This window comes from Solea solea, chromosome 15 (assembly GCF_958295425.1).
Source record: "Solea solea chromosome 15, fSolSol10.1, whole genome shotgun sequence".
In the NCBI taxonomy this organism is placed as follows: domain Eukaryota; kingdom Metazoa; phylum Chordata; class Actinopteri; order Pleuronectiformes; family Soleidae; genus Solea; species Solea solea.
Genome location: NC_081148.1, coordinates 4,021,430 through 4,093,518, shown reverse-complemented (window position 1 = coordinate 4,093,518; position 72,089 = coordinate 4,021,430). Strand labels below are relative to the sequence as shown.

At 42.6% G+C, this 72,089-nt stretch overlaps 1 protein-coding gene and 2 long non-coding RNA genes across 4 annotated transcripts; 1 reads left to right on the top strand and 2 right to left on the bottom strand.

The window, feature by feature from the left end:
* Positions 1–10,108: 10,108 nt before the first annotated feature.
* On the bottom strand, positions 10,109–10,872 carry LOC131474217 (uncharacterized). The gene is made up of 2 exons (XR_009242270.1): positions 10,692–10,872; positions 10,109–10,430 (listed from the first exon to the last, which is right to left on the bottom strand). It is a non-coding gene; the product is annotated as an uncharacterized LOC131474217 (long non-coding RNA).
* Positions 10,873–14,117: 3,245 nt separating this feature from the next.
* On the bottom strand, positions 14,118–15,387 carry LOC131474244 (uncharacterized). Its single transcript, XR_009242274.1, has 2 exons — positions 15,011–15,387; positions 14,118–14,383 (listed from the first exon to the last, which is right to left on the bottom strand). It is a non-coding gene; the product is annotated as an uncharacterized LOC131474244 (long non-coding RNA).
* Positions 15,388–45,708: 30,321 nt separating this feature from the next.
* On the top strand, positions 45,709–68,962 carry edaradd (EDAR-associated death domain). 2 transcript variants are annotated; one of them, XM_058650761.1, is made up of 6 exons: positions 45,709–45,925; positions 55,340–55,398; positions 55,792–55,834; positions 60,000–60,073; positions 64,329–64,377; positions 66,673–68,962. In XM_058650761.1, the coding sequence occupies exons 1-6, from the start codon at positions 45,868–45,870 to the stop codon at positions 67,059–67,061; spliced, it is 672 nt and encodes a 223-aa protein (XP_058506744.1). In that variant the 5' UTR covers positions 45,709–45,867; the 3' UTR covers positions 67,062–68,962. The 2 variants fall into 2 exon arrangements, with proteins under 2 accessions (XP_058506744.1, XP_058506745.1); XM_058650762.1 differs by having other exon boundaries at positions 45,711–45,925; positions 60,003–60,073; positions 66,673–68,961.
* The last annotated feature ends 3,127 nt before the right edge of the window (positions 68,963–72,089 follow it).

Sequence of the window (72,089 nt, the reverse complement as noted above, 5' to 3'; positions counted from 1 at the left end):
CATATACATATACATATACATACATATATGTATACATATATACATATATGTATGTATATGTATATATACATATATACATACATATATGTATATGTATGTATCAAAAATATGTCAAATTCTGCTATAGCACAAATAATTAGGCTTAAAAAGTAGTGTTGAAGTAGACTTTTTTTAAATTACATTTTTAATCAGTATACAATATTTTAGTGTATTTCACAAATGTATTCACTATAATAAATATGATGATTTTCAATGCAACACACTTTAAAACCAGGAAAAGTCAACACGGATATCTTTTCATGATATGATGGTAATCTAAGACTATACAATCTCTCATGTCACGATATAGATATAATATTATAATATCAATACATTAACCCAGCCCTACTATGACGATCCTCAAAAGTAAGTATAGAAACACAGTGTAAGTGTGTGTGTGTGTGTGTGTGTGTGTGTGTGTCACCAGGCAGAGCCTGACACTCCTGCTGCCGCTCATCAGCTGACAGTTGCCACAGAGTGAGCAGCTCGTGCAGTAGGTCATTCTGATTCACTCGTGTGCCTCCCTGCGTTTACACCTGGACAAATCTGTCACCGACTTCACACAGAGAGAAAAGAGATCATATCATTTCATCTTCATCTCCATCATCTTCTTCTGGCAATGGCAACAAACAAAAAGTGAAGCCAAACAGAATGTGCAGAGTCATGATCATAAATGGCCGACAGAGGGGATTTTTTGTTTTTTATTTGTTTGCTTCACCATATTTTGTGAAAGATATAAAAAAACAGAAATTAAATAAACAATAGAGGGGTTCGCTTGGGTAGAATGGGTTGTGTTGCATAGGTTTCCATAAATGACAATGCATGGGGAACAAAGGTACAGTACATTGCAAATAATGCAGAATATGATAAAGGATGTTTAGTCTCATTCCTGTTTTTTGGTTCACTGTGAAGTCTAATATTCAGATATTTAATTAATGTTGAGATACTTTCATGCAGCGATACAGTCAATCCAGATTTTCAGTGATTGTTTTATGTCACTCAAAGTTTAATTCAGTCTCTTCCTGAAAAGTCAAAGAAAGGTTATTGGAAAAGAACAATGAACCAGTGTGACTTTCATGTACAATTAAGTTCCCCTCAATTTCCATATTACCCGAGGTTATGCTCTGACCTCTGACCCTAACCTGACCTGCAGCCTAACAAGAAGCTTTAAAAATGATGCTCACATGTCTCCTCCTCCTGCTGTAACAACAAACATAGCTTACAATCGGTGTGTTGTAAAATAAATGTTATAAGTTATTTTTAGTTTAATTTGTTTAATTTTTGGTAACAGCTTGGTAATAAATACAGAGTGCATTTGTTATTCTTATAAAACAAAACACACAGTCCCTTCAAAACTGTTGTAATAATAGCAGTGACAGGACGTAGTTACACTTTCACTACAAATTAAGTTTCTGGTACAAGTCGGGTAATGACACCCCTCTTAAAAACATCAAGGCCAGAGAGGAAAAACAAGGGGTTTGCGGTGTCAATGTGTGAAAATACAGACAAAGCAAGTCAAAGCAGTCAAGGTAAGCTTTGAATTGGGATTGCAGAACCTGTATTTGATGCTAAAAGTCGCTATTGTACATTTTACGTACAGTATCCCCTTTAAGGCCTGAAGCAGAATACGCTCTTACTGCTGCAACAGATGTGGAGGAGGGTGGAGTGGTGGATTTGGGGTTGGACCAAACCATAATTTATTTGAAATGAGGTAATTGTTGCAGTATAGACCTTCTGTTCCCATAATTATGCAATGCAAACTAACCCCAGAAGCCAAATACCTGAGAATAATTATACTTCTCATTTAAATGAGCTGGTCTTTTAGAAGAAAAACACTCGCCTGTGTTGTGACAATGTACATTTCAGAGAATATTTGAGCGTTGATGGAGAAAGAAAGTAAATGACAGACATAAATGGGGGGAGAAATCGGCTGACACCTGCAGGGCAAATCAGAGTAGGCTGCATGTGGTTGGATGGTTTTGACTCCCACACCCACACATCCATGTCTGACCCAGTGGCAGCGAAGGCCTGACCCAGCAGCAGCACACTAAGCCAGGGTAGAAAAGGCTCCACAGGATGAAGGAGCACAGAGAAATGCCCAAAGATGTGCACGGAGGGTACAGAATCAAAACATTGTATAGACAGAGACACCTGCAGAGATGAAGACGGTGAAGAGAAGAGGGAAATCTTTTGTGTGAGGTGGAGCTAGGTAAGAAAAAAGTGATTGAAAGCTGTGTTTTTGAAGTTCAAAGTTGACATTTTGGAGCTCAAAGTGTCAAAGGGTCAGCGGCTTCATGATCCCAATCATGATGTGTTTCTGTTTGACTGCCTGCTTCACAATTTAAGTGTCAGTATTATAGATCATACAAACACAGCCATTCCAGAACCAAAAGGAAATTATTCCCATTCAAAAGAAAAAAGCCATTTCATCATTAATATGAATTGTACTAAAATATGTACATTGTTACTGGGACCCATAGTTACCCATACTTATGACCCAATATTTAATTCAACAATCAGTGCAACAAATAATAATAATATGTAATAAAAAGAAATCTGTTATACTTGTAATACCTGTAATATATATTTTCTTTGGTCAAGACAAATAAAAATCTCGTTTGGATTGTGGCTGCAGGGATTGATGTTGGGTGATAAGTAATGGTGCGTTCCATTTGTAGACAGAACTCTGTGATGTGATTCCAACATGGCTGCCATAGAATCACTGCTACTTTTACCATTAATAGCACTTCTGTTGTATTTGTTTCACAGTAAATCAGTCGTACACACAGTACTGTTTCACTTTTAACCATAGACATGTTGCTACTGTAACATGTACACTACCCTAATAAGGTACAATTAGTTTAACAGATAGCTATTATTTAGATGCGTTATAGCTTCGAAAGTCTAAGTTTGGGCTGAGTTCAGAAGAACAGGTCTGACTCTAGGAGTGGAGAGGAAGACACAGAACGCAGTTTGAGTTTGGTGACACCATATAATTGTGAACCATTACCAGAAAATATTTAACAAAATACAAATGGCCATTCATACACAACAACACAATATGTACAGTTCCGATCATGTATATACAAATTGACAATAAATAAATTTAGGGAACAGTCTGTATTGATGGGTGAATGTGTGTAATGTAGGTGTGGAATGTTAATTGAGTGTAAGGGCAGAGAGAGAGAGGAGCGCCTGTGCCAAGGAGCCTCCTACCAGCCCGACCAAAGCAGTGGAGGTTTCCAAGGATCTTCAAACTTGACTATACTTTTATACTTCTCGCCATCACCTGGCCTGTATGGAAAACAGGACCTATTAACGGAGTTATGTTACGGCGCAATGTGATGACGTAATGGCGCGACGTAATGACGTAACGGCGCGACGTAATGACACACGGCTTCATTTTACGCTTCACAAAAAGGGAATAATAATGACAATGGGGTTTTTCACCCGGGTTACACCCTCCCCCCTTTAGACCATGCAACTCCTGATGCATGCTAAACATCGTAAACACAAGATTTTACTGTTGCGGTACTAAATGCGTCGCTATAAGCATTAACCAACCCATGAAATAGTGTCTGCACGACCGTCATAAGCGGATTACCTAATGCCACATACTCAAGGCGATTAGGAGGTTGACGCTGCCGAGTAGAACGTCTGGCGACAGGAATCGATTCATCGACTGCATCAGGTAAGTTTGGAGCTGTAATTGATATCGGAGATGGACTGAGCAATTGCTCACTTTGACTGGGTGATGTCTCTGCTTGGTCAGGAAGTACTGATTCTTCAACAGGTAGAATTTCAGGAACACAGGTAGGTAGTATTCCATCAGTCACAGATACGGCTTCACCAAGCGCAGGCTCCTCTTCTCCCACAGGTAGAGAAGCTATGGACTCAGCAGAAGACTCCCCATCAGCAGGTAAGTGCACAATTTCCAGATCAGAACATACAGTATCCTCCAAGAACACAGGTAGACCAACAGTCCTGGATAAGGACTGAGTACTGTATTCGGAAGAGGGTTCCACATGTGAACTTTGGAACTGGAATGTGGCTGGCTTGATCTGAACTTCAGGCACATTCCATCCATCTTCCTCCTCAAACAAATCTTCAGTGTGATCAACACTAGCTGGATTCTGGCTCCGGGTTTGAGGACGACGTGGAGGTGTAACTGGTGCAGAATCTGAATGACCACATACTGGTAGGAAGGGACATGGAAGAAGTAAATCTCGGTGTAGTGTACGAGTCGGTACATCCGCCCTATCCTCAGGCTGCACTGTGTACACGGGCAGGTCTCCAACACGTTTTACAACAACATAGACATCCTGCTCCCATTTATCCTCCAGTTTGTGCTTGCCACGAAGTCGTACATTTCGCACCAAAACTCAATCACCTTCTTTCAGACTCGATGGAGTGACTCGTTGATCAAAGCGGGCTTTATTTCTTTCGCCAGATTTTACAGCATTCTTCAAAGCTAGCTGGAAGCTTTCCTCAAGTCTGGACCGCAGGTCCTCAACATACTGAGAGTGAGAAGTAGTCTGATGCTCCCGCACAGGCAGGCCAAAAGCCAGATCCACTGGAAGACGTGGTGAACGGCCGAACATTAGTTCATATGGCGTAAAGCCGGTGACATCATTCCGTGTGCAGTTGTAAGCGTGCACTAACGGTTTCACATAGTCCTTCCATCTAGCTTTTTGCTTGCGCTCGAGCGTTCCAAGCATGTTGAGCAGGGTCCGGTTGAATCTCTCAACTGGGTTTCCCCGAGGATGGTAAGGGGTTGTTCGAGTTTTTACAATCCCAGAGAATTGGCAAAGCTCCTTAATCAACTTGGACTCAAAGTCAGGCCCTTGGTCTGTGTGGAGGCGTTCTGGTATCCCATAGCACACTATGAAGTTCTCCCATAAACATTTTGCCACTGTCTTCGCCTTTTGGTTTGCTGTGGGAATGGCTATTGCAAACTTTGTAAAGTGATCCGTGAAGACGAGAATGTCTTTTGTATTGCTTTGATCTGGTTCAAGTGACAAGTAATCCATGCAGAGTAACTCCAAGGGACGAGTGGTTTTAATGTTAACAAGGGGTGCTGATCTCTCTGGGAGCGCCTTGCGTCTCACACAACGGTTGCAGGTCTTAATCTTAGCTTCAATGTCAGCTGCCATGCAGGGCCAGAAAAACCGGGACCGTACAAGGTCTAGGGTCCGCTCGAGGCCCATGTGGCCCATGTCATCATGCAAGCTTGTAAGCACGATTGACCTCAGCTCCTCCGGTAACACCAGCTGAAACAAGACTTCTTCTCCATCACGCCTCCTTCTGTACAAGATGTCCTCTTGCAGTTCGAGGCGGTTTAGCTCCCTCAACAACCGCACAAGGTCTGGAAGTTCTTGCCTTGCTGTTGGGGGAACCTTTTCCCCAGTCTCCATCTGGTAGATAACCTCTCTTATGACTGGATCAGCACGTTGCTTTTCCTTAAGGCTGAGGTGTGACAGGGAGGGAACAACTGGTAAGCCATGGAGGTCCTCGCTGGCATAACAGTCAGGAAGGGCTTTAGCTGACAGGCTCAGAGATTCGACCAAGGCAATGGGACTCCCTGCCGAACTGCTGGACTGATTGGTGAAAAGACAGCGGTGACAGATGGCAGAGATAATGTCTGTGTTGAGTTCTTCCAATTCACCAGATTTAATGACTCGCTCTGTCGTAAACTTGTTGATCAGGTCCCAATCTTTCTGTTCTGTCAGGTCAGTAGGGTGGCTGTGAGGGCGGCGAGATAGAGCGTCAGCGTCAAGGTTTTGCTTCCCAGCCCGATATTGCAGCTTGAAAGTGTAGGTGGACAGGGCAGCAAGCCATCTGTGACTGGCGGCGTCTAACTTTGCAGTTGTTAACAGGTAAGTGAGCGGGTTGTTATCAGTCACTACCACAAATCTGGCTCCATACAGATAGTCATGGAACTTTTCGCACACACTCCATTTCAATGCAAGAAATTCTAACTTGTGTGCAGGATACCTCGACTCGCTCGCTGACAGGCCACGACTGGCATAGGCGATTACTCTCAGCCGACCCTCCTGCTCTTGGTATAGAGCTGCTCCAAGCCCAGTGGTGCTGGCGTCAGTATGCAAAATATATTGCAGCTTTGGGTCAGCAAAGCCAAGAACTGGGGAACTGGTCAACTTTTCAATGAGCATTTCAAATGCAAACTGGCAGGTGGGGGACCATCGCTCTCCAAAGGGCTGTTTCGAGTCATGGGTTTTTACTGGACTGGACCTTTTCTGAGCTTTGGAGGTAGGTGTATAGCCACGCGTCAAATCATTGAGGGGTTTTGCAATGGCGGAGTACCCTTTTATGAACCTCCGGTAATATCCAGCGAATCCCAGGAATGATTTGAGCTCCTTCAGGGTTCTGGGAATTGGCCACGATTTTAGAGCAAAGATCTTATCTGGATCAGTCTCGACCCCCTTCTCCGAAACAATGTGTCCCAAGTATTTAACGGACGTCTGGAAAAATTTACATTTCTCGGGAGAAAGCTTGAGACCGTATTCTTCCAAGCGATGTAATACTTGCAACAACCTCCGCTCGTGTTCCTCCAGTGTATCTGAGAAGACAATAAGATCATCAAGGTAAACCAGAACTTCTTTTAGATGTAGATCTCCCATGCTCTTCTCCATTAACCGCTGGAATGTTGATGGAGCATTTGTTACTCCTTGAGGCATTCGGTTGAATTCCCAAAATCCAATGGGTGTCACAAAAGCCGTTTTAGTTTTGTCTTCTTCATTCATTTCGATCTGGTAATATCCAGATTTTAAGTCGAGAACACTGAACCATTTGGACCCGGACAAAGCAGACAGCGACTCCTCCAGGTTTGGCAGGGGATAGGCATCTTTAACGGTCTGAAGGTTCAGTCTTCTGTAATCAATGCACAAACGTATGTCACCATTCTTTTTACGGACAACAACAATTGGTGATGAAAATGACGACTCCGATTCACGAATGACACCAGCCTCCAGAAGGTCCCTTAGATGCTGTCGGACTGCTTCAATGTCTTGAGGGTGGATGGGCCTAGCCCTGTGCTTGAATGGAGTTTCGTCGTGTAGCTTTATGCGATGTTTCACCTTGTCTGTGCATCCAAAATCCATGTCACTAAGTGCAAAAACATCAGGAATGTTGTTGAGCTTCTCAGTGATTCTCCTCTTCCACTCTGGTGGGATAGGTGATTCTCCAAAGTCCAACTTCAGAGTAGGGGAAGTTTCTGATGGTGACCGGCTTGTTGACACAGTGTGCGATAAGATCTGGGGCGAAACTGCCAGTTCAGCGATGGTAGAGAGAGGTGGGATGGTCACGTCCTGATCCGACTCATTGCTAAGGATGACTGTGATCTTCTCTTGGGGTTGACTTGGGAGCATGATCAAAGAGCTTTTGACACACAGCCCACCTGGCAGTGGTGAAGCTGGATGCTCCACAAGGGCCCATTGACCAGGAAACAGCATGCTGGTGTGGATGGAACCATCTATGAGGGTGGTGTGACCAGCAGGGACGAGAATGGGAGCTTTGCTGGCTAACCTTACCACTCCATCGCTGCCCACCTGGTGTTGCTGGTGGCGGATCTGCAGTAGTTTCAGCACTGCTTTGTAGCCATGGCCAGTCGGCTGGAAGTTAGTGTATTCACTTCCAATGTACTGGTTGTACAGCGGCTCCAAGGTGTTCATGCCAATTAACACTGGGGACTGATGGGCTCCAACGTCAGGAACAACAAGTGCTAGCGTGGAGACATCCAAATCAACTCCCAGAAACTCACTGGGGAACGTAACCACCATCTCCACATATCCAAGATAAGGAATTACTTGCCCCGCGGCTCCTTCAACTTGCAGTAAATCACGCAAGGGTTTAACAGGTTGGTTGGCGAAATGCTGGTTGTAGAACGACACCGGGATCGTAGTGACTTGCGATCCTGTATCCAACAAACACTGAAATTCTTCGCCAGAGATCTTGATGTTGGCTGTGCAGCAGGATCCAACCAGGCCTTTGGGTAACCTAGCTGGAACAGCGGGAGTAATCTGGGTTAATTCATTACATTCAACATGGTGTCTCTGGTTAGGACATTGTCGGTCCACAACAGTTCCGGTTTGCCCCTCAACTGGAACTGACTTTAGTTTAAAGAATGTCTTGACGGAGTATTCGATTTCTGCCATCTTTGCTGCTTTTCGCTGAACTGCTTCCTCTTTGCGGCGACAAGTGCAGAGTTTGGGGGATTGTCACAATGAGTCTTTATATGGCCATCTTCACCACACCGATAGCAGTAGCCTGGCTTGGGAACAGAAGACGGGTTCTTTGATGGCTTGCCCGCCCCCTGCCCCTCACCCCACTTGTGACCAGGTGTGGGTTTGAAAGCAGCAGATTGACTGGATCTTGACCGGACAACAGTGAGATTTGCAAGCTGCTTCTGTATATTGGCCAGTTGTTGAGCGAGTTGCTGCGTGATGTTGGTAAGTGCAGCAATCTCTCCTTTTCCTGCACTGTCGATGTAGGCATACTGCATGTTAGTGGCAGGTCTAGGTCGTGATGAGCCTAGATGTTGCTTCATGCGGATAGTTTTTGCAGCATCTCGATCTTCCTCAGTTCGTAGAAGTAGCAGAAATTCAGCAAACGATGGGGGATTATGTTTCCGTTGCTTTAATTGGAGTTCTATGATGAGAGAATTGTCCCAACAGCCACGGCAGAACTGAGTCAGTAGGTGTCGATCAAAGTCTTTATTTAAAACTCCGCCTCGTTTCACAGCCTGGTTCAGCGCCACTTGCAGACGTTGCAAATAGTGGGACGGTTTCTCTCCAGCATCCTGGAATGTGTCCATGAATTTGGCGTGTAGCTCATCGCCATCCTGCACCGTGCCGTACGCTGAATCAAGTGTCTGTAGATACACTGTTGGTGGAGTGTCGGGTTTCAGGTGCTTAATCACATCAGCAGCAGGTGGTAACAAGCTGTCAAAGATCCTTCGTGAACGCTGTAGGTCGGACACTGCAGGATCTTGTAATAGCAGTTCAACTCCGGAACGCCATGTGTCGTAATCTGACTCGGTTTGAGTTCTGGGTGATCTTCCAGAGAAGGTTCTCAGACGCTGTGCGGGGTGCAGAGCACTGTCGCTGTTCTTGACGATATGCTCAACCACATAGCGTTGAACTTCAGGTGGATTAAGGTTAGCATGTGACATAGCTGGTAACGAGGATCTTGAGGCGTGTTGGGCTGTAGGGTCCGGCTGGGCCCTTATGCGTGGTTCTGTGCTCTGGTCTGAAGAAGCAGGTCCAAGTGAATGACCAAAGGTGGCAGCAGAGAACAGTGCTGGGGTCGGCAGATTGACTATGACAGCAGACGGTGGCTTTCCATCATCCAACGAAGACTCCACATCAGTAGCAGTAGGATCAAGCTGGGTGACTGACTGACCAAGCAGAGACATCACCCCGTTAAGGACAACCGCAAAATCTTGGCCTGTCCATTTCGCAACTTTTTGTAATTCAGAGAGGTAGTTCTTAGTTTGTGACCTCCCAACCTCATGCGCGCAGACAGTAGATAGGTCCAAGATCTTATAAGTAACATCAGCGCCATCACACTCATATATATACGGCAGAAGTGGACGTAACGCAACTACTGCAGCGGTGGAATTATATTCAACCACAATCGACTGGTGAAAAACAGAATCGGGTTCATCATCGATACGTTCAAATTTTAAAATAGAACCGTACTGCTGTAAAAAGTCGACTACTTCATCATCTGTTTCAGTTTTTGTTGCTTCCTTTATCAAAACCGCATTTGGAATCTTAATGCCACGCTTCTCGAATATGTCCATTATTATTATTACTACTACACAAATATATGAATATATGAAAACCAAAAAAAAAACAAATGTTCAAGTCTTTCTCCACTCCTGGCTAGCTCGCCACAATATGTAACATGTACACTACCCTAATAAGGTACAATTAGTTTAACAGATAGCTATTATTTAGATGCGTTATAGCTTCGAAAGTCTAAGTTTGGGCTGAGTTCAGAAGAACAGGTCTGACTCTAGGAGTGGAGAGGAAGACACAGAACGCAGTTTGAGTTTGGTGACACCATATAATTGTGAACCATTACCAGAAAATATTTAACAAAATACAAATGGCCATTCATACACAACAACACAATATGTACAGTTCCGATCATGTATATACAAATTGACAATAAATAAATTTAGGGAACAGTCTGTATTGATGGGTGAATGTGTGTAATGTAGGTGTGGAATGTTAATTGAGTGTAAGGGCAGAGAGAGAGAGGAGCGCCTGTGCCAAGGAGCCTCCTACCAGCCCGACCAAAGCAGTGGAGGTTTCCAAGGATCTTCAAACTTGACTATACTTTTATACTTCTCGCCATCACCTGGCCTGTATGGAAAACAGGACCTATTAAGTATCTCATATACACACAATAATCCCAATACATATCAGTATATCAATCAATCACAATATTGTACAATATAATTAAATCAATATAAATAAATAACAATATTTGTTATATTACAATATTTATCAATCATTTCAGTATCACCAACAACCTTAGCATGCTTAATATTTCCTGTGGTAGGACATATTCAAAGAAACAGGCATTTACCGCATCAAGTGATATGTAGCGTTAGCGCAACTCACCAATTCCATGATTCATTAAGCCTAGGTCTCCGAATCGTATGATCAGCGGCTCCGGTAGTCGGCTCCTATGTTTCAACATTAGGTTACTGTAATGCATTTAGTTCCAGAGTGTTTAAATTACGATATTCCGCGGCGTACTACAACGTACCTCCTACAAACATTTCCCCGGCGTGCTCCTCTCACTGCTGCTGGCAGCGAGCCCCAACGGAGTTGTGATGACGTAACGGCACGACGTAATGACGTAGCGGCGCGACGTAATGACACACGGCTTCATTTTACGCTTCACAAAAAGGGAATAATAATGACAATGGGGTTTTTCACCCGGGTTACACTACACTCTTTGCAGTCATAAACACATGAACAAGTATTTATGCTGCGCATGCAATACAACTGTGTTGCTTTTATTTTGAAAAGCCTGACGTATGGACGCACGTATCTGCGTCTGTCTGCACAGCGACAGGTGACACTAGCCAGTTACCCCGGGCCCCCTAAAAATGTCGGCTCACGTTAAAAAAAGAAAAGTTAATTCCGAATGCGCGTTTTCAACAAGACATGGACTGCTAAATATTTCTTTACAGGCGTCAAAGGTAAAGCCGTGGCTTAGTTTGTGATACACAAGCCGCTGTGTTTAAGGATTACGTGACCAAACACCAAGAGAAATACAAGAACTTATCTGATGAAGAGCGCGCAAAGGAGTTGGAGGCAGCCTATATCTCCATCTAACCAGCGTGGGGGGGTGTCACTGCACTGCACCACAGTAGTATAGTATTCATTATATAGTGTAGTAATTTGATATTTTTAAAAGAGTTGGTTAGTAATTGTGTTTATTGTGTGTTTGTATGCTGCCAAATTTACACCAAAACAATACAATTTACTGCTTTTTTAGATAAAAGAGATAAAAATTTTATTAAAATTAATTCAAATTTGGCCGGGCCCTCAACAATATTTTTTGTTTCTCATGGGGCCCCTTGCTATTGACAACAATGGCTAGCCTGAGATACGTTTGCCTTTCCAACTTCTCAACTGGAATGACGTAAACTCGGAGGATGACGTCGCTCCCAGTTCCGACTGACGGGTTCTGATATGATTGGAACGCAGTGTAATTCTTGGCTCTTCATCCCAAGCATGTTATTTATTTATTTTTTTTGAATGGAGCTGGTGAACAAAAATCCATAGCACCATGTCCATCTGTTTTGCATGCGTCTGTGTTTCTCAATTCTCGCCATTTGAGAAAAGCTAGTCCAATGTTTACTCGTGTGTGTCCCTTTGCTCGGTCAGACATTTCCTCTTCCTCACATCCACCGACAACAGTTTTCTCTGCTTCTTTGATGAACGTCTAAAATGACGTGATCACTGCCTTGATCTTATAGGAGAAAGGAAAGGAAAGGAAAGCATCTTTATTGTCATTATACAACAACTGGTATTGCACAACGAAATGTCGAGGTCAGATGGAGGGTTGATCAGAGACGCTGCGACTGAGCGCGCCACCACAAGGAACCAACCTGATCGAACGTAACTAACATTCTAACATGTTTTGATGGTGGGAGGAAACCGGAGAGCCCAGGGGAAACCCACGCAGACATCAGGAGAACATGCAAACTCCACACAGAAAGGTGTGAACAGACCAGGAATTGAACCCAGCACCTTCTTGCTGTGAGGCAACAGTGCTAACCACCACTACTAACCACTGCGCCACCATGCCAATAGTCGGTACACAGTGAGGGTGTGTGTGTGTGTGCAGTGCCGTGAAGCGATTTGTGTTTCTTGCGAGACCACAGACTCTGCAATATCTCCCGATTTCGAGGACTCCGGGGCAGTGGCTCTGATCATGAAATGCAGGTTTTCCATGAACAGACAGAAGGGGGAGTGGAGACAACAAGATTCCATCCCAACCATCACAGTGACTCTGAAGCTGTCAAATTAGGGTAAAAGTCCTCAACCAGCAAACAAGAGAAAAAAACATTGAGACTTCTTCAGGTTTCCTCTATTTTTTTCCAACTTTCTGAATCAGTTGTGCTTGAATCACAGCATCAGAAAAACAAGCACTGGAGGGTGACCCGCACTTCAACCCTATCCACAAATCTCTTCCTGAGGAATAAGACCCCCATTATCCTTACCTTTACCACATAAAATGACAGTAATAAGGAAAGATAATCGGCGAGATGACTTCATAAAATTTCATCATAAAGAACCGTTCGCTAGTTATCACTGGAGCTATGAGCTCTGTGTGTTTTACAACTCTGATGTTTTAATGACGGCGATACGTGCCTCCATTATTTTAATGTGTGTGAGCATTCACGCTGACAAGCTTCTCTCTGAATATCAAAATGTGTAGCCGGAAGAGTTTAAGGCTCGGGGACGGCAGATTGCTAACGACCTCATTAAGCCACGTGTTAATTGGGAGGCCGAGTTTAAGAGCGAGGGCTGTGTCAGAGGACGCGCAGGGAGAGAGGAGTCGTTCTAATAAGAACTGGGAGCAATGAGTTCATCACTAACAGGGGTTAAAGTTCAGACTAATGCTACTTACATGCCGACCAGGCCAATGCTGAACTGAGTCTGTGGTGTTTATTCCCTCAGCTCAGTTTTACAGGCTGTGGTTTAGTTAAATAAGTACAGAAAAATAAAAGAAAGGCACATTTTAACAGGGAGGCAATTCAAGATGTTTTACGGTTAATATAAAAGGAAGAATAGAAATTTAGGAAAATATGTAAGATATGATAATTTGCAAATAAATTGCGCAGATCTCAGCAGAAGGAGCGGGAGGATGCCATCGCAGATCGAGATAGCTCACTCTCGTCGACAAACACACCGGATTTATATAAAGAAAGAATAAGGCTCCAAACGGAACTTGATCTCCTTCTCACTTCTGAAGCTGAACAGCTTCTCCTTCGCTCTAGGGGGTTGGTGTACGAACATGGTGACAAAGCTGGACGCCTCTTGGCTCATCAGCTGAAGGCAAGAACAGCATCAAATCAAATTACTCAGATAACAGACGACTCAGGCTCAATAACCTCTGACCCAGACAAGAATAAATAACACTTTTAGATGTTAAAGTTAAAGTTAAAGTGTCACCCGAGGATAATCTAAGACAGAAATCAAAGAGGCGATACGATCAATGAACAGTGGTAAATCCCAAGGCCCCGACGGATATCCGGTCGAGTTCTATAAAAAATTCTCAGATCAGTTAGCTCCTCTTCTACTCAAAATGTTTAACCACTCATTTAAACAAGGCACCCTGCCACCTACTCTTATGCGATTGTGGCGACACGAGGTATGGGGAGGTGCCTTTTTAAGGCAGCATCGATAAATTTAATAGTTGCCAGACAACGCCACCCTGGGAATTTCACCCAGGGATTTCTTATAAGTAGACTAACCCAAATAAAGCAAGGCACTGAGGTTCGTTATGCAACGAGACAGAGACGGCAGTTCAATAATACAAAAACACTTTTATTTACACAAATTTCTATTTTAAAAAAAATATAAAAGAATTACTCACGTAAGGGGACATATAAGGGGAACCAATCAGTGCTGAGACCTACAGCGATAAACCGTATCCAAAAGAAAAGGGGATCCCAGGAACACCACACGTGAAGCAAATAAAAGTAAACAAAACAAAGAAGCTACAAAGTGCTAACACAACAAAAAGGGGACACCGTGACCAGGACACCAATCCACCACCGTAGGCTCAGCACCTGAATGGGGGCGACCAGAAAGCAACAAATTAGACTACAACAAATAATGAAACAAAACAATAACTAATAACAAAAGAGAAATCAAAGAATTAATTGTACAGGAATTATAATAATTAAACCCAATGACAAATAAACAAAATTCTATATCAAAGCAACTGGAGAGCAACCCATAATAACCCAAAACTAACAGAATAATTGTAATTATGGGTTACAGCAAAACAAATTACAAACGAAATCAAAGAAATAACCAGAAAGGAACAAAATCAAATGTATATTCCCACACTGTCCTCTCATGCAAGTACACACACACACACAGTTTAAGATGAAGCTGCGCCAACTATCGGAGACAGCGTTACCAAGCGACCGGCGGAGCGGCAAATGCCGATGCAAGCGAGCGATCAGTTCTTCAAACACACAGTTCCAATGAGGCACAGCAATCAGTCCAAATAATCTCTTTAAATGAGGCAAAGAAGTGAAGAGACAAAGCGGAAGCAAAGCAGCAGCGGTTCTAGGAGCGGATTAGTCGGCGCTGCGCCGTTACGGTCAGTCGTCCTACGATGAAGTGAACAAACAATGAGAAACTTATGAATGGCTGGAGGAGGAAGCTAAGACCACTGCACTACATACCGATCAGGCGATCCCGGCCAACACAGCGTGGGACGGAGGAATCACGCTCCCCGAGAGCGACCAGCGGCGGACAGTGAGCGGCACACAGCGCGGCACACAGCGCGGCACACAGCGCGCAGCCAGCAGCAACACCCAGGTGGACCTTTATAAAACAATAACATTAGCACTGGATGGGCGACATACGTGAGAAGTGCAGCCGGCAGCCCACCTGTAACCACACGAACGCGGAAATGGAGGAAGCACAGGAGTGACGCGACCCAGCCTCCAGCAAGCAAGGGGCTGACAGGTGCTTTACGCCCGCCTTTATGTGGCAGTCTCCCACGGTGATTGGGTGGAACTGCAGCACACCTGACAGTTACCAGGACAATGAACTACGTATTGCCACACAAGCTTCCATCTCCCGAATTTTATAAGAAGGGTAAAGACCCAATGAGCTGCACATCTTATCGACCAATATCACTCCTCCCGGTGGATGTGAAAATACTTGCAAAAATCTTAGCTCGGCGATTGGAATCTGTCATGCCCATGATCATTTCAGAGGACCAGACGGGATTTATAGGGGGAAGACACTCATACTCCAACATAAGAAGGCTTTTCGACGTCATCCTCTCTCCATCTACCTCTAACTTCCCGGAAGTAATAATATCTCTTGACGCCGAGAAGGCCTTCGACAGGGTAGAGTGTGCCTACCTCCTCTTCTCCCCGAGACAGTTTGGTTTTAATACTAACTTAATTTCATGGATCAGATTACTCCTCTCCCTGCGCCTCAGTGTGTACGGGGAACACAACAGGGGTGTCCACTATCCCCGTTATTATTTGCACTAGCAATTGAACCGATTTACAAAGATGCAATTACCTGCCGTTGTCCCTAGCCGGTAGGATACAAATTATAAAAATGAATGTGCTACCAAGATAACTGTATGTTTTTCAATGTCTGCCCATCTTTCTTCCCAAATTCTTTTTCACAGCTATAAATGACATCGTTTCATCATTCATTTGGGCTGGTTAACGGCCAAGGGCAAGTCGTACACTGCTTTGTAGGGATAGATCGGTTGGGGGACTGGGTCTACCCAATCTAATTGGCTACTATTGGGCAGCCAACATGCATAAGATAATATCTTGGTTCCCTTCCCCTCAATCCAGCTGGTGCCAGAGTGAGTCAGCCTCCTGCTCCTCTTCACTGCTAGCTTTGACATGTAGTACCTTGCCCCTTTCCCCGTCAAGTTTTACCTCTAATCCGGTTGGAACACTAAAAATTTGGACACAAATACGACACCACTTCTGTTGGCTCACCCTTCCTCTAGCAACTCCTATAATCACCTGTTCATTTCAGCAAAGATTGACCCACGATTCTCCTTTTTTTGAAAACAAAGGGCTACGTAGTCTGGGAGACTTGTACATTGATGGTATATTTGCAAACTTCAACCAATTACTTTCTACCTTTAATCTACATAAATCAGACTTTTTCCCTGTACTTCCAGCTGCGGGACTTTAAAAAAAAAAAAACGCTACGTCATTCCCACAGACACCAACACTAGTCGCTGCAAACGAGCCGATGTAAATGTCTCATCACTGACGCTCTCGTCAGCCGCGCTGTTTCAGACCAAAACCACACCCGCAGAACATGGACTGTCTTGTGATTGGCCAGCCAACGAGAGCTTTCCCACTGTCTTGTGATTGGCCACTTACCTGGAAGTGACGTAATTGGCACGTCAGCTCTCAGACCCACAGCTCCCCCTCTGGAAAGGCAGATGCACCGCTAGCAATTATCAAAACATTGAGTAATGACCTCTTCACAACCCCTCGCCGTAATCCCTTACGCATTTGATCCGGAGTCTGACCCAGAGTCAGAAGACACTGTGACAAGTGAACCACCTCCATCGCAAAGACTGCTGCAGGACGCCTGTAGCTTGGATAAGGTTGTGGTTACCAAGATGATAAACACAAATGCAAATGAAACACGAGCGAACGCGTGTAGCTTAGCCTGTAGCCGACTATCGCTAATGCTAAACAACAGAACAAGCACACAAAGACAGTTTTACGGTTTGTAAATATTGTAGGCACTGCTCCTTCCTTCAGGTGAAGTTTGGTGCTGTGTCCTGCTTTATATTGCCCCAAGTTTGTGTAACAATCCTCTGTGAAGTGGTTGCCGCATACATGGAGGTATTTGGGAAATGTGGCAGGGATATTCCTATCAAATATGAAAGATATCCACTGAGCTTTTCTTTGCTAATTTTCGGGGAGCTTGTGGAGCGTCTGGTATTGTTTATCACAACCCAGAACAGAGCAAACACTCACTGAACCTTTTTTCAACATGTTTTTCAACGCTCAGCAGCTACAACGAGAGTAGTTCTTCTTCTACGGTTGAAAGTACGTCACCGGATGTGCCTGGACTCTAGTGCCCGGACCAGGAGGCGCTGCTGTTTGTTTTAGGAGTGGTGAGATTCGCCAGTGACGTAATTAATCAACGGACGTGCCTTGCCACTTTGTAGAGCTCAGGAAAACAATAAAACCCTGCGCTCTCAGCAGTGGCTGAACTGATTGTTATGGACTTTTAGGGCTTCATAAACGAGGTAATGACGCAGATACACACCCAAACACATTCCAAGATGACAATGCCAGGATTCATCAGGCTCAAATTGTGAAAGAGTGGTTCAGGGAGCATGAGATAGTCCCAACCTTAACCCCATTGAGAACTTTTGGGATGTGCTGGAGAAGGCTTTGCTCAGTGGTCTGACTCTCCATCATCAATACAAGGACCTTGGTGAAAAATGAATGCAATACTGGACGGAGATATTGCAGTAGCATATGGAAACAATGCCACAGTGAATGAGTGCCGTAATCAAAGCTAAAGGCGGTCCAACGATGTGACCTTTTTTTTGGCCAGGCAGTGTATACATACATACATACATACATATATATATATATATATATATATATATATATATATATATATATACATATATATATATATTATATATTTTTTTGTCTTAATTATTATATGTAATTTTATTCATGATGCACTTATATCGCATAAGAAGACCATGGGGGGGTTGTTTATTTAAGTTCAAGAAAAATAGAAAATTGTATCCCTGTATGCACTTTAGGTCTGTGACTTGCACTTGATAAATAAAAGTTATTAAAAAAAAGAGATAAGATAATTTGCTACAAATGTATCAATTTTAATTTAACATCTTACCTGAAGCTTAAATTTAATATAATTACCTCCACACAAAGACAAACTCAAGCAACTTTTTTGTTACAAAAAGTACCAAAAAAGCAGAAGCCTTTAAATCAAGGATCTCAAACGCAAGGTCTCGTTGTCAGGAGGGGCCACTCAAGTAAACTAGTCCATCATAATAACACAGTAATTCTATTGGTGACGATAGTTTACAGAATTTCAAAATAAAAGTGCTTGTCATTAGATGGAAGATATATAAATGGCTCATAATGAAAATGTGTTTCTGCTGCTGAAAGAATCTGTAAATAAAAGAAATAACAGATTTGTCTAACCTAATCTTAAAGATACAATTACCCCACATAAATATGTAAGAAATATGATGTCATAGTTATTTATTTGCTTTAATTTTATGTCTAAATTTTGTTGTTAAAAAATATGAAATCAAACACTATTTTCAAAACTCAGAACTTAAACTGAAGTTTTTATAGTAAATATACTGGCAAAACCTTTATTATGTTGCAGTAATATGTATACATACACTCTCTCTATATATATATATACATATATGTGTGTGTTTACAGTAAACAAAAACAATTATTTAGTTCATATAGTTATGTCAAGTTACTTCTGAGGAACAGTAACGCTTCTAGTGATTATGCCAAACATTTATTCAGAATTAAGGCTCGCAGACTGCTGGCTGTACTGTAATTATAATTATAATAATATTTGATCGATACATAGCAATGGTTTACATGTTGTGGGGTCACAGATGATTGTCATTAAAACATAATCATTTTATGACTTTAGATGAGAGCTCTCCAGTGAGCAGAATTTCAGGAAATTAAAATTAGACTTTCATTATAATATATATTTTTCAAATCATACTAAAATAATAATAATAATAATAATATCTATATTTTCTTAACTATAGTAAACTGACCAACCACCTTGAGACTGATGATGCAAAATTGTCCAACCAAAAAAAACTGCAGCCTCAACAGATTCTTATCAGCACACACACACACACACACACACACACACAGGCACAAGATTTTTAATTTCCTTTCAGGATATGAGAAAAATGGGTGTTAATAATAATGCAAGGTGGCACACACAGAGAAATCATGAGTCTAGATCGGAGCAGGCAGGCAAGCCGGGCTGATTGACAGTTTGATCTGATCTATACTAATGGAGGTCTTAATGAAGAAAGGTGGAGGAGGTGGAGGAAGAACTGTCTGCCCATCCAATATATCACAGCCCTCCCAGCATGCATTGGGCTGTCAGTGGGCTGTGCCTGGTGGTATATGTTTGTGTGCAGTGTGTGTGTGTGTGGGGGGGGGGGGGGGTGTCAAAGTTGGAAAGGACCATGATTTTAATCAGAGTTCATTTTCCACCTCAAATCTAATTAGATGTCTGTGTGTGCGTGTGTGTGTGCTTGTGTGTTTGTGTGTGTGCTCGGGGTCTGAAGTGGGAAAGGGAGAATTAAATCTAAATGAAAAGTGCTTTCAGTGTCGACCCGCGTCTAATGTGTGGAGGCAGAAGAGCAGGAGAAGCTAATAAACGCTGCGACGTTGCCCCCTCCAAGGTTAGCGCAGCAAAACAAAAACAAATTAGTGCTCCAGAACATCTACCCCTCCCCCCCACCCCCACTCACAGGGCTGTGTGTGCTGTGGCCGGGAGGAGTGGAGGAGAAAATGAAGACACAGCGAGGGAGGCAGAGAAGCCACTTCCACAGGTGGAACTAATTAATTATCTCCTGGAGACGAGAGAGGGCAGAGAAGATGGAGAGTGGGGTTGGGGGGGGGGGGGGGGGGGGGGGGGGGGGGGTAAATAAATACAACTTTTCCTAGACAGAAATTCTAATTAAATTAGAAATGCGCAACTACTTTTTTTATTGCCTTTTTTTGTCTGTTTATATTTGCAGTGATTCATTTATAGGTTTTAATGTTCTTAAAGGGAGAGTTCAGGTGTTTTGAAGTGTGGTCGTGACAAAGACCTGGTTTTAACATTCATCAACTGAGAGATCTGGATGATGTCTTTTACCCGATTTGTACCGGAAACCTGGTTTGTGTGACTGCTTCCTGTCACCGCTGATGTTGTGGAACGACATAAAAATGTGTACTTTATTCTAAAGATTTAACAACTACAATGCAAAACACTATGAAAATGTGTTATATTTTATAAGAATAATGAATGTAAGCAAAAATTTTAAGAAAAAGCATATGACTCAGCACTGACAGATATAGTAGAATAAAAATATACATGTTAAAATCCTAGTGTGTGATATTATTGCCATGGTGCCATGTTATTGATAGTGTCTGTCTAACTCAGTGACCTGGGCCATGGTGACCACCCTGCATACTGACACACACACACACGACACGGATGTTATAAAAGGGCTCTGTCTGCCCTGTGTGACCCCTCTGAGGTCAAAAGTCAGACAGTAGAGACCAACTGCAGCATCTTCATTTACAGAAGGAAATCTGACCCCGTGGCCGTGGACATGTGTGCAGTGCGTGACTGCCGTGTCACCAATTTAAAGGCCTTTCCTTTAAAGATTGAAATGAATAGCTTCATTTAATTTCTAAAATGTCTTTATACTAATTAAAATGCCAGGATTCTACAGTATGAAGCCATACATCTGCTGGTCCTGTAAAAAATGTCACAAAAAGACTCACGAGTGAAATTACCATAATAACCGATGAGGCAGTGACTCACCTGTCATCATGACATCAAGTAAAATACTAACAATGATAAGAGAAAATCAATTTAAACTGTTCTATAAATTTGTTTTCTGTATGATTTCAACATTTCTATGGTCAAAATCGCTGAATTTACACATTTCCTGTTTAGATACATGAGGCAGCAATGAGCTGTGCCTCAGCTCTGATGACTCTGTGCCGCACACACTCACTGAAGCAGGCAGTTGGCGCATGCCCATTACTGCCTCTCGCCAATATACGTGTTTGATTATACGCGTACTACACATGCTGGCGTTCACAGTCTGTCTAATATATTAAATGAATGTGTGTGAAAATGCACACGGTGAGGCAGAACGTACCGTGCCGCACTGATAGGGGGCAGTGCTGAGCCCCATAGGCACAATGGGTAACAGGTGCAGAGGGCGGTTTTTAATACAGAGAAAAAGAGAGATCAAGCCAAAAAAATAACATTTACACAATAAAAAGCTTTTAAAACAACTAAATGTTTCAATTAAGGGCAACATTGAAATAGAAGTTTCTATTTTGGATTCATATATTTGTACATCTGACTCCAGAGCAGTCAGTGCCTCACCAGTCAGGAACCTCACCGCACGTCACTGCTACAAGCACATGATGGAATTCACCACACATTTACTATTGCAGCTTTAAATGATGATTATTTGAAAATGTAGTATTGCTATAATGATATTTATCACAGTTTCATCTCAAAAAGACATAGCCCTCCCAAGGAGATGTACATGACTGGAATAACCGGTCCATCGCAGGGCCTTCTGTCCAAAGTGTGACCCCGAATTTTACCCTATGTCAGCTTGGACTGGCACCAGCCACCCCACAACCCCCATGTGGAGGATAAGGTGGGAGATGATGGATGGAATTTTAAAAGAAATGTGACGCCTGACTCTGAGAGTGAGAGTCATCCAAGGTCAAACCTGCTGACAGATCTTTTCTCACTGACCCTCATCTTCATCTCCTCTTTCGGACCACAGCAAACAGCTGACTTTCCCTACAAGAGGTGACACATAGAATGTCACTGTGTGACATGATATTTTGTTTTATGATATGATTTTAAACATATATACTGCAAGACCGGAATATGAAAAACAGAACAGCGTGCAGCAAAACACAGTTAGAGGGTGGACCCTTTTCACTGCAGCACCACCCATGCTAAGGGCTTAGCTGAAGAAATAACTGTGGTAGTAAATGCAGCAATGTGCAATTTCACACACTCACAGACAACTGCATGGGGGACAGAGGAGAGGTGGGGGACAGAAAAGGGGGGAGAGAAAGGACAAGAGGGGGATGAGGTAGAGACAGAAGAAAGTTTATAAGTTTATAGAACTACAAGGTCATTTATATAAGCAGCAGCAGCAGAGATTGTTGATAAAAAAAATGATACTGATATCAACTTTATGTGTATTATAACATAATACCATAATAATAATGGGGATGATATGATGTAAATGATAATAATAAAGTATGACCTATGGGCCTTAGGCAAGTCAAAGAAATGTTATCTGTTTTTCACATTTCAACAGAAAGGCAATTTAAGGTGCTTCATAGAGATGGGACCAGGCATCATGACAAACTGCAAAGGTGATGTGGAAAGAGTCATTTAGAAAGAAAAAAGGGGAGATAAATGAGTAATTTAGTAATGTAATTTAATTTAAATGAAGAAATTAATAATTTAAAAAAAACACCACTGTGTTAAAATAAAGTAATTATCACTAATTACTAATAAAAGAGTGTTGTAAAAGTATCTCAGACATGTTTCAGACGTGTTGAGACAGAACTAAGCGCTGCTTCTCAATGTTTAGTTGTGATTCTGGGGACAGAAAGTGTCCCAGTTGTCCTCAGGGGTCTGACTGGTTCCAAATACATGTACCTTATAAACCAACAGCAGTATTTTATTGTCAACAGGAAATCAAAGTCAGGTATTTAAAGGTGACATAGAATGCTTGTATCACACATATATGTTAGTGATGGAGGTCTACTTACATATATTAACTTGTTTTCATGGTTAAAAACCTCCTAATCGCTGCAAACAAGCCAATCAAAATATCTCCTCACTGACGCTCTCGTCAGCCGCACTGTTTCAGACCAAAATCACACCCCCAGAACGTGGACTGTGTTGTGATTGGCCAGCCAACGAGAGCTTTCCCACTGTCCTGTGATTGGCCAGGTACCTGGAAGTGACATAATTGGTAGGCCATCTCTCAGATACACAGCTCCCCCTCTGGCACGGTGGATGCTCTGCATCTCAGCAGCTACAACGAGAGTAGTTCTTCTTCTTCTGCGGTTGAATGTACGCAACCGGATGTGCCCGGACTAGTGCCCGCACCAGGAGGCGCTACGGTGGTGAGAGGAGTGGTGAGGATTTCTGATGACATCATCAGCATAGGGAAGTGCCGATCCGCTTCGCAGAGCCCAGGAAAACAATACAACACTATTTTCTCAGCAGTGGCTGAACTGTTTGTTCTGAAACTTTAGGGTTTCATAAACAAGGTAATGACGCAGATACACACACAAAGGCAGCGTTAATTGGAGCTTCCGGTCTATGTGGCCTTAAGAACAAGACTGATATTATTGAGGACTCAGGTAGCTGAAGCTGACAGGATGGAGGTCTTCTTAGCCCCACCCAACATAAAGTTGGCCCTTTTGAATTTAGATTCAAAGGGAAATGTTTGTGGCCAGTGCTGGTGGATTAGTCCTGATTTAAAAATGCCAGGAAAAAGGTAAAAGCTGGAATGTAAAGACTGATATTAATGTGCACATAATGGCTGCACTGGCAGCAACAACCAAACTCTCAGCATGTCAGCTCAATGTCCCAAAACCTTTGAAATAAAAAGTGGTGAAAAATTTGATTGGATAAGAGCCAAGGAGAAAAAGTCAAAGAAAAGGCAGGGACAAAGATTCAAATAGTCGCACAGGAAGGAAGGAATGTACAAAAACCTAATAAACAGATATAGAAGGAAGGAATGAAGGTACAAAAAAGAATGTGAGAATAAGGTAAGGAATGAAGGCACGCACATAAGAAAGAACAAAGATCTGCATATAAATTATCTGATAATCAACATGCAATGTAACTGTTGAAATGAAAACATGATCAAAAGCATATAGAGCCTTTTAAAATGAGACGCTGATGAAGTTAGGAGCAGACAGCAGAACACAGACCCAACAAGGAAAGGAGGGAAGAAAGAACAAGCAGAAACAGTAACAGGGACAAAGTCTGCTGTGAAGGGACAGATAAGTAGAAGGTCAACTCTTAGAACTCGTCTCTGGCAGCTAATTGCTGCAAACCTGCTTCTGCAACTTGTCATTAAAGCCTTTTATCTCAGATTTAACTCTCCTCTCCACTCATCTCAACCTGACTCTTCGCGCCTTCGTCCAATGACGCTCAGTGTGTGTGACAGTGTCGGGAGGGAGAAAGGAGACGAGGAAGGTGAAGATGAAAGTGATGGACAGATGAGGGGACAGAGGGAAGGAGAAAAGCGGGAGATGATAGGGACGGAGGTGAAGACATGACAGAGTGTGGGTCAGAGTGGGAGGTCAGTGGATAAATGGAGTGAGATAGGGGGAGATGAGAAAGCCGGGGGGGTGAGGAAAATGAGGGGAGGAGGGATGAAAAGAGGAGGTAAATAGAAGGAATGAAGTCTCACCACTTGCTGTGAGAGACACTGAGTGTGGGCATGCGTTTTCCTATCATTTCAGCTGCTGGACGACACTGCCATCTACTGGCTAAAGTCCAAAGATATGGAGACAAATTGATGCTTTATTCATGGATGGATGGGCAAAATCAACCTCCAAATATTTGCTATGATATAATCTTACAAACTGCTCCAACAGATAATTCTAACTTTTCCAAATTTACATGTCAATAAATCATTTGTTGCTCTCAGGTGTTGAGGACGAGACAGCGAACAGGGCTGAGATAGAGAAACTGTCCCTCTGGTGCTCCGAAAACAACCTGATACTCAACGTCCATAAACCAAAGAACTCATCATGGACTTCAGGAAGCACAGACAGAACCACACCCCCCTCCTCATAAATGGAGAACAGGTGGACACTGTCACCACCTTCAGGTTTCTGGGCAGCCACATCTCCACAGATCACTCCTGGACTCTCACCATCAAGGGCCTTCACTTCCTGTGCATCCTCAGGAAGAACAACCTGGCCAAGAAGCTGCTGCTGCTGCTGCCGGCCTTCTATCACTGCTCTCTGGAGAGCGTGCTGACCTACTGTCTGGGTGTGTGGTATGTAGACTCCACAGTTGAGGACAGGAAGGCGGTGCAGAGGGTCATAAACACTGCCCAAAAAATCATCAGCTGCCATCTGCCCACCCGGAACACACATCCACATCCTGCTGCCTCAAGGGAAACCAAGGCTATCACAGGGGAACCTTCACACCCCCTGTTTGACCTGTTGCCCTCTGGAAGGCGCACACCAACACCACCCACACCACCAACAGCTTCTTCCCCTGGGCCATTCAACAGCACACACACACACACACCTATTGTATACTGCGCAGCTAAAAACAAAAGAGGCACAAAACTTCATTTTCTTCATACAGAACAGTCATTCAGCCAATCTTACATAGCGCCACTTCCTTTCAACCTGGCTTTCAAAATAAGAGCCACAGACTGAGAATCAAATAACGAATGAATACAGTCTTAGCGGGGGACATAAACACTTGAACATACATTATCGTGATAATAACTACATAAAATAACAAAAAACATGTTCACTTTATCTGAGCTGTCATGTCTGCTTTCATAAAGGTCAGCACTAACGCCCACCCCTAGAGTGGTTCACTCCACTGTCGGTCACTCCATATATATAACAAGTGGAAGCTTACACAGGGGTGTCAAACTCAAATGACCTGGGGGCCAATGAGCATCTAGTCTGGTCAAGCGGGGGCTGACATAGAGGAAAAAAAGTGGAAAAAACAACTATTTAGTGGCCGGTGGGCAATATAAGATATTCATTATGATATTAGACGGAATTGCAAAGTAAAAGTGGTTGTTTTGATATAAAATTATTCACAAAATGTTCACTATTCAATAAAAACATATTTATGATGCAAAAAAAACGGAGAATTAAATAGAAAATTTAGCAAATAATGACGAGGATAACTGTGATTAAAACAGCTTAAATATATGTAATTTCATGTTAAATGTAATACATTTAATAAAGCAATGATTACAACCAAATTTCTTATTACTATTATAAAATATTGCTGGCAAATACATTTAGTCTTATATTCTGTCTCTATTCCATCACCTCACACAGTGGTGGGCAGGCCGCATATAATCGATTGGTGGGCCACATGTGACCCCGGGCCACCAGTTTGACACATGTGATTTAACACAACCATGAGCACTACAGCTGGGCGGTAAAAAAAGCAACAGTACAATGAATTGAAAGCGTTAAACAACTGCAATTCTTTAATTAACGATGACAAGGATGTAAACAAATAGACCATAACATCAATAACATTCCCAGCAACAAGATACATTCTCAACATTAACTTCATCAAACTGGAGACCATTTAGGCTACATTGTTGAAATTAAATAAACATACTCAGTGCAAACATAGCCAACATCTGGAAATATAAAATGAGGTCACCCCGTGACACTGTTGACACCGACACCGAGGCTCATTTCATCACCATAGACAGCACTATGAAATCACGGTAGCTGGTAATCACAAGCTGGTAATACAAAAACAATTTTTTAAGATACAATGAAGTGCGGTGCGCCCAGCCCCTCCGGGATCCCACCTCGGCCGGCATGTGTTGGCCCTCACTTTTGCCACGCGGCACAATCCACCAGCGGCCGGGGAACAGACCCGCAAGGGGATCCTTCCGCACATTCTCGGTTTTTAGTATGTGTATGTGTGTGTTATTTTTCCTTTTCCCTAATAGGAGTGTCAGAGCCACTCAATACGCTGTAATGCAGTGCATATTGTAATGAAACGTCAAACGGATGAAGTACCCAGCACTTTTCAAACCACACTTAAGCTATGGTTATTGTCCCTGGCACCTTAATAAACAAAGTGACGCCCTTGATGTGGCTTACAACATAGGCCTACCTTATATGAAAACGAAATCCATTTGTCGGTCTTTCCTTGTGAAGTGGGCAATGGCAGCGTAGTAAAGTTTGTCCTTTGATTTGAGCTCCAAAAGAAGTCCTTTCTCTATGGACATCAGTACCAAAGCTCCCAGGCGATCCTGCCCAGTACTGTTTCTGGCGTGTCTTGATTCGCTTCAGAGCCGATTAAGACCGTTCCACGGTGGACAGGTGAGGGGACACAGCTGCAGCATGCTCTCAGTCAGCTTGTTAAGTGTCAGACAGTGCAGCAGGTCTGATGGGATCCTTGCCTCAAAGTTTGCCAAAGTTTGTACATGACTGTCAGTTCCGATACGCTGTGCGTAAGTCTCCAACTAATAAGAATGTTCGGTCTTGAAATGCCTTTCCACTTTCATAGTGTTGTGGGATGTGTCTAACACTAATGTGTAACCCAGGCAGCTCAGTGTGTGAATGTGAGTGCGTGCGCGCGGCCGAGGGGCGGCGCATGAGCGAGCCCGTGAAGCGGAAGACGGGTGTGTTATTGTTTTTATGTTTACATGTGTGCCGGTGAATGAATGGTGGAGACGGCGACCGGAGCAGAGAGAGAGAGAGAGTTGGATGTTACCATGCAATCAGCTAATAAACCCGGATTCTCTTCAACAAACAAACGGCCTGTCATTTGTGTGCCACCACGTAACAACTGTGGAGTAAAAAGTCTCGGGAGTTAACCCCAAAAAAGAACGCTACCTCCGGCCCTGGAGAATATAGATCTCCCCTGCGTTCCCCGACCACTGTCAGGAGACAAAAGCAGGAAAGTGAACCCACTCTCCTCCACCACTATTATCCTTATTTGTTATTTTCCTCCATGCTGCTCCCTCTCTCCCTCTCTCCCCTCTCTGCAGGAGGCGTGGCTGACCCACTTCCACTGATGACGCTGGTGATCAGCAACACCTGCGGCAGCTCATCCTCACCTGCTCCTGATGAGCAATCAGGAGCCTTCTTAAGCCTTTGCCGTCTCAGTCACCAGCGTCAGATTGTTTTTGCTCTTCTAGTGGTAACGTCCATGACTTCTGCTGTAATCTTTGAAACTCTGACTCCCGGAATTCTCACAACTGGTGTTGTTCTGCTTCAGGTCGCCACACCTCCTGCTTCCCCGAGAGCCCCGGATTCCCCACGACACATCTCGGCCGTTGGAACCTCCCCTGTCTTGATTCTCCATCGTGAGTCTGCTCCTGCCAGTATCCCCCCACTCACTGTCTCTCACCCTGGGCTCTCGCCATTTCCCGGCACAGCTGCATCGGCAATAAAAACCCTGTTAAAACCGTGATCTGTCTCCTCTGCATTTTCGGGTCCTCTACATAGTCAAACCGCTCTCATTCGGGAGCGTAACAGAAAGGTTAACATTGGCGACCCAGATGGGACTCTCCTGTTGTAAGAAGAGTGGTGAGCATTAAACATAAAGACAATAACGATTTAAGCCGAGTGACCGTGATAACTGTGATAGTAGCTTAGCTGAGCCAATGAAAAAAAAAAGGCGGACGCTCGCCACCCTCCCGATGTTTACGGACAAGAAACCAACTACTCAAACCCGTTCATGTTGCTAACTAATGTTCAGGATAACAGACAAGTTACTGTGGAAGCTTATGAACACTGGAATGAAAGTAAATGTGAACATTACAACCCGTTTCTGTGTGATGAAAGCTGCGCTAACACACATGCTAATGGTGAAAATCTGTTCACATCGATCGTCAGCCCGGCTCAGTTTGCCTCTACAAATCCCTTTGTCGGAGCTGCAGGAGGACCAGGCGTGTACATGGGCCCGTATCCTACCCCAAATGTGTCATTAAAGCTGCAGTATCCAGACACAAACCCCTTTGCCACTGCTCACTTGGGAGGTTTTATACATAGCACACCAAGTGCTCCCAAACCACAAACAAATACGCCTCCCGTGTTGTATCCTTTAATTAATAAAGAAGAGACTGTAAAACATGGACATTCCCGATTGCACCATCCCTGTCATTCATCTCTACATAAGGGCTGCTCTGCGCTCCGTCAGCCTCTTCCATTGGACAGTGATGAAGACTACAACCCTACAGAGAGAATCCCCAGTCTACGTCCAGGTCAGAACGATGGCAGCACTCCATGGAGAGAGTTTTTGCACAGATTTGAGAGCTGCGCAGGGGCAAATCACTGGTCAGACAGGACAATGGCCATCCAGCTGAAATTCTGCCTCCATGGAGCTGCAGGCGCCATTGTCCACAGAAACCCCCGTTCTTCCAAATGGGACTATCGCCGTCTGCTGGAAGAACTGGAAACTGCATATGGCCCTTCCTCGGATCACGCAGCGGCTGTGGCAGTGGAGCTAAGGCAAAGAGTACGCAAATCTGGTGAGGCTCTTCATGTGTTTAGAGATGACATTTATGGGAAAGTAGCTGTGGCTTATGGGGATTGGTCAGAGGCTGAGCAGGACGCTATTGCTGTTGAAGTTTTCACAAATGGCCTGGGCGAGACAGAGCTAGTCCAAAGACTGTTAGAAAAACTTCCAGCCACTTTAGCCAGAGCTTATGAGATAGCCCACCGCCATGAGACCACAAGGAGACCTGCGTTTTATGTCACCAGCGTCATGCAGCCGGGGGCCCACAACTTGACTGAACACAGGCCCCGGGATAAGAGAGATAAGTGAGAGCGTACCTGCTACTACACCTGCAGATAGCCCCCCCCCCCCCCCCCCCCCCACTCAATCGCTTTGTTCCACGCACATTTGCTAAAGCGCCAAGGCAGCAGAATAACTTTAAAAAAGGTGACATTCGCTGCCATAACTGTAATGGTTGGGGTCACAACACAACATATAACAGCTAATTGTACTTGTTACATATTGTGGCGAGCTAGCCAGGAGTGGAGAAAGACCTGAACATTTGTTTTTGGCATTCATATATTCATATATTTGTGTAATACTAATAATAATAATGGACATATTCGAGAAACGTGGCATTAAGATTCCAAATGCAGTTTTGATAAAGGAAGCAACAATGATGAGGTAGTTTACTTTTTACAGCAGTACGGTTCTATTTTAAAATTTGAACGTATCGATGATGAACCCGATTCTGTTTTTCACCATTCGATCGTAGTTGAATATAATTCTGCTGCTGCATCAGTTGCATTACGTCCAATTCTACTGTATATATATGAGTGTGATAGCGCTGAGGTTACTTACAAGATCTTTGAACTATCTACAGTCTGCGCGCACGAGGTAGGGAAGTCACAAACTAAGAACTACCTTTCTGAATTACAAAAAGTTGCGAAATTGACCGGCCAAGATTTCGCGGTTGTCCTTAACGGGGTGATGTCTCTGCTTGGTCAGTCAGTCACCCAGCTTGATCCTACTGCTACTGATGTGGAGTCTTTGGATGATGGAAAGCCGCCGTCTGCTGTCACAGTCCATCTGCCGACCCCAGCACTGCTCTCTGCTGCCACCTTTGGTCATTCAGTTGGACCTGCTTCTTCAGACCAGAGCACAGAACCACGCATAAGGGCCCAGCCGGACCCTACAGCCCAACACGCCTCAAGACCCTCGTTACCAGCTATGTCACATGCTAATCTTAATCCACCTGAAGTTCAACACTATGTGGTTGAGCATATCGTCAAGAACAGCGACAGTACTATGCACCCCGCACAGCGTCTGAGAGCCTTCTCTGGAAGATCACCCAGAACTCAAACCGAGTCAGACTACGACACATGGCGTTCCGGAGTTGAACTGCTATTACGAGATCCTGCAGTGTCCGACCTACAGCGTTCACAAAGGATCTTTGACAGCTTGTTACCACCTGCTGCTGATGTGGTTAAGCACCTGAGACCCGACACTTCACCAACAGTGTATCTACAGACACTTGACTCAGCGTACGGCACGGTGCAGGATGGCGATGAGCTATACGCCAAATTCATGGACACATTTCAGGATGCTGGAGAGAAACCGTCCCACTATTTGCAACGCCTGCAAGTGGCACTGAATCAGGCTGTGAAACGAGGCGGGGTTTTCAACAAAGACTTTGATCGACACCTACTGACTCAGTTCTGCCATGGCTGTTGGGACAATTTTCTCATCACAGAACTCCAATTAAAACAACGGAAACATAATCCCCCATCGTTTGCTGAATTTCTGCTTCTTCTGCGAACTGAGGAAGATCGAGATGCTGCAAAAACCATCCGCATGAAGCAACATCTAGGCTCATCACGACCCAGAGCTGCCACTAACGTGCAGTATGCCTACACCGACAGTGCAGAAAAGGAGAGATTGCTGCACTTACCAACATCACGCAGCAACTTGCTCAACAACTGGCCGATATACAGAAGCAGCTTGCAAATCTCACTGTTGTCCAATCAAGCTCCAGTCAATCCGCTGCTTTCAAGCCTACACCTGGTCACAAGTGGGGTGAGGGGCAGAGGGCGGGCAAGCCAACAAAGAACCCGTCTTCTGTTCCCAAGCCGGGCTACTGCTATCGGTGTGGTGAAGATGGCCATATAAAGACTCACTGTGACAATCCCTTGCACTTGTCGCCGCAAAGAGGAAGCAGTTCAGCGAAAAGCAGCAAAGATGGCAGAAATCAGAATACTCAAATACTAGAATAAGACATTCTTTAAACTAGAGTCAGTTCCAGTTGAGGGGCAAACCGGAACTGTTGTGGGGCGACAATGTCCCAACCAGAGAAACCATGTTGAATGTCACGAATTAACCCAGATTACTCCCGCTGTTCCAGCTAGGTTACCCAAAGGCTTGGTCGGATCCTGCTGCACAGCCAACATCAAAATCTCTGGCGAAGAATTTGACTGTCTGTTGGATACCGGATCGCAAGTCACTACGATCCCGGTGTCGTTCTACAACCAGCATTTCGCCAACCAACCTGTTAAACCCTTGTGTGATTTACTGCAAGTTGAAGGAGCCGCAGGGCAAGCAGTTCCTTATCTTGGGTATGTAGAGATGGTGATTACATTCCCCAGTGAGTTTCTGGGAGTTGATTTGGATGTCTCCACGCTAGCACTTGTTGTTCCTGACGTTCGAGCCCATCAGTCCCCAGTGTTAATTGGCATGAACACCTTGGAGCCGCTATACAACCGGTACATGGGGAGTGAATATGCTAACTTCCAGCCAACTGCCCATGGCTACAAAGCAGTGCTGAAACTACTGCAGATCCGCCACCAGCAACAACAGGTAGGCAGCGATGGAGTGGTGAGGTTAGCCAGCAAGTCTCCCATCCTCATCCCTGCTGGTCACACCACCCTCATAGATGGTTCAATCCACACCAGCATGCTGTCTCCTGGTCAATGGGCGCTTGTGGAGCATCCAGCTTCACCACTGCCAGGTGGGCTGTGTGTCAAGAGCTCTCTGATCATGCTCCCAAGTCAATCCCATGAGAAGATCCCAGTCATCCTCAGCAATGAGTCGGACCAGGACGTGACCATCCCACCTCTCTCTACCATCGCTGGACTGGCAGTTTCGCCCCAGATCTTATCACACACTGTGTCAATGAGCCGTTCACCATCAGAAACTTCCCCTGCTCTGAAGTTGGATTTTGGAGAATCACCTATCCCACCAGAGTGGAAGAGGAGAATCACTGAGAAGCTCAACAACATTCCTGATGTTTTCGCACTCAGTGACATGGACTTTGGATGCACAGACAAGGTGAAACATCGCATAAAGCTACATGACGAAACTCCATTCAAGCCCAGGGCTAGGCCCATCCACCCTCAAGACATTGAAGCAGTCCGACAGCATCTAAGGGACCTTCTGGAGGCTGGTGTCATTCGTGAATCGGAGTCGTCATTTTCATCACCGATTGTTGTTGTCCGTAAGAAGAATGGTGACATACGGTTATGCATTGATTACAGAAGACTGAACCGTCAGACTGTTAAGGATGCCTATCCCCTGCCAAACCTGGAGGAGTCGTTGTCTGCTTTGTCCGGGTCCAAATGGTTCAGTGTTCTTGACTTAAAATCTGGATATTATCAGATCGAAATGAAAGAAGAAGATAAAACTAATCGGCTTTTGTGACGCCCATTGGATTTTGGGAATTCAACCGAATGCCTCAAGGAGTAACAAATGCTCCATCAACATTCCAGCGGTTAATGGAGAAGAGCATGGGAGATCTCCATTTGAAAGAAGTTCTGGTTTACCTCGATGATCTTATTGTCTTCTCCGATACGCTGGAGGAACACGAGCGGAGGTTGCTGCAGGTACATCGCTTGGAAGAGTACGGTCTCAAGCTTTCTCCTGAGAAATGTACATTTTTCCAGACGTCCGTTAAATACTTGGGACACATTGTTTCGGAGAAGGGGGTCGAGACTGATCCAGATAAGATCTTTGCTCTAAAATCCTGGCCAATTCCAAGAAACCTGAAGGAGCTCAAGTCATTCCTGGGATTCGCTGGATATTACCGGAGGCTCATAAAAGGGTACTCCGCCATTGCAAAACCCCTCAATGATTTGACGCGTGGCTATACACCTACCTCCAAAGCTCAGAAAAGGTCCAGTCCAGTAAAAACCCATGACTCGAAACAGCCCTTTGGAGAGCAATGGTCCCCCACCTGCCAGCTTGCATTTGAAATGCTAATTGAAAAGTTGACCAGTTCCCCAGTTCTTGGCTTCGCTGACCCAAAGCTGCAATATATTTTGCATACCGACTTCAGCACTACTGGGCTTGGAGCAGCCCTATACCAAGAGCAAGAGGGTCGGCTGAGAGTAATCGCCTACGCCAGCCGTGGCCTGTCGGGGAGTGAGTCGAGGTATCCTGCACACAAGTTAGAATTTCTTGCATTGAAATGGAGTGTGTGCGAAAAGTTCCATGACTATCTGTATGGAGCCAGCTTTGTGGTAGTGACTGATAACAACCCGCTCACTTACCTGTTAACAACTGCAAAGTTGGACGCCGCCAGTCACAGATGGCATCCTTGCTGCCCTGTCCACCTACACTTTCAAGCTGCAATATCGGGCTGGGAAGCAAACCTTGATGCTGACGCTCTATCTCGCCGCCCTCACAGCCACCCTACTGACCTGACAGAACAGAAAGATTGGGACCTGATCAACAAGTTTACGGCAGAGCGTGTCATTAAATCTGGTGAATTGGAAGAGCTCAACACAGACATTATCTCTGCCATCTGTCACCGCTGTCTTGTTACCAGTCAGTCCGGCGGTTTGGCAGGGAGTCCCATTGCCTTGGTCGAGTCCCTGAGCCTGTCAGCTAAAGCCCTTCCTGACTGTTATGCCAGCGAGGACCTCCATGGCTTACCAGTTGTTCCCTCCCTGTCACACCTCGGCCTTAAGGAAAAGCAACGTGCTGATCCAGTCATAAGAGAGGTTATCCACCAGATGGAGACTGGGGAGAAGGTTCCCCCAACAGCAAGGCACGAACTTCCAGACCTTGTGCGGTTGTTGAGGGAGCTAAACCGCCTCGAACTGCAAGAGGACATCTTGTACCGAAGGAGGCGAGATGGAGAACAAGTCTTGTTTCAGCTGGTGTTACCGGAGGAGCTGAGGTCAATAGTGCTTACAAGCTTGCATGATGGCATGGGCCACATGGGCATCGAGCGGACCCTAGACCTTGTACGGTCCCGGTTTTTCTGGCCCTGCATGGCAGCTGACATTGAAACTAAGATCAAGACTTGCAACCGTTGTTAACATTAAAACCACTCGTCCCTTGGAGTTACTCTGCATGGATTACTTGTCACTTGAACCAGATCAAAGCAATACAAAAGACATTCTCGTCTTCACGGATCACTTTACAAAGTTTGCAATAGCCATTCCCACAGCAAACCAAAAAGCGAAGACAGTGGCAAAATGTTTATGGGAGAACTTCATAGTGTGCTATGGGATACCAGAACGTCTCCACACAGACCAAGGGCCTGACTTTGAGTCGAAGTTGATTAAGGAGCTTTGTCAACTCTCTGGGATTGTAAAAACCCCGAACAACCCCTTACCATCCTCGGGGAAACCCAGTTGAAAGATTCAACAGGACCCTGCTCAACATGCTTGGAACACTCGAGCGCAAGCAAAAAGCTAGATGGAAGGACTATGTGAAACCATTAGTGCACGCTTACAACTGCACACGGAATGATGTCACCGGCTTCACACCATGAACTAATGTTCGGCCGTTCACCACGTCTTCCAGTGGATCTGGCTTTTGGCCTGCCTGTGCGGGAGCATCAGACTACTTCCCACTCTCAGTACGTTGAGAACCTGCGGTCCAGACTTGAGGAAAGCTTCCAGCTAGCTTTGAAGAATGCTGTAAAATCTGGCAAACAAAATAAAGCCCGCTTTGATCAACGAGTCACTCCATCGAGTCTGGAAGAAGGTGATCGAGTTTTGGTGCGAAATGTACGACTTCGTGGCAAGCACAAACTGGAGGATAAATGGGAGCAGGATGTTTATGTTGTTGTAAGACGTGTTGGAGACCTGCCCGTGTACACAGTGCAGCCTGAGGATAGGGCGGATGAACCGACTCGTACACTACACCGAGATTTACTTCTTCCATGTTCCTTCTTACCAGAATGTGGTCATGCGGATCCTACACCAGTAACACCTCCACATCGTCCTCAAACCCGGAGCCAGAATCCAGCCAGTGTTGATCACACTGAAGATTTGTTTGAGGAGGAAGATGGATGGAATGTGCCTGAAGTCCAGATCAAGCCAGCCACGTTCCAGTTCCAAAGTTCACATGTTGAACCCTCTTCTGAATACAGTTCTCAGCCTTTATCCAGGACTGTTGGTCTACCTGTGTTCTCGGAGGATGCTGTACGTTCTGATCTGGAAATCGTGCACTTACTTGCTGATGGGGAGTCCTCTGCTGAGTCCATAGCTTCTCTACCTGTGGGAGAAGAGGAGCCTGAGCTTGGTGAAACTGTATCTGTGACTGATGGAATACTACCTACCTGTGTTTCTGAAATTCTACCTGTTGAAGAATCAGTGCTTCCTGACCAAGCAGAGACATCACCCAGCCAAAGTGAGCAATTGCTCAGTCCGTCTCCGATATCAGTTACAGCCCCAAACTTACCAGATCCAGTCGATGAATTGATTCCTGTTGCCAGACATTCTACTCGGCAGCGTCAACCTCCTAATCGCCTTGAGTATGTGGCATTAGGTAATCCACTTCTTACGGTCGTGCAGACACTATTTCATGGGTTGGTTGATGCTTATAGCGACGCATTTAGTACCGCAGCAGTAACTGACCTTGTGCAATCTCGTGTTTACGACGTTTAGCATGCATCAGGAGTTGCATGGTCTAAAGGGGGGAGGGTGTAACCCGGGTGAAAAACCCCTTTATTATTATTATTATTCCCTGTCGTGAAACGTAAGATGATGGCGCTACGTCATCACATTGCGCCGCTATGTTACATAACTCCGTTGGGGCTCGCTGCCCGGCAGCAGTGAGAGGAGCACGCCGGGGAGATGTTTGCTGGAGGAGCCGACTACCGGAGCCGCTGATTGTACGATTCGGAGATCTAGGCTGATTGACTCTCGGAATTGGCCAGGTGATGGCGAGCTAGTAAAGTCAAGTTGATGATCGTTGGAAACCTCCACTGGTCGGGCTGGTAGGAGGCTCCTTGGCACAGCCGCTCCTCTTTCTGCCCTTGCAACCCTTTAACAGCCCACATACATTACACTCATTCACTCATTAACACCGACTGTTTCCCTGAATGTATTTACTGTCTATGTGTATATATGATTTGAACTGTACATATTGTGGTACATATGAATGGCCATTTGTATTTTGTTAAATGTTTTTCGGTTATGGTTCACAATTATACGGTGTTACAAAACTTAAACTGTGTTCTGTGTCTCCCTCTCCACTCCCAGAGTCAACCTTAGTCTTCTGACCTTAGCCAAACATAGTCTTTTAAACATATAACAGCTAATTGTACTTGTTACACTCACTCAAGCAGAGGCCCGCCTTGAGTGCCATACTTTCATCCAGAGACTGCCTTAAAGTTTCATGCTGTAAGAGTAGCCAGAATTGTAGTGGTGGAACCCACTACAATTCTGGTGGGCATCATGTCCCCCTACAGTTCAGGGGGACATGATGCTCAGCCCCACAAAAGACTTTGTTGAAAAGCACAAAATACTCATTGCCAGAGTACACTCAGTCCAATAATGTTGTTCCACTACGCCTGTTTAACCCTGGCAACAAGGCTGTGACCATAAAAGAAGGTGCCATTGCAGGCCTCCTCCAGCCGGCTGAAGCTCTGCCCCCTCCCAGTGTCTCCGCGGCGGCAGGCTTTTCAACCATCTCCCCTGCACTCCCGGAACACCTGCAGGAGCTGTATGTCCAGAGTTCCATTGACCTTAATGATAATGAAAAATGTGAACTGTCCAACCTGTTGTGTGCCTATGAAAGTGTCTTTTCCAGGGGACCTGATGACCTGGGCCAGACTGGTCTGGTGCAGCATGATATAATAACCCAACCTGGAGCTCCAGTGAAGCAGCCCCCTCGTCGAATGGCTGGGGAAAAGCAGCAAGACGCGGATCAGCAGATCCGTGAGAGTCTCCGGAGCGGCCTTGCTACCCACAGCCACAGCAGTTGGGCTTCACCGATTGTTATGGTGCGTAAAAAGGATGAAGGTTACCGTCTTTGTGTAGACTACAGAGCACTCAACGACCGCACCATCACAGATGCGTACCCACTACCTCGCATCCAAGACACCCTGGACACTCTCTCCTCTGCCAAATGGTTCAGCACCTTGGACCTTGCTGCGGGTTATTGGCAAGTAGAGCTAACACCAAGAGCCCGCTGCGCAGCCGCCTTTTGTACCCGGAATGGATTATTTGAGTGGAACGTCATGCCATTGGGCTTATGCAATGCGCCAGCAACGTTCCAACGGCTCATGGATCGCGTCCTGGCTGGAATGCAGTAGGAGACCTGTCTATTCTACCTGGACGATATCATCGTGCTGGCCAAGGACGTCCCAGAGATGCTGCAGCGGCTGAGTCAAGTGTTTCAGAGGCTCAAACAGGCAAACCTTAAACTGAAACCAGCCAGATGCTCTTTGTTCCATCGACAGGTTGCCTATTTAGGTCACATTGTGTCCGACCACGGTGTGGCCACGGACCCTGATAAAGTCCACAAAGTCCAAGCTTGGCCCCCTCCCAAATCAGTCCAAGAGGTCAGACGGTTCATTGGCCTTGCCTCCTATTATCGCAGATTCGTGAGAGACTTTGCCTCCCTTGCCGAGCCATTACACAACCTGACAAAGAAAAACGCACGCTTCCAGTGGCATGCTGAACACCAAGCCGCATTTGACACGCTCAAGCACTGCCTCACCACAGCCCCTGTCCTAGGCTACCCACTGGACCATGGTGAAATGATCCTCGACACCGACGCCAGTGACGCAGACCACACTGTTTCCTGGTTGGCCTATGGAGGAGTTGCGCCAGGCCCAAACTGCTGATGCAGACATTGCACCAATCGGAACTTGGCTGGAGGCCAGCAGTGAGCGCCCACCCTGGACCACCATGCAGCCCAGCCACTAAAACGTACTGGAGTCAGTGGAAAAGACTGTATTTCAGAGATGGAGTCCTGGTCCGTCGCTTCTACGGTTCGGACGACACACAATTCTATCCTCAAATTGTCCTGCCACGAAAAATGCAACCCGATGTGATGCACCAAATGCATGAGGGGCCAGTTGGTGGACATTTTGGTATTGAACGAACTGTGGCCAGACTTCAAACTAGATACTACTGGTACCACATGAGAGAAGATGTGGCCCTCTGGTGCCGGACTTGTGCTGACTGTGCATGCAGAGCCAGACCCCACAGAACTCCACAAGCGCCCATGGGAATTTCAGGGTTGGAGGCCCCATGGAGCGCATTGCACTGGACATCATGGGCCCACTCAATGAGACAGAGCGCAAAAACAGCTTTGTGCTAGTAATACAGGAGTACTTCACAAAGTGGACTGAAGCATTTCCAATTGCTGACGAAAAGGCTGTGACAGTGGCACACGTTGTCGCAACAGAATGGGTGTGTCGCTTTGGAATACCTCACGCTCTGCACAGTGATCAAGGGCGCAATTTTGAAGCGGGGGTTTTTCAAGAAATGTGTCGTCTGTTTGGCATTGAGAAAACCCACACTACGCCATCCAGACCACAGTCCGACGGCCAGGTCGAAAGTTTCAATGCCACACTGCAAAAGATCCTGGCCTCAACTGCGGAACGTTTTTACTGGGATTGGGACCTGATGATCACTTATGCACTCATGGCCTACAGAGCGACCAAGCACAGTGCTACTGGTTTCACACCCAACTATATGATGTTTGGACGCGAAATAAGTGAGCCAGTGGACCTTGTAGCTGGTTTGCCACTGGATTCTAATCCTGCACCTTCAGCTCCAGAGTATGTGAAATTGATGCGCGAGCGGCTGGAACTGGCTCACAACATCGCTAGAGAAGCCCTGGGCGAGGCAGTTTCACGTGCTAAAAGACAATACCTCACACGAAGTACAGCATTGGGGATGCAGTGTGGTATCTTATTAAAGGAACACGTCATGTCAGGAACAAAGTCAAGAAGTTCCTCCCCTCCTATGAAGGCCCCTTCTTCGTTATCGGACAGTTGGACGATCTAGTCTACCGGATCCAAAAGAGCGCGAGAGCCAAAGTCAAAGTTGTCCACCATGATCAACTGAAGCAGTACCGCAGCCGTGAGCCCCTGGACAACACCTGGGTCCTGGACCGAGTCCAGGACTGGTTGCCCACACTGTAACAAATTGCTGTAATTTCTATAGTAAAATTTTACAGTAACTTCTTGTTCTGTCAGTTTACAAAGTATAACTGTACACCACAATGCATCATGGGTCCAACATAATTACAATAGCTGACAGCATTTTTCCACTGTAACATATTGTAAAATGACAGGCAAATTGTATTCTGACTGTAGATGATGCGTATTACGGTTAAATACTGTTGATATCGGATTGCATTACATTGAAAGAGCAGCACGTGCACAGGTGAAGCAGAGGAGCAACGCAGTGTTCAAACACTCCATAAAACGTAAGTTTAACATATATATCCTACAGAATTAAAATGTGATTCAACTTGTTAACTGTTAGTTAACATAACGTAAAGTTGACCGTGTAAGTTATGGTTTGCATGTCCTCAAAGAAAGTTAGCTAGAGAGTTTTCAGAGAACATTCCAGACAAGCAATCCCAGTCGAACGCATTATTTTAGCTAATCCGTGTTTTGAACCTGACGTTAACTGTTAGAAAAATTCAGTCTGCACCATTTTTTTAAGCAAATATTAACGTTAGTTAACGTTAACTGATTCAGCTAAAGCTAAAGCTAGCTAGCGTAACATGCATTAGTTACAACTAATGTTACAATACAATAGTTAAAATAATGACCTAATGCAGTAGTTCTCGACCGGTGGGGGGCGCGGACACTCTCCCGGGGGTGCGCGAGTAGGCTCCTGATGAATCCGAAAATAGACGCTCATCCTCGGGCAGAGAGCGGCGGTCGGCCCGGTCCTAAGAACCAGAGTCACTGGGCGCAAAAAGTCGGAAAAACGGAAAAAAATCAAAATCCAAAATAGAGGTTTACCGGGATATTGCACAACATAGGCATGAATGCATGTTAAATCGAGTTTGAGGGTTGTGTGCAACACTTTCGGTACATATATAGGAACTTGGCTATTGCAAAGATTGTCCTTGAGAATAATATCATATATTTATATAATATAATATAATAATCGTATAGAGTGTGTTGTTGTTGTTTTGGACATACAACCTTATTAACTTTAATTCTTTTTTCTTCCCTTTTTGCTTTTCTTAGCCCAGAAATGTATCACTGCAAACAGTGTGCCCATGTAAAACTATAATAGGTTTTACATCATATGAAACTTCACAGTAATGCACCAAACTGCCCTTTTACCTGTGGTATACCTGATTGTACCCGTGCATTCAGAAAATTTGCAGCCTTCAAGTCTCATCTATACAGAGATCATAAGGGGTATAAATCTCACAGCAGTGCTACAGGCGAACAAATTGGCACAACACAGATTTGTCAGGTTGAATTTTGTCGGATTACATTCACAAATCTGAAGGATTTCCTTAGTCATTTGAAAGGCCATATACAAGAGGGAAGGAAAATAACGTGTCCTTTTAGGGGTTGTGAGAAAACATTTGGTGTAAAATCAACATTTGCATCTCACATTTCGAGAATACACAAAAACAGTTTGGCTGAACATGAGGCGGTGTTTCAACACCCATCCCAAGAAGCACAGTCTGAAAACCTGTCTCAACCTGTGAGTCAGCCCTCCACCTCTCACATTGAGGATGATGAACAGCCAGAGACAGGAGAACTTTATGATAGTGTGGATGAAGACCTCTTTTTGAAGAACTTGTCTTTGTTTTATTTGAAGCTTCAGGCTAAGCTGATCGTCTGTGCTGGAGCGGCTCTCTGCTTCTCCAAACTGAGGGATCGCTGAACAGCAGCTAATGTAGCTAACAAACCGACTATAGAAAAGTACTCCATAAGACCCCACTTCAAAAAACCCGAACTATCCGTTGAAGGTTGAAGATTCGCAACATTTCCGTTTAATCGTTTCCACTGATATACACCGTTCACTGTTTATTTCTGTTTGGGTAACTTTTGCCAGAAACTACAGTGCCCAGCTGTTTTATGAGTAGTATATTTTCATGACCAGTTTTTTAAAGGAATTGTTCGACATTTTGGGAAATACTCCTATTCGCTTTATGGTGGAGAGTTAGATGAGTAGATGGATACCATGTCCATTAAAGGCACAGTAAAAAGGTTAAAAAGTGAGATTTAAAGGTAGATTTTGTTACTTTTGGACAAAGCCAGGCTAGCTGTTTCCCCATTTCCAGTCTGTGCTTAATTAGGCTAACCAGCTTCTGTCTGAAGCCTTATATTTAACATGATATAATTTTATTCATTATTATTTATTTATGGGGATTCAAATTCAGTTCTGAAGGCATGTTGTAAAACTGCTGAGTTTTAATAAAAATTTTGGTTTGCTGCAGCTCTGACTCTGGTTTTATTTAACATATTAAATAAAATTATTTTGCTAATGTGAAAAACAAAATTTAACTGTAAAAACATTCAACAACAACATATTGTATTGTGAAGTATTAACAGCTATTTACTGGCAACTTTAGTTGCCAGGTAACCTCTGTAATTTGAATAGAATACAAGATAATGTTGTAAACTAGATTAAAATTAATAGTTGTTTTTCCAAAAAAAACAACAAGAAATTGCTGTAATTTATATACAATAAAAATTTGTAAAAGTCATCCTGTAATTTACTGTAATCCTTTTTAGAGTAATTAACAGGAATTTTACAATACTTTACTGGCAACTTTTTTGCCAGGTATTTACTGTAAATTCTACAGTCAATTTGTTACAGTGCACGGAGATCTTGACACCAGATGTGGACAGGAACCCAGCGGACCAGGACCTTGGCCTGCACAATCTCTACCCTACTGCCTCCAGTGACGGCCCCAGCGATTCCCGACCGTCTACTCCTCCTGCTCATGATTCCAACGTGATCAGGTCTCTTCCATCCACTCCTTCCCATGTGATACTTGACCATGGTGGGGGTGCGGTGGGAGAGCCACACCTATAGGCTCAGCACGTATTACGGCCGAGACGTCAACGCAGAGGACCAAACTGGTACGGGGACTGGGTCACTGAGTCATAACTGTTCATATTTGCACTAGAGACTTTACAGTTTGCATTGGACTCTAGTTTGTTTACAATGCAAAAAGAAAAGCACTTTTTCATTGTTTATTGTTCAAGATAAAAAAAAAACACAAAGTTGAAGAGACAATGGTTTTGCATCCCATTTGAATGTATGTATTCTGATTACAGGATCAGCCAGTTAGTATTACACCCGGTTGCCAAAGAATAGGTGTTAATGTGTAATGTACTCTTTGTTTAATCAGAGACAATTGCATTTTTCTTTATAAACAATTTTTTTTTCACTCACGGGTTCACTGTTAAATGAGCTAGGTTTATCACCGTTAGACCTATCTCTCTGATTTGTGCAATGTCTTGTACACAGCTTTCTCTTCACATTTTAGGCCTACAGATATGGAGATTGTGTAGTTTTATATGTTGTTGAGATGGAATGGAATTAGTGCTAATTGCCAATCCATGGTGGGGGTAGTGTTGTGGGATGTGTCTAACACTAATGTGTAACCCAGGCAGCTCAGTGTGTGAATGTGAGTGCGTGCGCGCGACCGAGGGGCGGCGCATGAGCGAGCCTGTGAAGCGGAAGACGGGTGTGTTATTGTTTTTATGTTTGCATGTGTGCCGGTGAATGAATGGTGGAGACGGCGACTGGAGCAGAGAGAGAGAGAGAGTTGGATGTTACCGTGCAATCAGCTAATAAACCCGGATTCTCTTCAACAAACAAACGGCCTGTCATTTGTGTGCCACCACGTAACAACTGTGGAGAAAAAAGTCTCGGGAGTTAACCCCGGAAAAGAACGCTACCTCCGGCCCTGGAGAATATAGATCTCCCCTGCGTTCCCCGACCACGGTCAGGAGACAAAAGCAGGAAAGGTTAACAATAGCCTTTTCTTTTAATTCTGAGTTCTGGAGTTGGACTTCCATTTTTTATTACTTGAAGTTTTTCTGTGAAAGGCCGCCTTGACGAAGGCGATGCTACAACATCGCTCTCTCAACCTCTCTCAGCACTCTGGGGGGCGTGGTCTGCAGTTAGACCTGCGCTGTTAGGACTTTTGTTTTTGGCCCGCCCACTTAAAATCAAACTGTGTTTGTCAATTCGCCCATCACTCTCCAAACCAAAACACATGACTTCTCCATAGCTTGGATTCGAGAAGTCCTAACCAATGAATGAGCCAGCTAACCGGGCCTAATAGAGACGGACGATTCTGATTGGATAACATGTTTCAGGACAGTAACCCTATTGCTGATGGGAAATTGACAGTAAACTTAACTTTAGAACATAGATGAGAGAAAATGTATTAGATGTATTGTATTAAATTAAATGACATAGATTTTTTAAATAAATAAATATATATATACTATACATATATATATACATATATACTGTACATTATTTAATACTCATATTTTTTGGTCCAGAATTAATGTTGGGCCTTCTCTGAAAGCATAGAAGGCCCTGAAGGTTCCCCACTGATAAGTTTAGAATAAGTAATCAATTACTCACTCACTCACTCACTCACTCAGACGAGTAAAAACAACATGAACGTCACACAGTGCTGGACACAAATCATGTTGTTGCTCTTTTATCACTCAAGTTTTACTCTGAAGCTCTTCTGTTCTCTGTTAATAGCGGTTTATTTTAGGTTGTAAATAAACATAATAGTTCTTAATATTCTTACACTAACTTGTACTCACTGTAACATTATTATAGTTTCAATAATACTGCTGTTTTTTTACTGCCACATAGGACAAATATTTGCATGAAGCCAAAATAATTTGAAATTCAACATTAAAAACAACATCAAGTGAAGAAAGTGGTCTCACAATTTTCACTTTCTTTATGTATTTGCACCATTATTCCAGAAGAGGGCAGTGCTTCACCTATAAATTCCAACCCTATTTACCTTTTCGAGGTACCTGAAATCCCAATCAACTTTCATGTGTTTAGTGACTATTCTCTATTCCAATTTATTTCATTCCTCTGTATTTTATTCCTATAGAATAACCAGTGTATTTACATTAAGACGGGGGGCAGAGCGGCTGAAGGCCAACATACACATTTACAGGTGCATGGTCGCTAAGGTCTATTGCCCCAATCTCACAGGATTTTATCTTTGTCTTTTTCAAGTGTTGAATAATGAGTGTGATAATGTGGTCTCCGATTAAAGACGTGGAGCAGTACCTGGCAGAAAATAACAAATGACAAAATACATTTTGTGTCACCCAAGCACTGCACTTCCAGCACAACAACACCAAATCTGTTTCATGAATAATGAGTCCATGAAAAGTCGTTACACTGGGTGGAAATCTTTCTTAACTCCAGCAGCAGATGGCACTGGTGAGAACTGAATGAAGCTTCGAGTAGTGAACCTTGGAGCAAAGCAATGGGCTGGTAAGCCTCATTGCCTCCCCAACTTCACTGAGACTGGGTCTCGTGACATTGTGTCAGGTCTCAGAGAGTGGGACATAAATCAATCAATAAATAAATAAATGTCCTGTAAAACAGGTGAAATAATGAGAAAGAACGAAGCAGAAACTTACGACTTGTGGCACCTACGTCATCAAAACAATCCTCCACTGCCCCCTACTGTCAATAGTGGTAAATGTGTGATTTTTAACACAAAATCTTGAAACACCTCTTTTTAATAAAGGTAAATAATAATAACCTGACTATTAAAAGCTTTCCAAATAATGAAAAATACAATGTGATTAGTTAATTATTTAGCGACAGTTAATTAAACCAAAAATGTGACCACATATTTCAAAAATGGTCAAAGGAAAAATAAATGTAGCTAACCGAACTTCGCAATGTGTAAAATTAATTCTCGTGGAGCTGGACGACACAACGGTAAACGACGAGAGTATTATAATATTGCTTAATAATCTGGCTCATAATCTTGTACATATCATATAGTATTAGTATTACTATAAAGCGCTATGATCGCACCATACTGCATAACATGCGTTATCGCTCGTTGCGGTGGTGAGTGTGAATTTCCGCGGGGACCGTGAAGGCAGCACAGCTCCTCCGGCGCTTGTACCTGTTGGTTCGTCACTAGTTTGACTGGTGTGAGCCGCCGTTAGCTCCTCTCTCACCTCCAGCTCCTCTCTTCTGCCCTCTCCTCTCTCCGCGTGTCGTCCTCGGACTTTGCTGTTACTCTCACACAGTTCTGTTTCACTCCGCTTGAAACATTTCCTTGCATGGGAGACCTCACGGCTTTAAAAATGAGCACTCTGCGGACGTGTAAGGAGCCCTTTGGTGAGTAAAGTGTCCTGTTATCTTCATGGACCGTGTATCAGAGTGTGTTTACAAATGTAACTGTAGCACTTTCTAAATCAACATAATCACCTGAAATCTTCTACTCAAGTAAAAGTACCACTATTTTGATAACATGTGTTATCAAAATAAACAACTGGTGTGGTTTAAAATTTAGTAAAGTACAGCACATACTTAAGTAAAAGTAAAATTACACATTTTCAAAAAACCTACTCAATTACAGAGTAAATGTAATTCATTTCGTTTTTAGTGGGATTTATGGGAATGTTTGCTGTAAAAACAGTATTAGTTTATTATTATTTAATAATATTATTATTAATATTTATTAATATATTTATTATTTTTCCTGATAAACCAAAACACTTTCTATTGCCCTTTAAAAACCACAGTGAAAAATCACTTTTATTTAAGTAAACCTACAGTATAACCTATATATATATACATATATATATACACACATATATATATATATATATATATATATATATATATATACATATATCCACTTTCTTTATTATAAATCAGTTTAAGATAAATTGAGATGATAATATAAGACAAAATAAGAAAGAATAAATTCAAGATAGATTAGATGAGAAAAGATTAGGAAAAAATAAGATAAGATAATGAATAACATGAGATAAAATAAGCACAGATGAGCTATTTTAACATATAATAAGATATGATATAAAATAAAATAAGGTAAGATGTGGAAGAGGAAAAGTACACCGTACATTTCAAAGTGTTAAAGTAATCTCTGTTGATTGGGCCCAAATGTACTCTGTAATAGTGTTATGTTGAACTCAAAGTTATACTAAAAGAGTTCTTGAGTGTATTTTGTGTTAAAGAATCAGTAAAAATTCAACACTAATCCAGAACATATTTCTTAACTCTTTCACTTTAAAGTTGCACTAGATTTACTCTCTAGGTTCTAGTGTGTGTGTCCTTGAGCAAGACAAAGACTTGCTCAGTGTCAGGTGCTCCAGTGCAACCAATGAATTCTGTGCATCATTTTCTCCCATTGACAAAACCTGGCAACATCAGACTCTGTTCACACTACCATACAAGCAAGGATGGATTACTGCGATGTTATTCATTGCAATATTTGAATGGGGCCCACTTGTTGTTTTGATATATCTTAATCGGGCCCCTCAATCATTTGTGTTATATTGTGTTTTATGTTAGTCACCCCTTTATATCTGAAAGGGGCCCCTCAGCCAAATAACACTAGTTATTATTATTATGTGATGTTTTCTAGGGCCCTTTAGGTAAAGTTATCCACACCTGATATCTTGACTTGGCCCTCAGTTAAATAGTGAAGGTTAAGTTATGTGATATGTCTAATAGGACCCCTCAATCATATTATTATTATTATTATTAGCCAGGTGTTAACTGACAAAAAGCACATTTAGCTAGAGGGAGAAGGTTACATGACAACCATAATATTTTTTACTTTTTTTTTTGCTTCTTTCGAGCAACCTTTGTTCTGCTGTCAATTTGTGCGTGAGTGCAGGGTGACGTGGGGGTGGGGGCCTGCAGGGGTCCTTTTCCAGTCAGGGCCTACGGGTCCACTGACTCATAATCCGTCCCAGCGTGTGACGTGTCAGAAATGCTGGTCAACACAACACAGACAGGCTGACTGATCAGGTTTAGAGACTTTATTTAACATAAATAATGAAGAGTAACTTAAAGTTGGCTGGGCAGGGGGCAGAGGCAGTGGCTTGTCAGGAGGAGGAGCTCAGTGAAGTGGGTTTCAAGACTGAGAGGCAGGCAGATAGAGGCTGAGGCGAGATATGGTGACCAAAGGAGAACTGGACCAAAAAATGAGACCTGAAGCACAGACGTAAAAACGATGACATAAAAAAACAGACTCAATTTAACATGAACTAGAGTAAATATCTTCCACAATCTGTGGGTCCCGACTCAGATTTTGGTAATAAGTGCTCCATGTATATATATGTGTACTTCATGTGCTCATGAACTCTTGACGTAATCTTCACACCCTGTTTTTAAATTTCAGCAAGAAGAGCTTTGTTTTTTCTACCTGATGTTACCTATACCACACACATACACACTGTTTTGATAAAGGATAATAAACATGTGTTTAGTCACATTGTAGGTAAATGGCTGTTTGACTGCAATCCTATATGATTCAAGTATATCCCTAAATTGTAATTTTTAGCAGATCCCGAGTAGGTCTATAAGCTATGCCAGGATGTGGACTTTTCATTCACAAAACAGTGACTGCAGCAGGGCTGATTAAAGCTGCAGTAGGCAAAGATTATGCAAAGGTTAGCACTCTTGCAGCAAGAAGACCCGGGTTTGAGACCTGGTCGGTTTCCTCCCACAGTCCAAAAACATGCACAGGGGATTAGGTAATTGACTGTAGGTGTGAATGTGAGAGTGAATGGTTGTTTGTCTCTATGTGGCCTTGTGATGGATTGTTGAATTTTGCAATGTGCACCCCGCCTTTCGCCCTAAGTCAGCTGTTATTGGCACTGCACCCCGCAACCCTCATGTGGACGATTAAGCGGTAGAAAATGGATGGATGGATAATCCGCAGAGCCACTGCTAGTGGAAAGTCCAGTTGGAGAATGTTATTGAGCAAAGTTGGCTCCAGGAGAACGTTGTTGTGGTCAGTCCTTGCCAGTAAGAAGACAATCGGAGCCTGGTGTAAACCAAAATATAGATCATGCTGGAGCTGAGAGCAGATTATTCCAGAGAAAGTTTGTGTCTTCCTGACTCTTATGAAATATCTTTAAAGGTCAATGGACAGATGATCATAGGTGTCATCTTGAGGACTGAGCAGTTTTAAAAGAACAGGAGTGGCCACACACTCTGAACTGCCCTGTGATTGGACAGAGTCTTAAAAATATAGAACCTAAGTTGGTACGATTCCTCATTGGTTAGTACTGTGTCAACTCTTGGTAATACCTTCATACTGCAGTATGTGATATTATCACAAGCCCTTTCTTAGTCACAGCAGTTAAAACCAAATCATCCGAGTTGTGTTGTGGAGCATTACAAGGAGGCACAGTGCAACGACAGTCTTAGAGGAAGTGACACAATCTGTTGTCGCACCATGTCAGCTCGTCCTTGTCTGTCTGAACCAGTTGTAATCATGTATGACATTCAGTGACCATAGTTTCAAGCAAGGGCTCGCTCCTGTCCAAGTTGATGGTTCTAAACCCACAGTTGTTGTTTTTTTGTCATGTCTAGGGCTCTGTACACTCTTCCTTACAGCTCTCCGACCACACATCTGTGTTAAATTATTGAGAAGCATCAATTAGTGCTTTGTATCTGCAATAATGTGGGGATAAGGTGCAGGGATGTAATGTTAGGGGTCGGGGTAAAATCAAATTGTGATGTATAGTACGGCTTTTTGGGGGGATTTAAAAAATATTTTTTGTCTTCCCATATCATATGTTTACTCGCTTGATGAACACAAACAACAACCTTTTGCACAATATCATTGTTACCAGCATACTGTTGTAGTGCATGTTTGTCATCGATTAATCTGTCGATTATTTTCTTGATGAATGGAGGACTTGTTTTGGTCCATAAAATGTGGAAAAATGTTGATCTGTGTTTGTCAAACCTGGAAATGATTATGTCTTCATCACATGTCTTGTTTTGTCCATAAATCAAAAATTATTCAGTTTGAATGATTTATTTGTTATGTGGAGCAAAGAAGCCAGACAATATTCACATTTAAGAAGCTTGTTTCAATAATGGAAAATAGACTCAAACCAATTAATAATTGAGTAACCGGATAATGTACTGATGTACATGTTATATAAGAATGAAATGAAATGTATCAGTCACTTTTAGTTTAGGAAGGAAAAGAAAATCACAATTATTAACACAAACGAATCACAATATTTGTAGAATGACAATAAATTATTCTAGAAAGCTCAAATATTGTGACACATCGACACATCGGACAAAAGCATATCGTCTCAGCCCTGTCTATTATCTTGTGATGTACTGGGATACTGTAAATAGTCACCAACATAGTCTATTTTAGAATAACCGTGTTATATAATATACAGTTGTCTTTATCTAGGGAGAGGAGTGAAAGGAGGGGAGAGAAACCAAATGAGAATAACGTCATAACTTCTTCGGACCAAACGTTATGAGTCACCTTCACCACACTAATGGCTGCATACATGCATGTATGTGGGTTTGCCACTATGACACAGGGGATAGTTCTAATACGTCCAAATGTCGCTGTAGAGTTGAAGATGAAGTGATCAAACTTTCCCCACCATGTCTTCTTTAACTCCCATTCACACTTCTAACGCAGGAAAATACCTTTGTGTCATTAACAGGTTCAAAGTTTTTTGACTGGAAACATGCTGTCACTTTGTCCACTGTTTCACTCTACTGCAACAAAGTCCATACAGAGCATTTACTGGTTATTGTTACATTCATATTGTTAATAAATGATTTCAATTTGATAATAAGACCTTAGTGTGGTACACTGCAAACAAATGATGGACATTATATCACACATGACACCATGGGACACCCCTACTCCTCTGCTTGTGTTTGGTCTGTTCTGGCTTTCTTCATTCTGTGCACTGATGCACTGTATATAAATGTGTGAGTGTGAATGGCTGAATGGCGTAAGGCAGCTTGGAGTTGTCATAAATAAAGTGTGAAATACAAACCGTTTACCATTTTAAAATGTTAGTTTTCCCTTGTGTCGCCACTGGCAGCCATGTTTTGTATCAGGCTGGTTTGTTAGAGCGGACTCTTTGCGTCAGTGCCTCATACAACTACACTTCAAAAAACCTGAATCATCGCTTTTAGCTGTTAAATTATATAGCGTTGTTTATAAAATAGTTTTTCACCACTCTGATTATGGAAAACCATTCATTTAATTTGATGATTTGTCATTTAATTCACAAGTCTTATCCTGTGCAGCTGAGAAATATGCACACACACACACATACACACACTGTGGAACTGAGCAAGACACAGTTGGTGTATGGCACGAGTTATTGTCGTGCCATACAACTCCATTCACGTGTAGAAACAAAGCCATGACAAAGAAAACAGGCTGATCAACAGGCTGCTCTGCTCCGAAACTCTGCTTTATCCTTTCATGGGTGGTCAAATGGAGAAAAGCTGGGTTCACCTGCAAGGATTTATGACCCTAAGCAGTGTATTATGATGTGGTTTGTATTTCATCTCTTGAACTTTATCCAGAGCGTGTAGTTACATGCCCCTGCATTCCCAGAGAGGCAGAAACAATGCTCAAGTGATCCACGGTTCAACTTACACTTGATAATTGGGTGACTGGTTGTAGGTTCTAAGACTTCATGCTTGGTATTTAAAGGGGAATACCACCACTAAGTTTTGTACTGGAACTTCTTCATGTTTGAGCAGTGTTACGACAAATCACCATTTAAGTTGATTCTCTATACTATACATAGTAATATTGAGATCTTACAAATAGATGTAGGTTCAGATAAAAGGAAATACATTTAAATTTAATTTAATTTAATTTAATTTAATTTAATTTAATTTAATTTAAACTAAATTAAATTAAATCTAATTATATATGTATATATATATAGTATATATATACATATATGTATGTATATACAGTATGTATATACAGTACATATATATATACAGTACATATATATATACTGTATATACATATATATATATATATATATATATATATATATATCCCTTCCCTGACTGTAGCTATAATGGAGCTGCCATGTGCAGATATAGGGAAAAGATTCAGCATTAGACCCAGTTACAGATAGTTTAAATTGTGCTTGTTTTGTTGAAGGCATGTGCAGAAATACAGTTTTGCTGTCTGAACTTTTACTGAAGCTTCATTCCTACAGATCTACACAGTATGTACTGAAATGCTAACACCTGTAACAGACTGAGGCAAACACTGGAACCAGCAAACTTTCCCTTTGTTCAGTTCAGCATAGCTTTATTTTTTTTAATTAATTTTCCTTTCCATTAGAAATTCTTGATAACTAGAGACTTTCTAAAATTAGAGAATGAAAGAGGCAAAGTACATCTTATCAGTCTTTTCAGATCTTGTGTGGGCTGGTTTGCAGACTCTGCGGTGATGGGAATTTACCATTCATTTCTCCCCTGAATGGATTACCCTGTCTGTCACCTCCTGTGGTCGCTGTATCGAAAAGTGAAGTTAAAACTTCGACATGAATGGCAAACCGTCATCGAGACTTAGAATAGTGCTGTATAAGAAACAAACTATTACGTACACACCATGTTACCACCAGTCACTTACACACAGTCAGTTGCAGGCAGGAAATGCAGCATCATGTTTGATATATGACGTGCAGTGTATGGAGGTCGGACAACCTCACTCCTCTCATTGTTTGGAAATGTTTCAGTGCTTTTACTGACACTTGCACCTCCATGGTTCCCTGTCTGAGTCACGACGGGGGCTCGTGTGTGTGTGTGTGTGTGTGTCGGAACGTTTCTGAAAACGGAACATTTAATGGCATTTTGATGTTTATCATCTTCAACTGCCATTTTAACATTTGATTACTGTATTTACAAGACAGATGGATGTGGTACACTGAATTATCGAGGTGTATCTGGGTTTCTTGACTGATACAAACATGATTGTCTGGTAATTGAGGATGACAAATTCTCACTGTTTTTAATGACCCACCATCGCCGCCCCACCCTTTGTTAGACATTTTAATAATTATGAGTACTATAAATACTAAATACTACTAAACCAACATACAGCACTCAAAATAATTTCTGCTATTTCTTACCAGAAACCGATCAGGTTGAAAGTCTGTCAACCTGATCGGGATTGAGTGCGGCTCTCTTTATTAACATTAAATATTACCCATGGATGAGAACCCGTGCTCAAAGTACACATATTTTACGTGGCAACATTGTATTGCCGTTCCATTTGTTAGTACCCTTCCGTTGGGGTACCAGAGTAATGGCACAGTACGGGTGGAGCTGGACCCACGACAGTAAGCTGATTGGGTGACAAATTTTAGATGCTCCTTTGTTGTCCGCTGTGTTGTCACTTGTGTCACCTACAACGACGCACCGGTACGACAGCATGACGGCACAGCCCCACATTTACCAGTCCAAACCGTACCGTACTTTACCACGATGGAAACACGCCACGTGTGTGCATGCGTGCTGTCTGAAAGTCGTGTTCAAAAGAAAATCAGATGCAATCCACTTTTAGTTCTGAATGTGAAAAGCCAAATCTGATCTGTAATGAGTCAGATTGATGATAATGTGAATGTAGCCAAGGAATCCAAATGCTGTTGTGGACATGATTAACAGCCAAAGATTCAGCCCTTTGGCCCAGGCAAAGCCTCTAAGGGTCCCCTGTGAATTTCATATTACAGTATTAACCTGGTTATATATATATATATATATATATATATATATATATATATATATATATATATATTCATATATGATGGTGTGACTAGTGCCTGACTTTACTCTGTGTTTTTTTAGAATCAGTTTGAAGTCCAAGGCTGACACATGAGCTGCCTCTTCTCTCTGTAACCGGCATTCTTTACACCAACTACTCTCTCAAGTGAACAGGACCACGGGATCTCTCGGAAATGGCACTTAATCCTAATTCTAGATTCCCATGCAAATCAAAGTTTCATCGTCATTGAGTGTAACCCAAGAAAGGCCAGGACCGTTCTTTATTTAGACCAATGTGGATACAATGGCTTCACAGTGACGTACACCGGTGTAGCCCAGTCCAGGTATTCTGTGGAGCTGAAAAGCTGCCTTTGTGCTGCTCTGCTAACTCTTCATCCGTGAATGTGTATGTAAAAATATTCTTTTTCAGTGCTGAGAGGATGAGATTTAAGAGAGTTTGATGTTGGTGCTGAACAGTATTTCCATTGTTTCCCAGTACATTTCGAGAGGCTTTCTTCAGGAAGCAGCCAAAAGATACTTCAAGCACTGTCACTTTAGTATGACACTCTACTTGTGTGATTTATATTCTTTATATTTATATTCTCAAAACACATTTGGTTTGATTTCCTCCTGGTTCACCTTGTGCACATACATGAGCACCCCTACTGTACATCTGCACCATCCCATCTGCTCATACTCCATATCGCTCAACCCTTTCCGGTGCAGTTGTCACAGCACTCTTGAGACATCTAAGAGGACGGTAACCATGGACACCCACTTGGGGTTATGCAAGGAGGTACAGTGGTCCAGTGGTCTCATATATAACCTATTGCTCAAATAATACAAGGACATACGAAGACCTGCTTGTGGAATGGAATATGAATGTTTGGAATACTTCACTGTCAAACACAGCCATGTATATGCATGGCAACTTACACAGAACACACAAAGTGCCGTAAAGCTTGGCTCACACTGGATGTATGAGCAATGTGTCTGCATTTGTTTCATACTCAGTATTGGTATCAGTCCGATTCTGGTCACTGGATCAGTTATCAGACGGATAAAAATGGAAAATCAGATACAATCCAGGAATTCTATATACTTAGGGCTGCAACGATTATTCGATTTATCAATTGTTTTGATCGATTACTTGGTTTGTTTGGGTTTTTTATTTAATAATTAAAACAAGCTTCAACTCCTTAAATGTGAAAATCTTCTGGTGTCTTTGCTCCCTATAACAAAGAACTCATGAAAACTGAATAATTGTGGTTTGTGGACAAAAAAGACATTTGACAAGAACATCATCATTTCCAGGTTTGGTAAACACTGATCGACATTTTTCAACCTTTTCTGACATGTTGAAAATGTAGTACTCGTACTACTAGAAAATAATCAACAGATTATATGGAGTGAAAATGTAAATAAAAGTCAGCAACAGAATTTTAGCATGTTGTGGGCTGTGTATTTCTGTGAAGAATATTTGTAACACAGTTGGAGAATTGTGTCTTCTTTAACAGCTTCATGGGTCTAAAATGACTGATACTTGACTTTGTGATATCGCTATCGATATTGGACACAACAAAGTGGTATTGTGCCATCCCTAATTTCATCCATGTTATCAGATTAGAGCAGGCGTACTGTCTTTCTTCTCTGTTAGCCAAGGAAATGCACTTTACTGTGTCAGATCACTGAATCATAGATCATAGATTCAACAAGGCTTTTATTGTGAAATATTTGCAGGGCCTACAAGCAGTCTAAATATCATTTTGCCATTATATTTAAAGTTGAGCTCACATAAACAACGTTATTATACTCAGGTTGAGATGCTTTTTCCCTAGAGGATGTGGCTTTTCTCTCTAAAACATCAGCTGATGATTAATGTGTGAAGTAGGAAGTGGAGGAAATGTTTAGAGGTGGTGACCACATGTGATTATGGTACTTAAATCCTCTTCTTTTTACTTTTTTTTTTGTTGGTAACAGACAGAACCAGCTCTGAACCTGTGGAGGACACAGACACCACCAGCTTTGTGGCAGAATTTGTAAGCACCTTCTATTTATTAATTTCATGTGTTTTTTTGTGGCGCCTTGACTTGTCGTATGTCCAGTTTGCTTTGAGCTGATTCCTCGCTGCTCGTCTTCAGAGAGCAGAGTCTTAGCAGTAATCTGCAAAGCACTGTACCATAACTGAACACGCTGTGCTGTGATTGCTAGAGCCTGAGGGCTTATTTAGGGACAAGTCGTAGCAGGCTGCTCCCTCTCTGTGCACACAAGGGAGTCATTTTGCGCCGCATTTGCACCTTGATTCTTGACTCAGACCCATGAATGTAAAGCGTGCACAAAGACAGCGAACAGAGCAGACAAACCTGTCTTTCTCAAGCCTGTATTCATTTGACTTTCTAATGTCATCATGTCTGCCCTTGTCTCTCCCACAGTCCTTGGAGGCCAATTATCCAGTGCAAGTGGCAGATCCTCATGGTAAGCACACATATCTGAACACTAATACTAATCATTTAGGGCTGTCGTTGTGAACGACAGGCCTACTTTGATCAAAAGGGACTTCTTCATTACAGAATTCAAAATGTTCTACAGTTCTCTTCACAGAGTTTATTTTGCATGACTTAAAAGCTCCGATATATTTGATTTGATTTGACTGTTAAGCACTTATAACATTGTTAAGAAAAGGCAGCCCGTGGCCAAGATGGCAGCCCATGGCCAAGTGGAAAGGGAACTTGGCTTGTAACCGGAAGGTCGCCGGTTCAAGTCCCCCCCAGGTCAAAAGGGCTGGGGTACCCCTGAGCAAGGTACCCAACCCCCATAGCTCCCCGGGCGCTACTCAGTGTGGCAGCCCACTGCTCCTAATTCTAGGATGGGTCAAATGCAGAGAAACAATTTCCCTAAGGGGATTAATAAAGTATAAATCTAAAAGTTACGAAAGCTACGAACTCCCGCCAGGTCAAAGGTTGGGGTAACGGTGAGCAAGGTACCCAACCCCCAATTCTCATTATTAACTGGACGCTCCAAAATTGAGTGAAGGGCGAAGCATCCAACATGCGACGGTAGCTCAGTGGAAGGTTGTCGGTTCGTTTCACGCTGATGTGTCCTTGGGCAAGACATTTACCCCCCCGTTGCTCCTGACGGTTGTGCCGGCAGTTCATTCACATTTTCATACAGCGCGTCAATCATCACACGCTGTATGAAAATGTGAATGAATGAGTGTGTAAAGCAGCTTTGAATCGTCATCTAGCACATTATCCAGTGTTCTCCTAGTGCCGTTCTCCAAATCAATGTTGCGTCAGGAAGGGCATTTGGTATGGTGGCCTACAGGCCAAACACACAAATGCTGCAAAGAAAACAAAAACAAAAGGCAAATGAACTGCAGAAAGCCAAAACACATGCATCAACAGAAATAGAATTCAATCTCAGGAAAAAGTAGCAAAGACGAGGAAAATACTCCAATTGCCCACAAAATGTGATCGTTTTCCTGAAGTATTCCATCCAATTTTATTTCAATTTCAATTCAAGCTGATTTGTATAGCGCCAAATCACAACACACAGTATCTTGAGGCTCTGTACGTAGACAGCATTAAAGTACAGAGCAGAGAAACCCAACAATTCACACAATGAACAAAAACTGTGACATCAGTGAAGAGAAGAAACTCCTTTTTTACAGTTTTCAGTTTGTTTACAGAAATCTCTGGCAGAACCAGACTATATATATATATATATGTATATATATATGTGTATATATATATACATATATATATATATATATATATATGTATATATATATATCCAACACTGGCAAGCCAGTAAGGTGACAGAGCTTCTCCTCATTTGAGGTGAAGAGAAGACGGGTGATGTCCTTCTTCCTCTGGCTCATGTTGTTTCCGGCACATTCATGATGTCACAGTTTACACATGTGTGATGTTTGGTGAAAATTTTACCACAGGGCAGAAAAACCACTGGCACTTTGAGTTTTTTTGTGGGTTTACACAGGTTCAAAAGTTCTCGCTGAACCTGCTAATTGTGGTGTTTTGGCAGCTGGTGGAGTCGCTGCCGAGGACAAACACTCCCTCTGTCCTCCGTCTTTAAAATCAGAGACTATTGCCTGCCATTCTCTCTAGTTGGCCTTTTGTTGTCTTGAGATTTCTTTTTTTTTTTTATTACCACGACAGTCCTACTAAACTAACTTACTAAAAAGAATACTATTTATTGTCTGCCCATTTATAAATTGCCTTTGTGTAGAAGATGCTTTAGTGCTGCAATTAAGGGAATAACGTCTCGTTAGTTAACTGCTCAAACGGGGCGAGAAGCGAGAGAATGTTCTCTGGTGTGAAGTGAATGTCGCGGGGAGTTCATAATCAGCGCTGTATGCAGACTGTAAGTGTCACTTTTGCACAAAGAGACTTTCCAGCATTTAATAGTTGCGTGTAGTCACATCTTGTTAGCATTGTTTAATTGGTGTTCCAAACGGATCTTGGACAGACTCTAAGCGGGAATAGACTGGCGTGTGCTGGCCACAGTTTTTGCATGCATCATCACAACATCCTGTTTTCGGTGATAAAAGTCTTTCGGCTTGATATGTTTCGATCACCGAATTTTCGGTGCATCTCTAATAAAATCTCTTATTCAGAATTCATATTTCTAAGACTTTGTGGACTCCGTGGTCTCCTTCATCGTGTTTTCTTTAATATTCTTTGACATGTCCACGTTTGACAAACTGGACACGTTTTGAGAGATTCACACGAGGGCTGCAATTCTTCCTCGATTAACAATTGTTAATCGATAACTAAATGAATTGTGAACTATTTTGATCAGCGATTATCAGATAATCAGTCTGAGTGTTTGCTCAATAATTAAAATAAGTTCTTGGATTTTTTTAGCTGCTTTAATGTGAATATTTTCTGGTTTCTTTGCTCCATATGACGAAGAAACCATTAGACCTGAATCATTTCGAGAACATCATCATTTCCAGGTTTGGTAAACACTGATCAACATCTTTCAACACTTTCTTACATTTTACGAACCAAACAAGTACGTGATTATCGAGAAAATCGTGGACAGATGAATCGATGATGAAAACGATCGTTAGTTGCAGCACTAATTCACACACCTGTTTACTTTGTTTCCAATAGTTTACACTGCATGTCAGGACAAAGACAAGTCTGCCTCTGCTCATCATCTGATTCTGTGCCAGAATATTTTAGCTATTAGAGGGAAAATGAGAGTGAATTAGAGCCGAGTGGGACAAGCTGAGAATGACCTGAAGCACACAACCAAGACAAGTCTGTGACTGTCCCTGAGTGGCCCAGACAAAGACTGAATGTAATCTCTTTAGAACATGTGTGAAGAGAGCTGAAGATGTCAGTTCACAGTTGCTTCTAATCCAATCTGATCTGAGAGGATATGTCGAGAAGAGAAGATGAAAACTGCACAAACCCAGGTGTGAAAAGCCTGTTGAGACTCACACACAAAGGGTTTCAGCTGTAACACTGTGAATATTTAAGTACAAGTTTTCATCATGGGTTACCGATTGTAGATCAGTTGGACACAAATGGACATTTTCTCAGTTTACAGTGTATTTATTTGCAGTTGCTTTCATCTAGTTGTTTTTCTGTCTTTGTAAATGACAGACGTTTCAAAGTATTATGACATACATAACTTTGACAGATTAGTTAGCTCTAAAATCAAGGCCTTGACTTTCTAAACATTTATGTTGGGTGCACGACTGACATTGTGTCCTGAGACCAAATTTCAGTAGCTGCTAAATTGAAATGAGCAAAAACGTTAATGGCAATTACATGAATCAATAGCACAATACCAAATGTAACTGATTGTAAAGAAGGAAAGGTTTCTGTCCTGTAATATGTGCACTGATGTTAGTTAGCTTTCTGCTATATAGGGCTGCAAAATTATTTTGCGTTAAATATCTAATTGCATTTTCTCTTACATATATTGTATTTGTGATTGAAGTTGCAGTACGTCAAGCTTCACTTCAGATTTTTATAGAGTTTAAAACAAGATAGACGATGACTATGTGAGCCACCATCAACATATGACAAAAGAACGACTATGCCAATGCAAGACTGACACGTAAATTGCAACCTCTGCGATTTGCCAGTTCTGCTTCCTCTAATTGTTGTACCCTTGTACTAATGGGGGGCGACTTAGATGTGAACTTTCTAGGTACAGTTAACGTCTTGTTCTCCATCTGCCAGCCTCACCACCATGGGGAGCAGGGCATTCATTGATGTAATGCTCCATACACGTGAGTGAAGGTTAATTCATAACTCTTGGTCAGTCTTTAGCGCCATTAAGTGTTATTTAAACATAAACATAGAGCCATTTGATCATTGAAAGTCCAGTTGTTTGGAGCTTGCATGCTTTTGTACAAAAAGCTCATTAATCCAGAGAGAGTTTGTGTTTTTCTGATTCTAATGAAATATGTTAAAGGTCAGTAGACAAATCAATGTCATGAGATAATGTGTCATCTTCAGGAGTGATCTTCACAGTTGTGAGTAGCATCATGCTTCAGGGCCGCCTTCACTGTTGTTTCTCCCCCAACAACATGTTGATAAATTGTGTTTGAGTGTGTTTTCAGTGATAAATGAACACCCTGACACCATTAACATGTCTTCAGCAGATGCTGTGACACTACACCTGAGCTCCATGCCCTCTGGATACCTGAATCCCTCCTCAGACAGAATAAGACAGGTCAGTATTACCACCTTTTAATGCTTTTCACACTAAATCTGTTTCACAGCTGTTACACGTCCACAGAATCATGCGCTGCATGCACATCTCACACATATATATAAATATTTTTGCACCTGCAGAATCCAAGGTGAGCACAGTACAAACCTGGACAGCTACACACACCATCCCCCACCTCTAAACCAGTCCAAACATGTCCACATATTTGTTGCAGGTATTTGACAATGATAGTCTAAAACACAGCCAATCCGCGGGTTCATGTGCGTGCCGAACCGTGACGGGTGAGCTGTACGGATCACGGATCAGCTGTGATCCATTACACCACTACAGAATTATAGTAAGATTTTGAAAGTACAAGAATATTATGATGGAAAAGAAGAGGATCAGGCACTAACAGTCAGGAGGGAGCCAGAGGGTGACAGACAGTGATGGATAATACAGTTGAAATATAAGACTAGTGTCCGGGTCTCTTTAAACTGTCTTTGTATATATGTATTATATATGCACAGAGTTACTAATCATTTAACTGGGCTTGTAACCGGAGGGTCACGGTTCGAGTCCCCAACTGAGCAAGGTACCCAACCCCCATTGCTCCCCGGGTGCTGCTCGGTCTTGGCTGTCCACTGCTCCTAATCCTAGGAAGTTTCCTAATGGAGGATGGGTCAAATGCAGAGAAGAATTTCCCCAAGGGGATTAATAAAGTATAGAAAATGAAACATTTCTGCTTACACATATATGCCAGGGATTCCATTCATACTAAGGCTTTATCCACATGGAAAATAACTTACTGTACATTAAGAACCCTAACCCTAACCCACTACCTATTTGATCTTTTCTCTCTAAAAGGTTTTTGTAAACACAGCATCATTTCAAGAAATGCTGTAGTACATATTCCAGGCCTGTATGTAGCGCTGTAACGCTGCTACTTTAAGCTCTTTGCATACAGTCACCTCATGCTGGGGTGCTTGTTTATGTCCTCATGGAGTCTGCTAGTTCAGTGTCTCCCAACCCTGGTCCTCAGGGAACACTGCCCTGCATGTTTCTGATTCAGATGAACAGCTCGTTTTCAGGCTTCTGCAGAGCTTGGTGACGAGCTGACCGTTTGAATCAGGTGTAGGTTGGAGCAGGGCAACATCTATCAACATCAATAATGAAATACACCCTTTTATTTGGTAATAAAATGTAACAGTATTCCAGTGTAAAATAAAAAATACACGTCAAATGTTATTAAATCTTTCCAATAAAACATTTTTAAGATAACATGACATTAGTTGAGATTATATTAGATAAACTATATAAAAAAAATTGAAATAAAATAACATTCAACTATTACAATAAGATAAAGAAAACAAGAATAATACAGAAGAGAAAACTTGCACACTGTTCACTGTACAGACGATGGAAAATTGTACGACAAACTGTGATGAGTGGAGTTGACAGTATGCAGTTTATATATAATTACAAGAATGTACATTTGTGACATATGATGGAAGAACACCATTTATTAATGTGCAGTAAAAGTAGTAGATCTTCAATTATCATTAGCTATGTTTACAAGGCCACGTCTGTTCATTTTTCTTTTATTGGATTTAAAATAGCGCAGTAACAATAATGGAAACACCAAACCAGGAAGTCATGATTAGATTCGATTGAATGTTTATAACTACCTGAATGACCACCAGCATATACCAGCCCTCTCGTTCGGAAGGAACTTTGTTTCAGAATGATCTGTATCGGAAGAGAGTTTTCAGATTGGCACGTTTACATGATGTCTTTTTTATTCCGATTGCTTGTGTCCATGTAAACAGAGCTAGAGTTGTGTTTCTCTTCATGCAAAGCTAGCTGCAGCTGCAGATTAAAACGTGTTAGCTTTTGCTGTTATGACAACTAGCGAACGTAGAGAGTTATATTCCACCTTGGCAGACACACACACTCTGCTCATGCTTTCTAATTTAAGCCATGAGTATACAGGATGTGGTTTGGTGCCACTGAACTGGAAGGAGCAGCTATGAGTTTTGATAATAACAGACCATGAACGAGAGTGAGAACATCACACATCGTTCTAAAGCTTTGTAAACGAAAGTATTGCTGAAAATAAACAGTAGAAAGCAGCATTTGGAGTTGAAGCAGAGAAAAATCAGCCTAGGCCACTCTTGTCTATTCAGAACTAGTGAAATACACACAGTGCATCAGTGCAGCCCTTCGGGGGGGGTTTCTTGATTCTCTGTCTGATCTTGATGTACTGTCGTCGTCAGAGGAGCTTCTGTTGAGACATGTTTCACTCGCAGGAGCCAAAAAACATCACACGCTCTGAAATATATACGAGGAGACTGCACCTGCCACAACTAAGCTATAGAAAAAGAAAGAGGAGAAAGTCACAGCTGGGCACTTACACCAACTCACCTGTACCAACTCACATCGCCTGTACAGTGAAAGTTTCCCCCACTCTGAGGTCACTTACCTCGACTTTTGACCTTTGACCTTCTATGCTTATGTGGTCATCCATGAGTCCAAGTGAATGTTTTTGCATGATATGTCCAGGTATGATATGTCCTTGCAGCAAAAAGACCTGGGTTCAGGACTTGGTCGGAACAAGGACCTTTCTGCATGGAGTTTGCATGTTCTTCCTGTGTGTGCGTGTGTGTGTGTGTGTGTGTGTGTGTGTGTGTGTGTGCGTGTGTGTTATATGCTAGAAATAGTTAGATGATTAATGCTTGAGTAGAGAGTAATCTACAAATGATTCCAGGCATTTCCACACATTCTGTTCACACTGAACTTAGCATCCAGGCAAACTCTCTCCTTCAGTTTTAGTGGCACTAATATCTCACTGGGCCATATCGTGGTGGACTCGTGATCTGTGCAGGACATACCCCACATTTCTCCCTATGTCAGCGGGGACTATTTGTGCTTATCAAGAAAATATTTATGGTTAAATCATCTCCAAATCAAATAAAAATGTGGTTTTTGCTTTTAAGGTCACGGTTTGATTCTCAATCTTTTTTCTCCCTTTTAGCACAGGTGGGTCTGTGATTGTTAGGCTTGTTTAGTTTAGTCTAGGATCATTGGTTTTATGTCATGATCACGATAACGTCCATGATTTGTTTGCAATGTGCCACGCTGAGGCCTTATAATAATGTAACAATAACCAGTCAATTGTAAACTAAGTGTAAAAAGAAGAGACATCATAGAGAGTCATGAAGCTCTGTGATGCTCTGAAGGTGCAGCGATCTGTTGTTAAAGCCACTAAATCTGACCTCTGACCTCCAATAACATTATCATACATGGAATGGTGTGGTCCCAGTAAGCTAATTAAATGTTTAAGTCCAGGGTTTTCCACTACTGAATAAGGTCACATGTCTGATGCTATTAATACACTTATAGTGATAGTTATCGCTTTAGCGCAAGTGGAATTTGAAGTTTTGCTCCAAATGAGGACAGAAGAGTTGCCTGTTGTTCCCACAGTTACGTCAGCGTCCTTACGATGCATGCGGAGATGCAACTTTGTCGACACAACTCTCGGGGAACTCTTTCCACACCAGTGATTTCAGAGAAGCGGGCTTTGTGTTCCCTGACAAGCTTCAGAAGTGAATTCTAGCGCTCAAAAAACCTGTTTAGCACTTTTACAGGATATATGCTTCTTGACCCCGTCCACTCCTGCTCTGCTGCTGTATACACACAGATGCTCCCTCAGTCAGGTCTGATACTATTGCTCGACAAAGGATGCAGCGTGCTAATAATATTACATCATTTCTGGTCACAAAGCCCAAACAGAGGCAGGCTTTTTTTTCCGGCACTGACTCATAGTCAGCACTGACTGCACTGTTGGGGCTTCCTGTGCCGAGAACCAGCCTGAGACAGGACCTCAAACATGTTAAACCACATGTGATGCCTTGATTGAGAGATTGAGTGAGAGGGAGGGTTGTTTTGTATGTTTTGGTAATGATGTTTTACCAAAAGTCTTCATTTAAATGTGATAAACATGTCTCAGGATAAATCAAAATCCTTCCCCGGAATGTGATATAACCTTCTCTTCTCAAATAATTAGGTAACAGCTTTATTATTTCAGTAATATGTCATTTTAATGGCAGTTTTAAGGACTTTGCCATTTAGTTTTATTTGTCTCATTAACACACAGGCAGATCAGAAAGTTACTGTGAAAGTGAATCATGTTAATATGTATTCTGCAAGAAATGTAGTAGCATCCTGGGTGTGATGAAACTAAGAGAAATCATGTTTATTTTTTTCTGTGTTGCAGCCAGTTGAAGATGTGGACGAATGTACCTGCCCAACATCTACATCACCTGGTAAATAACAATCTCATCATTGTTGTAAATGTCTAATTTTACAAACACAAACATTCATGCTGTGCAGTAACATGAACACAGTGTTCTTGAAATGACAGCCTCCTTTAGTGGAGATGCACAGGAAGTAGGGGGAGAGGTGGAAGTTGTTGAGAAGCAGAAACCATTATACTCTGGTCACCTTTAGGCAGCAGATACTGTAAGTGAATGAGTAAATGCAAGGAATTAAACTCATATTTACTCCTTTTCAAACTAGATTTTGATACACTGTAATTTGTGAAAGTAAGCGGTATTGGACTGCGCTGTGCGACCCCTTTTGCCTTTAACCCAGTTGGATTATCTTCAGTGAAAACATGGCTGCCAACAGGGAGATAAGGAAACGTTTTAGCTACTTTACGAAAGGCTCACCTGTCTGTGTCACTTTGTAATCTGTTCACTCTCCTGAACCAAAGCCCATGGAGAAAGTCACAGCACACAGGAGTTGATGATCCACTGCCGCCTCCATCAGGGAGTTCAGATACGTTACTTTGTGACTCAGTTGTTTGAACTTCCTTCCTTCAGATTTACCTCAATGACACAAACTGACATAAATGAGACAGCAGTAGATTTAACAGCTCCTGTGTTGCTGCCAGCTAAAAACAATAATTTCCTCCATGGACTTTGGTGTTGGGAGAGTGAGTGGTTTACAAACACATTCTTATGATATAAGGAGACTTACGCTGTCATAGATTTTATGAAGTGAGCCTTTTGTTAAGTTGTCTCCCTGTTGGCAGCCATGTTTTCCCTAAGAACATGGCTGCCTGTCTCAGGCTGGTTCTTGGCACAGGGGATGTACACGGTGCATATTGATGTGTTCCATTCACATCGGAACGTGGAAGTCAGAACTGGGAGCAGGGCCGGTTCTAGGCAGGCATATATGAGGGGGCAGTTAGAAATGTGAAGGGGGCATCATGTGTACACATCATGCTCCAGCACTTATTTTTCTGTGCTTATAGTAACGATGCTTTCTTCATTGAAAAGGGTCTATGTGTCCAACCCCAACCTAAAGAAGTGGATTGCACTTTGTCAGGCCTCTACCTTCAGACCTGTCTAACTTGGGTGTCCCACCTGAAGACTAAGCTCCTGCTGGTATAGCTCTTAAGGTCACTGAGGCACACAAACCCCCTGACCACAATAAGGTGGCAATCCCTCAGGGGGGGAAACTGAAAAATAAAAATCAAATAAATGAATAAAATAAAATGAAAAAATAAAACATCCTTCATCCAGATTTTATCAACCAACAACATAACATTTATCATAACTGGATGGCCTAATTCTCAAATTTTAACCAAAAATAGGACTTCACACACTATAGTCAATATTTACAAAACTGAAAGGTAGTCTTATGAATAATAATAAAACATCTTCTCAAACTAATTTATAAAACACAACAGAACTTTTTTTTTTGGCAACTTAACAGCTCAAAAAACGAATTTCTCTCCGCTGTGATTATATATATATATAAAAAAAAACTGTACAGAACTACAGCCTGGGGCGGGGCTTTACGTAGGGGTCCGTCAGACACAGGTCACTTGTCTTCAGTTTGTCACATGCAGTGGACATGGCGCTGCTCCTTCAAAGTCTAACCCACTCCGTGGCCGTGCTGAAACCTGACACAAACTGTCAGGCTACGTCTTGGCTCATTTACATACTGCAACAGTGATTGGATGTTTACTGAGGGCTGAGGGGTGTGTGCGTGCGTGTGTGTGTCTGTGCTGCGCAGCCTGTCAATACAAGCACAGCGGAGGGACAGAGAGATGAGAGGGATGTATCGTGTGTGTCCCTTTTTCGGCGGATTTTTCCGCCACTGCAGATTATTTTGTCAACTTGTAATGTATATTAATTTTGTGAGTATATTAAAATGTGCTTTCTCAAATTCCAAAATTTCGATTTGAGGGGGCAATACATTTATTTAAGGGGGCTCTGCCCCCTCTTGCCCCTGCGTAGAGCCGGCCTCGACTGGGAGTGATGTCACCCCCAAGTTCATCACGTTCCAGTTGAGAAGTCGGAAACAAGATGGACCTCAACGTATCTTGGGTTAGCCATTGTTAGCAACACCAGTCGATGACAATGTTCAACATGCTATTTTGTGCACACGTCTGTGGCTAAAAATCCAACAGTACTATGTGTCCGACGAAACAAATGTGACAGAAGTGACATGAACAGTAAAATCAATGAGTCAATGTCTCATTCAACACTTCAAAAAAAACCGAACTGTGACTTTAAACTACCTCCTTCTTTATCCATCTCTGTGCTCAGATTACCCCAAAGAGCTACAGCTGCTGAACAGCCCCTGTGAAAAGTGCTGCTACCCAGCACCTCCTCCAAAGATCAGTGACCTCATGAACGACAAAGATCTCCTGGACTTACTACGTCTCAAACTGGATCCGAACCACTGCACTATCAAAAACTGGAAGAACTTTGCAAGTCGCTGGGGAATGAGCTATGATGAACTGACCCTGCTGGAGCACCGGACCCAGGGCTCTCTGTCCCACAGCCCCACCCAGGAGTTCCTGATGCGATACAACCAGAAAACCGTCACTGAGCTCACTGAACTTTGCCGCATCTACCAGCGCATTGATGTACTCAGAGTGCTGCAGAGCTGGATAGAGAAGGACTGGCCGTCAAGGTGGCAACAGACTCATTGACCTGTTTCACTCCGTATATTTATCCTGTCTCTGTATTTTCTTTTTCTTTCAGGGTTGTATTTGTTGGGAATTTCTGCCTTTTCATGAGCTTTGATATATGTTACTCAATTTCAGTTAGAAAAAAAAAAACTTAGTAGGTTGGGTTCGGGCTTGTTTGGAATGGTAAAAACCCTGGGTCAGGCTTGCGTTTCAACTGAGAACAGTAACTTCACTTGGTAGTACCGGTGCAACGACAATGAACGACATTGAACACAACACAACAGACAACAATGGAGGTAATCCAGCAGCTCTTTTTTTCCTGCTCGGTTCGTGACTGTTTGTCTCCACAAGATGTCGAGCTTTGTATGAGAATAGACTGCGGACGTTTGCCTCAACTTCCATGGGACATTTACAGCGGTTGTAAGGGAGTGACGGTTTTCTGTCACCTAATCAGCTGACTATTGTGGGCGGAGCTGGTCTAGCAAAGGAATATTACAGTAATAACAGTAGGTACCGGTAATTGCTAATGGAAACACAAAAAAATGCCTACCATACTGTACCAAACCACACCAAACTGAACCGTTCCACAAGGTGGAAACACGACTTTAGAGTCAGACGTGTTCACAGCAGTAGTAGAATTTCTGGAGGATTCAACGGAGGGGAGGAGTCTGCCTTCAGCATGTAGGAGGTGGGACACTCATTCACTCTCTGAAGATCATCCAGAGCTTCTCCTGCAGTATTTGTGTTTACACATACAGCCCCTCCAGAGAATGTCTAGACTTCACTGTGTGTCTGGAAGCAGCTAAACAGTGTAAAAGAAAAGAAAACTGTATTAGAGGTGCACCATTTCAACAAACCCCCATTTTAGTCTGTGTTGTGGTGTCTGGGTCAGGGTTTTGGTTCAGTTTGTTTGGCTCATTCAGAAGAAGAAAACTACCACTTCCATTTTCTAATATTGTTTATAGAATAATGTTTAACACCATCAATCATGTGTGAAACATAAAACTATGTCAATTTTTTACAAATTCATATTTTCATTTCAAACACGAAAGGTGATGTATGTAAAACTTGTACAATGGCCTTAAGCATTTAAATCGGTGACTGCCATCCCAGTTGAAAACATTGTAGAGCATGGTTGCTGAACACAGACGGAGCAGCACTGTGTTTACACACACATCCACGTAGATAACATCATATAGATCGAGGTGGTTACTTTGTGCTCTGAGCAGCAGCAGAGTCACAGCAGCGGAGAATCATCACACGGTGAGAGAATGATACGAGAGACAATAATATAAACAGACTGTAAAAATGTGTGTGTTAGCTAACTGTGGCTGAAACTCACCATTTTCCTTCCAAGTCCGGGAATAAAGTATTGCATATTGTCTTCAACTTCATCTTTGCTCTCAGCATCTATATTTTAAAGCAGATCCTTCTTTTTCCTCTCTTCTGGTCAAGACATTTTTGTGAGGGATACCAAGGCTTTTTTAGGTCCATTAGACAAACTTTTTTGGATACCTGGGTGTTCAAGTGTAGCAGGGTTTTTTTTATTTTTTTTTTATTTTGACCTGTCCTGCCCAGTAACTACGACATGTAATATGGTTGACTGCATGCCTGCATGAGAGAGAGAGAGCGAGGTGGACAATAATTTAAATGTAGTGCATGGGTTAGTAACATTGAACAATTGAAGTTATATAAAATAGACAAATCAAAACATAAACAACATTAGACTGACATTAGTATGATAGTAACAGGTTAATAACATTACACAGTTGAAATTATATAGAACCCCACCAGACACCAACCACACGCCCCCCATCCCAGGGAGGGACAGGCGGAGGCCCACGTAGGGCCCCAAGCCAAGAGGGCCCCCAGAGACGGGCAGACCCCCGAGCTGGTCCAGGGCAGATCCCCCAAGCAGAGGCGGGGCCAGAGGTCCAAGGACTTGCCACCACTGACCCCACGGTGCCCTTGCGAGGGGCCCCACCAAACATCATATACATATATATATATATACATATATATATATACGGAAGCTGCACAGTGAAAACTACTGGCTGCACTTTGACTTCCACAGGCTCAAGATTGAACTGACAGTCATGTACAAACTTTGGCAAACTTTGAGGCAAGGAGCCCATCAGACCTGCTGCACTGTCTGACACTTAACAGCTGACTGAGAGCATGCCGCAGCTGTGTCCCCTCACCTGCCTGGTGCTGACCATCCCTGTGTCCACCTCCCCTGTGGAGCGGTCTTACTCGGCTCTGAAACAAATCAAGACGCACACAGAAACAGTACCGGACAGGATTGCCTGGGAGCTTTGGTACTGATGTCCATAGAGAAAGGACTTCCTTTGGAGCTCAAGTCAAAGGACAAACTTTACTACGCTGCCATTCACCCACTTCACAAGGAAAGACCGAAGAATGCATTTCGTTTTCATGTAAGGTAGGCCTATGTTGTAAGCCACATCAAGGGCATCACTTTGTTTATAAAAGTGCCGGGGACAATAACCATAGCTTAAGTGTGGTATGAAAAGTGCTGGGTACTTCATCCGTTTGACGTTTCATTACAATATGCACTGCATTACAGTGTATTGAGTGGCTCTGACACTCCTATTGGGGAAAAGGAAAAATAACACATACACATACAAAAAACTGAGAATGTGTGGAAGGATCCCCTCGTGGGTCCTCTCCCCGGCCGCCGGTGGACTGCGCTGTGCAGCGAAAGTGAGGGCCGACATGCGCCAGCCGAGGTGGGATCCCGGAGGGGCTTCTTAAAAAATAGTCTTTGTATTACCAGCTTGTGATTACCAGCTATCGTGAATTCATAGCGCTGTCCATGGTGATGAAATGAGCCTCGGTGTCGGTGTCAGCAGCATCACAGGGTGACCTCATTTTATATTTCCAGATGTTGACTATGTTTGCAATGAGTATGTTTATTTAATTTCAACTATGTAGCCTAAATGGTCTCCTTTTTTATGAAGTTAATGTTGAGAATGTATCTTGTTGTGGGGAATGTTATTGATGTTATGGTCTATTTGTTTACATCCTTTTCATTGTTAATTAAAGAATTGCAGTTGTTTACTGCTTTCTTTCCGTGATTATTTATTTTCTCGGCAATGATGGCTGAGGTGAAGGCCCAGCTGTACTGCTCACAGTTTGCCACTGATATACATATATGAGTATATACATATATATGTAAATATATACATACATATATATGTACATATATAAACATATATGTATAGATGTATATTTATATATACTGTATATATATATACATATACAGTATGTGTGTGTGTATATATATACATATATATACACACATCATATTTATTACACAGAAGACATTAGTGAAATAAGCACGCTTTTGGAACCTCCGCTGAGCAGGTACTAAAAATAGTACCTGGTACCAGGTACTATGCTAGTGGAAACGCTACTTAAACCATGCCGTGGTGAGGCGAGTAGAGCCGGTGGAAATACGCCATAAGTTTCAACTGATTATCTGTTATCTGAATACCTGTTATATTCAGAGTAAACAATGGACTATCATGTACTATGTATAGTTGTACAGGTAAAGGGTAAACATGACATCTATTAGAAATCTTTTTTGTATTGGTATTGTTACAATCTGGTAGTGAAGCTGACACACAGGGAAATGCATCAAGGGCAAGAATTTATTTATTTGAGATTTGAGCAGCTGCCTGTTTACGAGACACCCATAGTTTTATATATGTGCCACTGACTGATGAAAGCGCCAATGAATGGCAGAGTATTTCTTCTCTTTTTTTTCTACGCTCATACAATATCCATAGAGGACATGCATGTCAATCAATGTTATGTGTCATTCTTTGTTTTCATTTAAAGAAACAACTGAATTTTTATTTATTTATCATTGTGAAATAAAGCTGTAAAATGTTGTCAAATCCTTAACTGTCTTTACATGCAGATCTAATCATGTTTTAATATTTATTTCAGTATTAGTAGCACTTTTCAGTGTTTCTGTAACTCTGATGTTTTTTCAGAATGTTCGGAATAATGTTGACTGAAATTACCAATAACAAATTGACACAGGGTTGGATGTCAATTGAGCTTATAATAATAAAAAAAAAGAATCTAGGTTTTTGCTAAATTCCCAGATGTGTTTGTTATCAAGCTACATTTAAATCTTTTTTTCTTTGGAAACAAATCAACGTGACATCAGCATCATTATTGTCTCTCATTTGCATTCAGTAAAAATCACAAAGATAATGAATATACTGAGTTATTTATTGAACAAAACGTTAACAGTTACTTTCACTCACACAATTGGCTTCTCTTCTCAAAGTTTAAGGTAGCTAAAGTAATGCAATTCTCAGAAACTTTAACAAATTAACAACTGTGATAACATGGAGTTTGTAACATAATAGTAAGTCAACAACATTTAGAAAAAAAAGAACTTATATAAATAACAGGAATATACACATAGTTTATAAAAACAAATTCCTTCATTTGGTGACCCAAAGTTTTAACAGAAGGATACTGAAGCTGGCATAGTCTGCAGAAAACTGGCTAATGTGAAGTAAAGGAACTGACATACTTGTATTTACACTGTTTCTAAACTGAAGCTTTACGTAACAGGTCAACGTAGCAGGAATCAGTCAGCGTCAGAATCTTTGGCATTAAGGCCAAGCATGTTGGAAAGGCTCAATGACATTTTGTCATTTTCATCTGAAATCTGCGGGGCAAAGAGGCCCAGCGCAGATTCTGGCTTTTCCACTTTAAAGGTTCCTCCTCTCACCAAAGACGAATCACCTGAAGAGGCACTGGCATCAAAACTTGGGACACCAAGGTTCAGATCGATATTACCTCTTGCGTCAGTTGGTGAGGCGTTGACTGAGGGTGCTTTTTCTCTTGCCATTTTCAGTCGCTCCAGAATGTCGACCTTGTCTGTCGCTGCTGTTCTGGCGTTTACCATTGGTAAACGGACTCCTTTGCTGACGAGATAAGCCTTCTCCTCTGTGTCGTGTTTTGGTAAGCTGAACAAATCGAAGCCTTCACTGCTATTTAGGCTGT

What these genes read in the sequence shown, in the direction of transcription:
- edaradd (XM_058650761.1), top strand. Translation starts at nt 45,868, where the DNA reads ATGGGAGACCTCACGGCTTTAAAAATGAGCACTCTGCGGACGTGTAAG. An exon ending in GACGTGTAAGGAGCCCTTTG is followed by an intron (nt 45,926 to 55,339) that starts GTGAGTAAAGTG and finishes TGTTGGTAACAG; the next exon opens with ACAGAACCAGCTCTGAACCT. An exon ending in GCAAGTGGCAGATCCTCATG is followed by an intron (nt 55,835 to 59,999) that starts GTAAGCACACAT and finishes ACATGTCTTCAG; the next exon opens with CAGATGCTGTGACACTACAC.